This window comes from Argopecten irradians, chromosome 8 (genome assembly GCF_041381155.1).
Source record: "Argopecten irradians isolate NY chromosome 8, Ai_NY, whole genome shotgun sequence".
Lineage (NCBI taxonomy): Eukaryota > Metazoa > Mollusca > Bivalvia > Pectinida > Pectinidae > Argopecten > Argopecten irradians.
The window spans coordinates 33,733,087-33,805,175 of record NC_091141.1 but is presented as its reverse complement, the minus strand read 5'-3'; the positions used below and the strand labels follow the sequence as shown (position 1 = coordinate 33,805,175).

General features: G+C 34.7%; 3 protein-coding genes across 9 annotated transcripts; all 3 read left to right on the top strand.

Moving 5' to 3' along the window:
- The first annotated feature begins 13,504 nt into the window (after positions 1–13,504).
- LOC138330170 (mediator of RNA polymerase II transcription subunit 25-like) lies at positions 13,505–45,455 on the top strand. 7 transcript variants are annotated; one of them, XM_069277598.1, is made up of 22 exons: positions 13,505–13,778; positions 15,916–15,961; positions 16,406–16,530; positions 17,087–17,188; positions 17,714–17,834; positions 18,226–18,291; positions 18,856–18,952; positions 19,443–19,481; positions 19,851–19,970; positions 20,822–20,958; positions 21,536–21,676; positions 22,068–22,089; positions 24,131–24,427; positions 25,716–25,821; positions 26,428–26,599; positions 28,133–28,291; positions 31,181–31,267; positions 36,701–36,784; positions 37,321–37,393; positions 38,721–38,759; positions 41,762–41,964; positions 43,831–45,455. In XM_069277598.1, the coding sequence occupies exons 1-22, from the start codon at positions 13,660–13,662 to the stop codon at positions 44,038–44,040; spliced, it is 2,565 nt and encodes an 854-aa protein (XP_069133699.1). In that variant the 5' UTR covers positions 13,505–13,659; the 3' UTR covers positions 44,041–45,455. The 7 variants fall into 7 exon arrangements, with proteins under 7 accessions (XP_069133699.1, XP_069133698.1, XP_069133697.1 ...); XM_069277597.1 differs by having other exon boundaries at positions 21,527–21,676; positions 28,133–28,285; XM_069277596.1 differs by having other exon boundaries at positions 21,527–21,676.
- A 1,057-nt stretch (positions 45,456–46,512) lies between these two features.
- LOC138330169 (CD209 antigen-like protein 2) lies at positions 46,513–56,091 on the top strand. Its single transcript, XM_069277595.1, has 4 exons — positions 46,513–48,723; positions 50,645–50,902; positions 52,119–52,310; positions 54,918–56,091. The coding sequence occupies exons 1-4, from the start codon at positions 48,579–48,581 to the stop codon at positions 55,163–55,165; spliced, it is 843 nt and encodes a 280-aa protein (XP_069133696.1). The 5' UTR covers positions 46,513–48,578; the 3' UTR covers positions 55,166–56,091.
- Positions 56,092–62,109: 6,018 nt separating this feature from the next.
- LOC138330168 (uncharacterized) lies at positions 62,110–71,767 on the top strand. The gene is made up of 3 exons (XM_069277594.1): positions 62,110–63,245; positions 64,522–64,722; positions 68,013–71,767. Exons 1-3 carry the CDS (start codon positions 62,936–62,938, stop codon positions 68,258–68,260), a joined length of 759 nt encoding a protein of 252 aa, XP_069133695.1. The 5' UTR covers positions 62,110–62,935; the 3' UTR covers positions 68,261–71,767.
- Positions 71,768–72,089: the final 322 nt, after the last annotated feature.

Sequence of the window (72,089 nt, the reverse complement as noted above, 5' to 3'; positions counted from 1 at the left end):
AAAATTAGCCCACCAACTGGAAAGAGTGACCACTCGATAATAACTCTTAATCTACACCTACACCAGACTACTCCGATATCCAAGACCAGAAAGTATAAATACTACAAAGGACACTATATCAAAATAGCAGCAAGATTAGATGATATTCATTGGGAAACAGTCCTATAATCTAAAAATGTGCAAGAGTCCTGGAAATACTTGGCAGAAATTTTAACACAATTAATGGATGAGCATATACCAGTGAGCCAAGTAGTGCCAAACTTCAATCACAATAAGTTCGAGGGCTGGATCACCAAAGAAGTTATATTTTGCTATAAAAAAAAAGAAATGCTGGATTAAATATAGAAACGTAAAAACCAGTGAAAATTATGGAAAATTTGTTACAGCTAGAAATGAGGCAACATCTAAAATCCTGGAGGCCAAACATGCCTATGAAAAAAAGGTGACATGTGATATAAAAAAGGACAATAAAGGCTTTTGGAAATACGTTTGATCAAAAACCAAAGTAAATACTGGATTCTGGGACTTAATAAATGAACAAGAGGAACTTATATCCGACCCAAAATTAAAGGCTGAACTACTAAACAACTTTTTCGCACAAATGTGTTCACAAGTGAGGATAAGACTACAACCCTGCATTAGATCAAAGGAATCTTAATTCAGAACTCACAGATATCCACATTGATGAAAATATGGTGCTTAAGAAACTAGAACAGATTAATCAATCGAAATCTCCGGGGGCCGATGATCTACATCGAAAAGTACTGCACCACTTCATATCATATTTAGGAAATCATTAAATGAAGGAAAACTTCCTGAAGAATGGAAATTTGCCAACATTACAACCCTTCATAAAAAGGGAAATAAGAAAAAGGTGGGAAATTATAGGCCGGTGAGCTTAACATCTATTGTGGGGAAAATTATGGAAAAAAATCATCAAAGATCACATTCTAAAACATCTGGAAGGACAAGACTTGCTTTCAGCTCATCAGTTTGGCTTTAGGAAAGGAAAATCAACTACTACACAATTACTGGAGGTTGTAGAAATAGTTACAAAATTACTAGAAGAAGGAAACCCTGTTTATTTAGTTTAACTCGATTTTAGAAAAGCATTCGATACAGTACCTCATCAAAGATTGTTGTCGAAATTAGAAAGCTACGGTATAAAAGGAAAAGTACTCAAATGGATAAGTCATTTTCAAATAGGAAGAAAACAAAGAGTGACTGTACATGGAAATTGTTCAGGCTGGAAGGAAGTAACAAAGTGGTATTCCTCAAGGCAGTGTTTTAGGACCTATTCTATTCCTTATCTTCATCAATGACCTACCCGAACAAGTTAATTCGATAGTTAAATTATTTGCAGATGATGCCAAGCTAATTGGACCAGCTAACTAGGAAGGGCAAAGAGATATTCAAACGGATTTAGATAGACTAACATTGTGGTCAGAAACTTGGCAAATCAACTTTAACACGGAAAAATTTAAATATATCCATTTTGGTTACAATAACATTCAACAAAGTTACAATATGACTGATGGAGATGAGCAAATAACTGAAATCAAACAAACTAAGTAACAAAAAGACCTAGGATTTATTTTTGATAAGGACCTTAAATTTAATAAGCATATATCTGAGAGCATATCCAAAGCAAATAGAATGATTGGTATTTGACTATTCAGATAAGGACATGTTCACAATCCTGTACAAATCACCCATTAGGCCTCATGTGGAATATTCAAGCTGTGTTTGAAACCCAATATATAAAAAGGATATTGTTCGAATTGAAAACGTGCAACGCAGGGAAACAAGACTTGTAAAGACCATGAAAAATTTGACCTACAGTGAGCGACTAAGAAGTTTAGGAATACCAACACTACAATATCGGCGGAAGAGGGACGATATGGTACAAACATATCGAATTATAAAGGACATTGGCAGAGTCGACAAAGATGATTTGTTTTATGTAGAAGATTGAACAGGAACCATGCAGAGGAAACAGTTACAAACTTAGGAAAAGAAGATGCCATTTGAATTGTAGAAAAAAATTGTTTTTCCAATAGAGTGGTGCATGATTGGAATACATTACCTAACAAAGTGGTGGAAGCAAAAGTATTAAATAATTTCAAAAGCAGTTTGAATGATCACTGGAAGAACCTGGAGCTGAAATTCAATCCTAATTGTTATTAGTCAACTACAACTGGATCAACATAGTCTATAACAAGAACAAAAGAACTTCTAGAGATTTAGTGGGGTTACCTCGCTAATCATGATTTACAACTATAGCATTATATAGTGATGGGAGTATCTAGTAGGGTTATCTTGCTAATCCTTACAAAAGAAGAATTGAACGCTCATCTAAGGAATGGATTTGTATGCCATATAAATATACACGTAATAGGAAGGAAATGAACGGACTACAAAGGATAGACTTTTTTTTATCATTTTATTGTTTTTTTATTGTTTTTAACAACTCTCTCTTTGCATGCGCAAACCAGAAAGTGAATAATGGAAATTTATTAAGGTCAGTCATATTAGCTTGGAGCTATCATCAAGACTGGAAAAACAGTGCGAACAGTGCGAACATGTACAAACACAGGTAGGCCCACTACTGTATACGTTTACCGCTCTCAAAATGTTAGCTTATATTTATATTGTTGTTTCAAACACTTCAATAAATATTAGAGATACCTATTAAAAGTATTGCAAAGCTACAACTGTAGGATTCCGTTTCATTGATATTTCGAAAAACACCCAAACGTACATTGTGTATGTAAGGCCTACTGTCGCCGATTCACAGTAGATAAGACTTGTCTGTCCCCAAGTAATGTGAACAAAGATGCATTGTCGTGCTAGGTCGTTTTGGTTTAAACTTATCCAACTAAAGACTGGTGTTTGTCCAGACATATCTTATCCATTTACGTACAACCAATGTCCAGACTGTTAAAAATTACAAATAGGATGTAGAGACTCGCCGACATACAACATGTAAACCTTGCGATGTCATCGGAATGTGCAAAACTGTAACTACGCACCGAAGCATTGCTCAAAGAGGTACGGTAGAAACATAAACAATGTAACTTTTCTACATTTATATTTACACACGTACATGTATATATATGTGTTCAAACCTAATTTGATACATGATCATCGAACGTACGTTCGGTACTGAAAACACCAAAAGTTTCTGATTTGGACCATCATAAATTCATCCGTGCGGCTCCAAATTGCGCGTGACATACTCAATCTATCGAGAAATAAAGTTGAGTAGCATTTGGTTGACATCAACGGGGTTTATACTATCAATTCACCACCGTTTGTAAATATACATGTATGTATATGCATGTATGTATATGATTAACTTTAGCTGCGGATATGCTAAAATAAATGTAAAAATGAATCTTCACTTTTACAAAGATAACACTGGCTATTCTTGATTTGTTTGATGTTGTTGTCTCACATAGGCATTCGGTGTAAATTTTCTTATGTTATTGTGTCGGAAACTTGTAAATCTTGTTACGGAAAAGTAGTGGGCCTTTAAACATTTTTTTTTAAACTGAAAAACTTTTTGACTTTTGAGTATAGATTATCAATATGATTTTAGTCCTAAATACTCCTGCAAGATCGCATTTTATCAATATCAACTTGACATTAAAATGCAAGGTTTGATGTAATACAGGGGCGTAGGAAGCGGAGGGGCAGGGGGGGCAACTGCCCCCCCCCCCGTTCCCCAGGACGGGGGGGGGCAAACATGTCTTTTTGCCCCCCATTTTCGCCGACTGAAATGTTCTAAAAATGCATATTTGAAAGAAAAATGGGTCCTCCTGCACATTTTTCGTTCTTCATTCTAAAAAATTTTCCGCTGTGCGGCGCATTTCCTAAAACGTTCAAGCACATAATGTTCAAACTTTTAATAGCAGAAATTCAATACACATGAACTGAAAATGTCCATAAAGGGATTCTACGTACTACATTTGTATTTCAAAAAATTTCTTTTAAAAGATTATACTTTGCTTATATGTCTTAGCAAGACAATTAATTTATTATTATTTTGAGTTCAGATCGAGCAGGGTTGCACAATGATATAACGACACAATTATCACAATTATCATTTCTAAATGCATGTTACTTTAAATCGAAAAATTACCATGGTAAGAACGCTTTAAAATCATTAAAATACATCGTAAAACTCATCTCAGCCATTCTAAATCGTAATATTTTTTCCCGGGGGAAACCCCCGAACCCCCAAACACCAAAATCTCGCGCCTTCGGGCGCTCATAAATTCATCCAAATGCATCGTAAAACTCATCTTAGCCATTCTAAATCGTAATATTTTTTTCCCGGGGGAGACCCCCGAACCCCCCGAATCCCCCAAACACCAAAATCTCGCGCTCGCAAAATTATCAAAATACATTGTAAAACTCACCTCAGCCATTCTAAATCGTAATATTTTTCCCGGGGTCGACCCCCAGCCCCCAAAATCTCGCGCCTTCGGCGCAGGGTTGGGGTCAATTACATTGCAATGTAATTAATTACAATTACAATTACTTGGTCAAAACTCAATTACAATTACAATTACTCAGTTTTGTAAATGTAATTAATTACAATTACAATTACATTCAAAAAGTAATTAATTATAATTACACATTACGTTTTCTTAATATGTTTTTTATATGTTTATGCCAAGGATTTATAAGTGAGATATACGTCCTTGCATACACACATTTGTATAATCATACACTGTAGCAGTTATACAGATATCATAAAAATTCTGATAGAACACATGTTCACTTCACATAAACCGCAAGTTGCAATTGAGTATTGGTAGCGTGTATTTGTTTTACATGTACTTTTTATATTGGACCTAGCAGTAATATTGTCAAATGTGTCAGCTTTATGTACCAGGTATTCGCTAATTTGGCCAATTTGCGTAAAAGATAAACAAAATGCTACCATGTTTATGCTACATGTACATGCAACGTGAATATCGCGAAAGTGATGCGGTACCAGCAATAGTCCTGTTCAATTTGAATGTTTGACAACTTGTCGTGTATGTGGAAAGACAAAATCATTGAGTCCACTGGGGACAATGGATGGTCGTATTTTCGCTAAAGTTCGAAAACCTCCCCGAAGATCCTCATTTCGTCTTACGAGTTGTGAACGCGATCAGGACAAATCGCGGGTTTACTATGTCAGCATCTATCCTCTGAATCCAGGAACCATGCTGATACTAATGGAACTCAGTCTGCTCCATTGCACTAAAACATAAAAAGTTAAATTTGTATGTATTTTCTTCTGTTATAAAAAATGAGCTTACAATAATCCGTGGGTATACCACCCATACTCTGGTAGTTGAGCCTTACATTATTCATGTACTATTGGAGACTTTTCCCAAACGTATATTTTTGGTGGTCAGAAGGTGGATTTGTGAACGGGAATGCAGCCTTTGGCACTGTCTCGTAAACGTTTAATTGTCAAATCGTTGTTTTTCGGTTTTTTTTTTACATATAATTGAAACGAATAAGCATTGCATTTGAACCTGTTTAAACTACTTTGAGATTAATAGATCAAGGTTTATTTCCATTTTGGTTTCCCTTGGTCCTTTACGTTCTGACTCAATTCTCTATAACCATTAGCGAATTGATTTTGTGAGACTCGAAAATGCAGTTTACAGGTATGTATCGTGTACGTGGCATGCGCAGTGTTACGTTGAGTTGTTGATGTTTTGTTAGTCTATCCGAACATATTTAGTGCATCATCAAACGCTCGCACCTCGTCGAAGACACGATCTACATTCATCTTGATTGTACGTGTGCGCTCACGTACGCGTATACTTTGTTTTTTGATAGCCCGGTTTAATTGGTATTTTATTGGATTATAGTAAATCACTGTATGCGTTGTATTCTAATTATCCTTCCTCCCCCCCCACCCCCTATTACAATTTGTTATAATATAAGTAAAATGGGATATTTCACCACTAGTCCAGTAAACAATTTTCAATATTCACTTGTATTGATTGTATTATCATAATTAATTAAGTCAGCTGAATAAAACGTACCTGTACTTTATGCGGGAATAAAGTGAATTATTTGAATTCATTGGTAGACGATATTGATATTATGTGTTACGGCATCTTGATGCAATCTATTTCCAAATTCCTGACATCCGCACCGTATGTATATTCAGAATCCCTTTTCGGCCAAGAGGAAGTCTCGACCTTGTAATATGATAACACTGAATTAATTCTGGTTACAGTTAACAATGCCAAAAATATTCTCTAATTCTAATTTGCAAATATAAAAAATTGTCGTTCGAGCATGCTACATTGTTGCAGGAATACTAAAGACCATATTAAGACGTATCCCGTGGTTTGTTATTTTGCAAAACAATATGCAAATGTTAATCAAATGTGTAGGTTTTTTTACTGAAACATTTCTTGATGCTATAAGTAATGTATTACTTGCAGAGAAAATTACATCAGACTCTATATGAGAAAAAGAGATAGACTTAAAAAAATATTTTTTTAACCATGGCGAAATTTTAACGAATAATATCGATACAGTGATAGATAATAACAATAGAAAGAACACAGAGATAATCCCCGGGACTGTACCACTAACGAAATGTATATATGATTAAAGGACAGTAAATGTTAAAAATGCGTTAGTTGTGTGCCTTCTGTCTATGATATTTAATTTTTCCCTTTCGTCTGGTGTATATCCTGTGGAAAATTGCTCATGTTATGCATTAATAATTAAGAACCATTATCTCTCAATATCTACCACCCTCTATAATTACCTCCTTAGAAAAGTATGACATACATATTTTCGTAAGGTATTATATCAGCCGTTTTTTTTTCTGTTCTTGGAATAATAAATGATATCTGGTGTAATCTTGCTTCTCTATCTAGGGATTTTTGCCGGAAGCGAGTAATTTGTACGATAGGATTGTTTAAGCTTGATATAACCCGTCCTTTCTTTTGATGACACTCCCATTCATTTTACTAATATCACAAACCACCTCGGGACTGTAAGAGGATTTTCTTACCGCTTGAGTATGCGTTATGGGACAACTGCCGGAGTATAATAATTCTTTAAAACTGAAAATATTCAGCTCTACTCGTAAATGTAAATGCCTGATGATGTAGGTAATTTAAACCCTTATACACTTACGAAAATATCAATCTCAAAGTTCATTTTTTTTCCCTCTTACTATACATCTTGGAATGTTTTAGACCATAACATTAGAAATTCTCCTTCCCACTAATATTATTTTAAAATCAATATGTATGAAATCCCTGAAAACGCAACATATGGACACAGAAGTAAAAAAAAAAAACGGCCAAGAAACCGAGCAAGTTACAAATGTGCCTGAAAAATAGAAGGGTCATTCGGAGGGACACGTATCACTGCAATCTATTTTTTGTAGTAAAAAACGTAGTAAAAAGTCACGTGCTTATACCTCATTCATGCTATTGGCCGGAATATACAATTGTATTATGGGTAACTAGTGATCACGTGATTGTGTGTTTACTTCCAAATATGGTGATAGTTTGCTTGCCATTTCTTCGGAAAAATTGATTTATTTGAAAATATTTATACTGCAAAAAGTTATTAATATTGCATGCATATCATTTTGACTTGCACATATGTACTATTTTAGTATAAATAATGAACTGAAATGAGTTATAAAACTGTCATTTCCACGTTTTGTAAATGAATGATATAATGCGAATTGACCAATTCAATAGGTCTAACCGTCTAATCTAAGATCAGCGAAGATCGGCTACTCCCGGCTAAATTCGTAGAATTCTAAATTTATATTTATATATATTATTACCTGCTTTAGGGTTCAGAACATATACATACATGTATAACACAGAGAAAATAAGATCTTCTTCAAAAGGCCTAATTATGTATAAATACCAGGTCAGAGAAATCACTCTATTTGGAAGTAAACACACACTCATGTGATCACTAGTTACCCATAATACAATTCCATATTTATTTCGGCCAATGGATGAATGATGTAAAATCACGTGACTTGTTTTACTACGTTTGACTACATATACTAGACAATTACTTGACATAGGTCAATATCATTGATTTGAACAAACTTTGTATTCCTTCATCCCAGCATGCTATGGCTCAATATCATGTCCATGTATGAGGGTCTTGGTTATTAAGAAGATTGTAAATTGTTTACAACAGACACTGGATGATGCCGGCAAAAAGACGATTGCAATAGGTCACACAGGAGGAGATTAATTCAACACACAACCATATATACTTTATATATTTTTTTCTCATAAATCATTACATATAATCCTTGTACACATCCATATCAATGGCGACGCTAACAGGAAATTAATGAATATGCAAAATGGCGTGCGATCGTCGAAGGGTCGAGATTTTGGTGTTTGGAGGTCCGGGGGTCTCTCCCGGAAAAAAATATTACGATTTAGAATGGCTGAGATAATTTTTACGATGTATTTTGATGATTTTGCGAACGCCGAATGCGCGAGATTTTGGTGTTTTGGGGGTCCGGGGATCTCCCCCGGAAAAGAATTACGATTTTGATGCAAGCGCCGAATGCACGAGACTTTGGTGTTCTGGGGGTCCGGGGGGTCTCCCCCGCGAAAAATATTACGATTTGGAATGGCCAAGATGAGTTTTACGGTGTATTTTGAGAATTTTAATGCGTTCTTAATATAAACAATTTAATATTTTAAGAAACATTTTTGAAATAGTAGAATCCCGTGATGGACATTTTTAATCTAGTTCATGTGTATTGAATTTTTATTATTAAAGGTTTGAACATTACGTGCTGGAACTTTTAGGAAATGCGCCGCAAAGCGGCAAAATTTTCTAAAATGAAGTACGAAAAATGTGCAGGAGGACCCTTTTCTTCCTACGCCCCTGCAGTTGCACATTTAAAAAGTTTAATGAACTTGAATTGGTACCCACTACATACTGACTGATGTAAATCATGCCAATAAAATATGGATCTTTTCTCTATTTCTGTAATTTTTTACCTTTTTCTTTCCTTTTGGAAATGTTTTATAACATGGGAAAACTAAAAATGAAGTCTATATAGCAGGAATAACAAAACACATAGCCACCTGTCAGCCATGCATGTTTTTTTTTTCTGATTGGTCACCCGAGTTCGGATACAGAATGAAACAAATAAATACACTGTATATAAGCACCATATATTGGCCTATCAGGCCCATGAAATCAGCCAGTGATGATATCCATTTAACCTTTTAATATATGAAGAGTATTTGATTCCATTACATCTGTTTCCTATGAAAATTGAGCAAATAATGCTCATAAATGTGTTTCCCTATATAAACTATGGTAAAGACCCTATCCCCTGGGGAAAATTCCAGAGACCCCAGGGCCATGAAATTCACAATATTGGTAGAGGGCCTTGAGACCTTTCAATCTATGAAGAAACAAAATGATACATTTTCGTACGGAACCTACCGAAGCATAATGAGTTCTAGGTCCCAATATACCAGGCGGGAAGCTGTCATGTAAGCACATAAGCCCGTGTTTCTTAGTACACTGCATATGTGTACATACATGTATGTATTAGCTATAGATTCCCAAAAAGCTAAGTGGGCTATGCGGAAACTTATAACTATTTGTTCGGAAATAATATGGAAAATAAACTATGATATGATAGTATTGCTAACAATTTCAAATGGTGGAAATGAAACCACGATCCGCGGAGGATTTCCCCCATAATGGTACAAAGCACGCGTTCTTTGTAGTAAAACGTAGTAAAACAAGTCACGTGATTATACCTCATTCATGCCATTGGCTGAAATAAATATGGAATTGTATTAGTGGGTAACTAGTGATCACATGAGTGTGTGTTTACTTCCAAATAGAGTGATTTCTCTGACCTGGTATTTATACATAATTTGGCCTTATTTTCTGTGTGTTATATGTATATGTTCTGAACCCTAAAGCGGGTAATAATATATATAAATATAAATTTAGAATTCTACGAATTTAGCCGGGAGTAGCCGATCTTCGCTGATTTTAGATTAGACGGTTAGACCTATTGAATTGGTCAATTCGTATTATATCATTTATTTACAAAACGTGAAAATGGCAGTTTTACAACTCATTTCAGTTCATTATTTATAGTAAAACAGTGCATATGTGCAAGTCAAAATGATATACATGCAATATTAATAACATTTTGGAGTCTAAATATTTTCAAATAAATCAATTTCTCCGAAGAAATGGCAAGCAAACTATCACCATATTTGGAAGTAAACACACAATCACGTGATCACTAGTTACCCATAATACAATTGTATATTCCGGCCAATAGCATGAATGAGGTATAAGCACGTGGCTTTTTTTTTTACTACGTTTAACTACAAAGAACGCATGTTTTTACTACGAAAAATAGATGCAGATGTATCGCGAGTTGGGAGTTTAAAACCGCGTCCCTGGAGGATTTTTAGCCCAAAGGTTGAATCTGACCATTAAGACCGTAACAAAAATTCGTTGTGCCTTTATATAAGTGTATCGAGGGATGTTAATATTTATGTATATATATATATGGACAGGCCAAGCTAACAAGTAAAGCTGGTTTCCCAATGTGTATTGTGTACCTGTACTGTGACCTTTATGGCTTTTAAATTACGTAACTGGTATTTTTCGGGATTCACAAGAAAATACAACATAAAAAATCTTTTTTTATTTTATTTTTTTAAAAAATTTTTTTTCATTCATTCTTTTAATATAGTATAGTACGGTATGTACTACATGGACTTGGTACGAATGCCAATCAACAAAACACACACACAGCTTTGAAACGAATTTTCAACCCACGGTTATATATATTAATAATTGGTTGTACACTTCCTTAGCTCGGGCTAACAGCTACGTACACGCAGGCTACAGTTTCATGGCCGGAATGTGCAGGATCACAATTTTTTTTATTTTGAAATCAAATAAATAAAAACTTGAATTAACAAAATTATCGTCGATCTCTGCTGTGTGGCTTTTGCTGCATATACACAGTGCTCTATGAAAGGGTGACCTTTGATTTCCACTTTCAAGACCAGATGTGGACATCTTTTAGTTTAGATGTCGACATCAATAACTGACAAGTCGGTGTCACACCCGAGCATAAACACATTAATCGCTGAGTTACCAACTGTCTACATAAATATCTTGGAATCATTATGTGGGCATGTACATGTGGTAAGTCGACAAATTCTTCTGTTTATGTCAACATCTTCCGATATGATGTCGACTTAATGCCTTAAAGTATGGAAACGTATTTGGGCCTTCTTTTGTTGTGATAAATCATAGTCTAAACGACTTTAAAAACGCGACATGACGTGTTTTGAGACCGCGACAACTCGACAAGGCGACAACACGACAAGGCGACAACACAACAACACGAGATGGCCGTAATCAGCCACCATAATATAAAGTATATATGGTTGTGTGTTGAATTAATCTCCTCCTGTAGGTGCGGCGGGGGGGGGGGGGGGGGGGGGGGGGGGGTTTACAAAATATTGAGGACCTTTGCCCCCCCCCCCCATTACGTTTCATCTTCCTACGCCACTGTAATAGATCTTTGAGAAATATTGCTTAAGCAAAAAAATGTGTGTTTAGGGTACATGTGCAAAAATATAGGGTCGGTAGTTCGGGATTTTTGTTGTTTGTTTTTCATTTTTTTTTTTTTTTTTTCAAAAAGTGTATTTCACTTTAAAGATGTTCCACCACCGACAGAGCATAAACGATATTCATCATTTGAACAATAATTGGTGTTTAATCGTGTATATATATGCCTAATCAACACAAAAAATAACATAAAATAATTTGTTTTGCCTTTGGTGCATGCGCAATCATTACTTCATTATATATAAGATATAGTGCCACGGAATTTTTTCGGGATGCAATTAATTGTTTTTCATATTTTTAACTTGAAGTAAAATTAGAAGCTCAAACTTTTCAATGGTGGTAATGGTGTAAAGTAAGTAACTTTTTTAACTGAAGAAAAATACAAAATCGTCTGCTCCTGTTTTTGATAGTGTAAAAATACCATTTGTCAGCAGTGGAGCATCTTTAAAATAATGTCTGAGATCAAAATCCCGATTTTTATTTTTTTTTCGTAGAAAATTGGAAAAATAATTAGGGTTAAACAGACATATATATATTTTTTGGCCTTATTTACTTACTGTACAATTTTTAGGCTTCCGTAAAACGTTCGATCTTGTAAATAACAACTTTTACTGTATTAAAACCTGATTTATAAAGATGTCCCTAAATAGTAGACTCTTCATAAGTTATTTGAACGGGGAATTTCAAGTTCTGAATTATTAAAAAAACAACAACACTGAAGTTTCGGTGATTTAAAAGTGGGGTTCTAGTTACAAGGATCAATTTTGCGACCTTTGTTGTTTTGATCAAGTGACGTGTGTAAATTATCCCACTTTAGTTACCATTGAGAGTAGTATGTATTACATGTGTACTACTGTCCGCTAAAACCTGCCTATATTATTAGGCTTTTTTTTTTTTTTTTTTTTTTGCTAATATTAGACAAAAAAAAAAAAAAATTAAAAAAGCCTAATAATATAGGCAGGTTTAGCGGACTAATGTATTACATGTGTATATGCAGCTCAGTGTAAAAAAAATTAAAACTCCAACGTTATGCAAACACCATAACAAAACCACCAAAGTAATCCTTGCTTTAATATTATAAAGAAAATTGGAAACAGTGAAAATGCTAAAAAACGACTTTCAGTCGCCGTTGATCATTGGATATAAAACATGTAACGTTATATTCAAATATATGCGCTAAACTATCTTTCAAACAAAAATAATCTGAACATCTTGTTTTTTGTTTTTTTTTAACTTAGCTTATTTGGATTTTTGTTCCAACTTGTACATATAAATCCTCATATTGATTGGATGTGCAACAATCTGGTGTCTTAGCACTTAAAAGAACATTGTGCAGCGGATATCTTGGAAGCGCCTTCAGAAAAAAATTTGATTGATCAAATCTACAGTTGCTTCCCTTCATTTCACTCCATAACTGACGGACTGAGTGAAATTTAGTAAACTTCTGATAAAAAATCATAATGTCAGAAATCACGGCAACGAGGATGATTTCAAATTGTAATTTTAACACCTTTATCAGAATTATTTCATTTTTTATGAAAAATAAATGGCTACGTAAAATGTTTCTATTTCAGAATCAGAAGTACTATCTTGTTGTTAGTGCAGCCCGTTCAGGCCCCGGTACGAAAATTCCGGTCTTTAGGAAGTACCGTTTAATAGTGATTTTATTATTTTAACTATTTACGGTCAAACATCTCTTGAATTGCTTTGCAGTTGTGAAAGTTTTAAACTTTGCTTGATATTTTTTTTCCTTCGATAGAGATTGCGGTGGTAAAAATATGAGCAAAAAAATAGAACTACTTTTCATCTAATTTTAATACGCATCGCGGACTTATAAAGCACCTGCTAGATGTGATATTCCTACTTCCTGTTTGATATTTAATGGCCGCAAAATGAAAATCTCCTAAACATATGGGAAAACCTAGACGTCAGCAGTTTTTGAGGAACTTAATTAATAAGTTCTCTAGAAGATAAAAAAACAAGACATTCTGCCAAACAGCCATGGTAGTGGGATCTGATGACAGGCCGACAGCCGACGTCGTGTTTGTGGTGGAGGGAACTGCTAATCTCGGAGGATACATCGACACACTGAAAGAAAACTACATCATCCCTACCTTAGAGTAAGAAATTAAAGACGCCGCTCATTTGCGTGCTAAAATATTTTCATTATATGCTTTGTATTATTGTTTGTGTATTTTTGTTTTATAAAGTGACGTAAATGATCCTAAATGTTAAAAGTTTCAGGGGGGGGGTCAATATTTTTTTCTGAAAATGTACATGCAGGAAGGGGATATCTCAATATTAATCTATTATATTACCTTGACCTCGACTTCACTTTATATTTATCCATAATATACGGCACTATTGTCATCATAGTAAATCCGGCCCATTAAAATTGAGGGAAAATTATTATTTCAAGGAGATGGTGATGAGAATGATGATGAATGTTGATGACGATGGTGAGGAAGATGATGGTATTGATGATGATGATGATAATAATGAGAATCATGGAATGATGATGATAATAATGATTGATGATGATGTTGAATGTTGATGACGATGCTGATGATGATGGAATTGTTGATGTTAAAGATGATGATGGTGATAATGAGAATCATGGAATGATGATGATATAGCTGCAATATTGTAGCTCAAAAGACTTTTAGACAGAAAATGGTCGTCTTTAGAGCTACAATTGGTGCCTATTACTACGAATGGAGCAAAGTAATGATTATGCAAACCGGTATAAAACGTTTGTTTGCATTTTATCGTACTTGTTCGATATCGCTAAACTACTAGGCAATACAACTGAACCACTTAAATTATCAAATTCTCATCGAGGCATTATTTTTTTTACATTATACATAATATATGAATATCTTTCTGAAGGGAATTTATAAGGCAAGTCTATAAATTGTGAATTTGACGTCTTGTGACGTGAGCGGTACGGTAGATATCAAGAATGGTAGTTATGTTTGTTTTGGACAAAATAACATGTAAATGCATGTATACGCATACAATAATTGGAAACCTACAAAAAAGTATAGAAAACTGTGCCCGAGTGATTTTCGGAGGCAGTGCTCCACTACGACACATAGGGACCAATTCGTACCCGGCCGAAAGGTATAGTAGGCCGGGTACGTATATTCGTTCTAATGATGATATAGATGATGGTTGTAATGATGAATTCGATGATGATGATGATGATGATGATATGAGTAAAATGTTTAAGAATGAGTTTGATAGTGCAGGTGATATTAAATGTGAATAAGAATGAAAGCATTTAGCTATTTGTAGTATTTTGGATTATTGCACATGAAAAAGAAATAATAAATAAATTATAAAAAAGGTTTATCACTGAGTATGTACTTATATAAAGTATTCTCTATCTGAAATACTCTAAGATATTATACGCTGTCATATGCAGTCAATTTGATGTTGGAAAAGCGTTGTTGTAGCTAATCAAATGTACTTCTAACATTGTTAAATTTAATTTGATATAGATAATTTTAATTGTCATAAGGCCAAAAAAAATTATATGCATGTTTCAGGTTACATGACTGAAAAATATAGGGTAGGTCGGTCGGGATTTTTTTTTTTTTTTTTTTTAGGAGGGGTGGGGGAGGAGTTGAGTGGTTTTTTTACTACATTACAGAGTTATTTAATAATACATGTAATTTGTCATTCAGGCTTTAGGCTAGCTAGAAGTCTTCTATTTCTCATTACCGTATTCAAAATTGAACTTTATCTGGATAAACTTAAAGCATGCGTAAAAATCTAAGTTGACAACTTCACACACAACATTTTTATTTTGGAAAAGTGTGATAAAATAGCTAGGGTCGGAAGTAAAAACTAGGGTAGGTAGGGGTACCTGAAACATACATATTTTTTTAGGCCTAAGGTAATCAGTTGTATAACGTTAAAAAAACAAAGGTATATTTTATCAGAATATTTATATAATTAACTCAAATGAAATATTAAATCCACAATAAGATTGATTCAAAATTTTCGATTGAACTTCCAAATGTTGTATTAATAAGTAGAATTTTGTGTAATTTTGATGCTTGTCTTCAGTGTACAAAATAAGGCTGTATTTTATTTAATAAATCTCTGTTGATAATAATTTTAAGTCTTGCAACCTGTATTTGTACAGGAGATCTGTAAAACAAAATAACTTAACAAAGAAAGATATATAACTTGGTGCAAAAAAACGCTGTATTTGTATATAATTTGATTATTTTTGTTTTTATTTGACAGAGTTTTCAATGGAGGTCCCCCTGATCCTACCGACTATGGACATGATGTACGTATAATATATTTTATAAGTATATAAGTATATAAGAAAGTTTGTATGGGTTATACATAGAATGACGTTCAGGTCTAAACTTGAATATATGCGAAGTACTTTGTAAAATGTAACATATATAAAAATACCACCAATTTTGTGGTGTGAAACTTCCAGTTTTTGACCATCTGTTAATATGTCTGGTTAAAACGTTGCAGTATCATAAATAACATAGTGGTATTTTGTTAAGGGACCAGTCAAAGTCAGTGGTGATGTCATGATCAATACTTTAATTTCTAGCAATATTTCTTCATTATTTCATTCAACAAAACTTTGCATGTTTTCATAATGGTATATACACGTATATATTTTGTTTTGTTTTCTTCCTCCCATCAAAATTTTAAACAATTGACAAGATTTGAAATTGTTTCAGATATGGAAATTTCTCTCTTTAAATTTCAGTATAGCTGTACCCTGTACAACTTGGTCACCTTTTACTCGGCAGACATTCTGCCAGACTCTGCTGCTCGATGTTCTAACCTGACGACAAACATCCACGAGTTCCTCACCTGGCTAGATAGTATTCCGTAAGTCTTGTAAAAAAAAAAGACATGTTCCCGGTAGTAATGTTTTGCATAAATTTCATTGCAATACATTAATACATACACACACAAAGACACATTTAAACTCTTCTAAATCAAAGACTAGACCAGTCCACAATGAAATTTCAGGGATGATTGAGTTAATGTTTATTATTTTCATAAGACTTCAGGAATTATGAGCATTCTGTTTTGGAAAAGGATCTCATGAAAGGTTCCAAAATTTTGCATTCTCTTATAAGTTGTGAATTAATGTAACATATTCTAAAATGAACATAAAAGTATATAATGTAGATTAGTATCTGGGAATAAAATTAGAAAGCGTATACTTTTGTTAGTACTTATCTTATCATATACAATTTATTAATTTAATAATTAATAAATAATCATAGTTTATTTAAATCGTTACTACAAAAATGCAATTGTCAATTTCGAAAGTAGATTATTTAGATACAGATTAGATACAGATTAGATTGATAAAGATTTCAGCGTGTGATAAATGGTAGATATATTAAGATTTCTGTATTATGATTTTGATTGACAGGTTCATTGGAGGCGGAGGAGAAACCTACAGTCATATAGCAGAGGGGCTGAGTACAGCTTTACATGTGTTCGACGATATCGCCGAAAAAAGGAATAATCCAGGGTATATGCTTCTAATAATAAAACTAACAGAAAAAGATATCAGTTTAATAAAACTGTTGTTGTCTTTGGCATTTTGCTTCTATGTTATGCTGTATACAAGTCTGTAATTCCATATCACATATTATGCCTGTACCAGATTTTTTCGTAAACAAAATAGTATAATAAATTCCATATTACCCTGGTATGTGTCTAACAGGTTAGCTGTAATTCTATATTATGTCTGTAACAGGTTAGCTGTAATTCTACATTATGTCAGTAACAGGTTAGCTGTAATTCTATATTATGTCTCTGACAGGTTACCTGTAATTCCATATTATGTCTCTAACAGGTTACCTGTAATTCTATATTATCTCTGTAACAGGTTAGATGTAAATCCATATTATGTCTGTAACATGTTACCTGTAATTCCATATTATGTCTCTAACAGGTTACATGTAAATCCATATTATGTCTCTAACAGGTTGCCTGTAAATCCATATTATGTCTGTAACAGGTTACCTGTAATTCTATATTATGTTTGTAATAGGTTACCTGTAAAACAACACTGTATACTAGTCTGTAACTCACAACCGTATCAGCTCCCCAGTCAAGAAGGCACACGCTACCTAAACTATATGGCAGAACAGCTGGCTCACAAGATGGCACAGGTAATCAAGAGGATTATTTACAGTAAAAAATGTAGGATCAAATATTCATCAGTAGTTTTTCATTGTATCTTATTTATTATTAATAGCATTGTTAAATTTTGATAATAAATTTAGTTTTTGTAGCATTTAGGAAAGTTTAATGTTAGAATTTTGATAAGTTTGAATTATGAAGCTTTTAGGAAAGTTTAATATTGATAAAACTTCGTATGTTTTTTCTAGACAATTAAGATTTCAAGCCAAATTAATATGAATCTTCTGTGAACAGATCTTTGACTTTGCAAGTTTATTATTACCATATATTATAGAAAATCCCAACATGAAATTTTTGCAATTTGTTGAAAGTAATGATGATAAGAATTATCATGGCATTTGATTTCACTTGATTTTACAGAGAAATATCAATTTGTCCATAATATCCCCTAGAAGGTTGTCAGCATTACAAAGACTATATGAAGAAGTAAGTAGAAACCAAATTGAACAGCTATTGACAATGATAAGAAGGATTATACACATGTAAAAATGTCGATTCAACATCTAAAGCTTATGTCTTGTTGACAGGTAAAGTTTGAAAATTGATCAATATTCCTGATCAGAATGGTGATTCAACATCTACATAAAGCTTATGTCTTGTTGACATGAATAGTTTAACAATTGTTCAAAACTCCTGATAAGACTCAACGAGGAAAATTGGAATTTTACGACACAGATGGTAATTAGGGACCTACATCAGATTAAGGTGACCCTTAAGAGGTGTTCAGGGTTACTATTTTGATGGAAATGGTTTCCATCAGGTGCAAGAGCCAAAAATGTCTGCATTAGCCAGTATGTTGTATATTTACTCCATCTATGGGTGAACTAATTAGTTGACCGATTGTCCATTGGCTAGTCTAGCATTAGACGTATTATGTTCAAGCCCGTATTAGTCAACCACTGAAAACAATGCTAAAACAAACTAGATTTTGTGAAGATATTTCACTGGGTTTGAAGATGTTTATATATATATATTCTTTGTCATTGGCAGTCTACCACCCCAGAGATAAGCATGGTCTCAACCAAAGAGTTCGAGTACACGATAGACCCTCGACATCTGGTCCTGTTACATGGATACCAGCTAGAAGGTAAAGAAATTGTATCTGATGCTTCTTGTTCAAACAAAACTTGTGGTACAGGTTCACGTAGGTAACAATATCTCTTTTATCATTGACTTACATGTTAATCTTTGAACTACATCAAAGAAGTTTTTGAGATTATATTTCCCGAACTATTTTTCATTTCAATGTGAAACTTGGTTAAAGGACCACCTAATTGATTTGGTATACATGTTGTGTACAAAAAAGTAGGTTCGCTTGGTTTTGTTTCATTTAACATCCTATTAACAGCCAGGGTCATTGAAGAATGGGCCAGGTTTAAGAGGAGGAGGATTACCGGATCGGAGTACACAGAGAAAAACATCCAAGCAACGGTCAATACCTGGCTACCACCACACAGGGGATCGAAACTTGCAAAAATGAGATGGAGCGCTTGTGTGAACATGCTGGGCTATATACTAACAGCTCTTTTCTTGTTTTGAATTTTGAGTTAATGCATATCAACATTTCTCTGTTGCAGAAAGATCTCCCAGCCCAGCCCCAGAGCAAGACAATACAGGTTAGTCAAGTTTACTGACCTTCACTCATTGACCCCTGGATATTCATAATGAACTCTTGTAGCCTTTGAATAAAGTTCAAATTTGTCTGCAGAGGTGAATGAGTTAATGAAAATACAAGAAAAAAAATTGTCTCAAGATAAATTAATACAGACATTGCAACATCCTTTCTTTACCTATAGTTTTATTTTAACTCTTTTCGCACTGTCTTTGAAGTGCTAATTCATGTGCCAAATGGGTATTTCCAGTATTGAGCCACCAAATTGTGTAATTTTATATCTACGCTAATATTATCATAATTTAGAATTTTTCGCATTTAGGCTAACATTTGATCGCTCAGAAGCAAAGCCATTGTTTGTTTATTATTTCAGTGTCTGCCCTGAGCCCAAGTACAAGACAAATGTCCCCCGCCCCTCCGATACCAACGTTCGGGGATCAGAATCCGGGACCTTTTAAAGTTCCCTCGACAGCACTACCAGCGAATTCTTCAGGTGAGTTAGAGGAGGCATTGGTACCCTTTTGAACCTGAGATTCTGGTAAAAAAATTTCACAGTCTTATAGCTTCATGTGTTATAACCGTGGTGTACATTGTCGATGACATCATAAACATTGATGTACATTTGACTGAACCATGTACATGCTAAGGTGAAAATAATTTTTAGAAGGCTATTTTCTCATTCTTTTTCTTTTGCATATGTGAGAAAAAGAATGATCCCCTGCCTATCAGGGTGTGACAAAGAAATTACAACCCTTAGGGGATTTCATGAATGTTTCTGGACATTCATGAACTACATATACCACTCCGATTGTGATTTTGTTGTCACATTTACATGTGGGGAAAATTCTATTACTGAACATGTGTATTATTTTTACTTTTTTTTTTTTTTTTTTGGGACAGATCCCATAATGGCATGTTCTTATATAACCTTGGACGTACATAATTAGATTATCTGGTACATGTGTATTACTTTTTCTCTGTGTCTTTGCCAGGTTCTGTCATGTCCCAGCTGTGTCAGTGATCTGGTACAGGTGTATTACTTTTTTCTCTGTGTTCTCCAGGTTCTGCCATGTCCCAGCTGTGTCAGTGATCTGGTACAGGTGTATTACTTTTTCTCTGTGTCTTTGCCAGGTTCTGCCATGTCCCAGCTGTGTCAGTGATCTGGTACATGTGTATTACTTTTTCTCTGTGTCTTTGCCAGGTTCTGCCATGTCCCAGCTGTGTCAGTGATCTGGTACATGTGTATTACTTTTTCTCTGTGTCTTTGCCAGGTTCTGCCATGTCCCAGCTGTGTCAGTGATCTGGTACATGTGTATTACTTTTTCTCTCTTTTTTTTTTACCAGGTCCTGTCATGTCTCAACTTCCCCCCTCCCCACACAGTCAGTCTATCCCTACACAACAACAGCAACAACAGCCAATCATGAGCCAGCAACAGATGCCACACAATCAGCCGAATTCATCTGTACAACACATGCAGCAGGTAAATTCTATGACTTAGATACAATTGCCTCGCCCGTTCAGCCATGTCATACAGGTGTAAGCCACCTTTGTTTCAAATATTGTGACGTCAAGAGTCGTAAATAATACTGTGAACATACTTATTTTTGTGGTAGTTTTATTTTGGCGTTTTTCGAGCTAATGTACAGAGCTTAATTTTGTAAAAGAGTATTTCAGGTATTTAATCACCGAATTTGACTGCACTTAAATAAATATATTTACAGTATATGACCTTAATGCTCCTGCATGTTAGTCTTGATAAATAGAAACAAAGTTGAAGGTTTCACTTTTTTCACTTTATTTTATACTGTAAATGTTTTTCTAAGCTACTCTAGTTTTGCAATGATTTATCCAATAATTGATTATCAATTGATGATAGATGTCTGAAAATCAATCTTCAATATATGAGCGATTCCCATCGCTAGTTCTACTGATGTAATTGTTAAATCAGATTGATGAATGAGGTTTTAATTTGATGTAAGATACGTCATACAGAGCAAAAGTTTGTTATGTAAACAAAATTAGATTTAGCCATGATTTTTGAATTGCAGCAACAACAGCAACAACAACAACAACAGCAACAACAGCAACAACAGAGACTGATGCAACAGCAACAACAACAACAACAACAACAGCAGCAACAACAACAACCTTCTTTAGCCCAGACAATGGTTCGACAGCCTGGAGTAGTGAGACCACAGGTAAGGATTTACTTTGGATGTAGTTAACGTCGCACTTCGTGTTCATTGTACTGTAAACCAACTTTCTTCCATGGCGAATAAATTTCACAATTTTGATGCCAAAACAAGCTTGAGAAGATTAACATTCGGAGATTTGTAAAAGTAAGTTATTTCAAGTATAAATTCTGACGGACCTTCAGATTTTGATACAGACCTATGAGGGCTTTGTCAAGGCCCATCTGAAAACAATCTAAAATCACTAGATCCGTCGTTAATTCACAACCGAAGAACTAGGTCCAACCTTCTATACGAAAACAGTCCAACAGAATACTTTGAATAGGCAGGGTCATTAAGTTAAATTTATAAGTGTATTATAATGACATGTACTAGCTATATATCTTGTTTATTGAAGGTTGACATGCAAAACAGATACGGTGAGTTTGTTTTCTTTGTTAAGTATTTATCAGAAAGAAAATTGGCAAATTATAACACAGTTAGGCAGCTGGAAATCATTTTGTGCAAATTAATTCAGTAGCAAATTCCCTCTAGGCTTAGACAGTGAGAGTTTTCACAAATGTTTGGTTTTCCGAACAGAAACACTTTACATTATTACTGTATCAGTATCTTTACGAATCTTTTAAATTTAAATCAAACTTTATTGAAGTCAAGTTCAGGTTGAGACACTAGAGTGAAATTTGCTATAATCAGCTTTATCCTTATTTCTAATTTGTTGTACTGATGTTCACATTATATTCTTACTCTGTAACTGTTCAAAACAAGTGATACCTTACCTTATGTCTATCATGTATAAATTTTTACTTCTTCTGACCCGAAGGGTCAGGATGACCTATAGTCATCATGCTTCGTCCGTCGTCGTGCGCCGTGCGCCGTCCGCCGTCCGTAAACTTTTCACATTTCAATCTTCTTCTCAAGTTTGACCAGTGGGATTGAGCTGAAACTTACATGAAATGATCCTGACATGGTCCCGACAAAGTGTTGTTATTTTTCGGGTCGATCCGAAATCCAAGATGGCCGCCACAGCCGCCATCTTGAAAACACACATTTTGAACTTCTTCTCAAGTTCTACCAGTGCGATTTAGCTGAGACTTGCATGAAATGATCCTGACATGGTCCCGACAAAGTGTTGTTATTTTTTGGGTCGATCCGAAATCCAAGATGGCTGCCACAGCCGCCATCTTGAAAACACATTTTGAACTTCTTCTCAAGTTCTACAAGTGCGATTTGGCTGAAACTTGCATAAAAATGATCCTGACATGGTCCCGACAAAGTGTTGTTATTTTGCGGGTCGATCCGAAATCCAAGATGGCCGCCACAGCCGCCATCTTGAAAACACATTTTGAACTTCTTCTCAAGTTCTACCAGTGCGATTTGGCTGAAACTTGCATGAAATGATCCTGACATAGTCCCGACAAAGTGTTGTTATTTTTCGGGTTGATCCAAAATCCAAGATGGCCACCACAGCCGCCATCTTGAAAACACATTTTGAACTTCTTCTCAAGTTCTACTTGTGCGATTTGGCTGAAACTTGCATGAAATGATTCTGACATGGTTCCGACAAAGTGTTGTTATTTTTCGGGTCGATCCGAAATCCAAGATGGCCGCCACAGCCGCCATCTTGAAAACACATTTTGAACTTCTTCTCAAGTTCTACCGGTGCGATTTGGCTGATACTTGCATGAAATGATCCTGACATGGTCCCGACAAAGTGTTCTTATTTTTCGGGTCGATCCAAAATCCAAGATGGCCGCCACAGCCACCATCTTGAAAGCACATTTTGAACTTCTTCTCAAGTTCTACAAGTGCGATTTGGCTGAAACTTGCATGAAATGATCCTGACATGGTCCCGACAAAGTGTTCTTATTTTCGGGTTGATCCGAAATCCAAGATGGCCGCCACAGCTGCCATCTTGAAAACACATTTTGAACTTCTTCTCAAGTTCTACCGGTTCGATTTGGCTGAAACTTGCATGAAAGGAGCCTGACATGGTCCCAACAAAGTGTTGTTACATCTCTGGTTGATCCCCAATCGAAGATGGCAACCATGACACTATATCTAATTAATTTCCTATATGATTATTGCCAAGGTACTCAGATGACCGTTAAGGCCCATGGGCCTCTTGTTTGTATAAATTTTTACTTCTTCTAAGTTCTTTAATTTGAGTCTGCTGACTCATCAGTCTATCAAACCACTGATCTTGATTCATTTTCACATATTTTTCATTATAATCTAAAGTAAAATGACATTTCAAAGATGATTTTATGATATGAGGGTTTCGAGATAACAAAACGATGTGGGTACAATTAAGTTTCAAAGTACAATTAACTTTCTATAAGTCTCGCCTCACAGTGATTATGATACACAATCACAGGAAGGTTGGACCAATCAATAGTAGATTATACTTTAATCACATCATTTTGTGATCTGTATTGATTGTATTATGTTGTTTGTATGAAGGACATCAAATGCAGTCTTCACAACCACAGCAACAGATGCCAATACAGGTCAGCATTCCATCGTCTAGTATCCCAGATCAGATGTCCAACCAGGTGGTCACCTCGGTCAGTGATATCCCTAACTCACTGTCCAGTATGCAGCCGGTCAGTCAGCCTATGGCCCAGCCTAATAGTATAGCATCCTCGGGAGGAATGCCTCACGACCCTACAGCTAACATCGGACTTCCTGCTGGTCATCAAGCCATGGCACTACCCAACCAGTCAAATGTGATGAGAGATAGGAAAATCATATGGGCAGGTAAAAGCTGCAATATATCAATTTTGGACCTTTGTATAGGTCCATATGGTGTTATATCACCTGAATAGAATAACTAATGACCGACGACATATTGATATACCACCATATGGACCAAAACAAAAGTCCTTTAGGTCACCTGACCATAGGTCGTGGTGACCTATTGCAAAAGCCTTTTGTCTGTCGTCGTGTGTTTGCGTCGTGCATTAACATTTCCTTGTGAATGCGATAACTTGAGTAATTATAAACCAAGCTTAATGAAACTTAATATGTAGACTAACACTAGAAATGTCTCGGGACAAGTTAGAAAATGAGCTTGATTTGACAATAATTTACAGAGTTTTTGCCCTTTGCACTAATATTTGTTATTGAACCTTGTGAACGCAATAACTTGAGTAAATATGAACAGAGCTTAATGAACCTTTGTTTGTAGACTAACATTGGAAACTTCTCGGACGAATTCGAAAATCAGCTTTATTCGAATGTAATTTCCAGAGTTATTGCCCTTTGCACTAATAATTATTATTTGACCTTGTGAACACGATTACTTTAGTAAATATAACCCAGGGTTGATGAAACTTTGTATGTAGACTAAGAATGGAAAGATTTTGAACGAGTTTGAAAATCAGCTTGATTCGACTCTAACTTAATTTCGCAGTTATTGCCCTTTGAAATAATAATCATTGAACCTTGTGAACAGGATAATGTGACTTAATATGAACCTAGCTTAATGAAACTTTGTATGTAGACCTATTAGATCTATATCCCTAAAACGTGAACAAAAGACATTTGTTGGCTAGTAAACGACATCACTATTTTGTATCAAATATCAGGTGACCGTTAAGGCCCATGGGCCTCTTGTTTTATTAGATATTTTGTTTCTTTAACAAATGTCAAAGACAATCTCTTATGTGTATATTAATTACATAAAAAGTATTGGTCAAAGAACGCCACCCTGAAGAATGCAGCTTTTGGCAATGAAGTTTGCAAAGGAATATTGACTCGGTGTTTCTGAAAATGGAATCATTGAGTCAATCTGCCATATATTGAACGTCGTGTGACGATGTATTAGCCAATAAAAATAGTGGAAAATCAGATGATATTTAATATACACTGTTATTGTTGTCGAGTGAAAGTTTATATGGGCAGATCTGACAGAATAATAGCATAATGTGTAGGTACTGTTGTGAAGTGATAAAAATCATAAGGAGGGACAATATTCCTAAATGGATGGGGAAATCATATTGCCAGATATAGTTGCTCTTCTTTAAAAAAACATGTGTCTGCACAGGTCGCCTGGAATGGCAGGAAAAGATGAAATCTGCAGGACCAACTCAACCTAAAGTATCAAGGTCACTTCAATGTCAGTTGTCCAGTGGACTGACCGACCCAGTCATGTGAGTGAACATTTTTTTTTTCAAAAAAAAAGAACATAAGACTATTAATCTTGCTTTAGTGCAATGAAACTGCAATGATGTATTGAATTTAAACAACTCACTGTTGTGATGCATTTACACATTTTCAAATATTGCTATATAAATAACATACAGAATGCATGATCAATCATTTTGGCACAAAATTTCTGGTCCAGGAAGTTATAAAATTCAATTACAGCTAAAAATGTAAATTTACAGTGAACGGCATAATCATACTCAAAAGTCATCTTTATTTTTCTTTTGATGCCATTTTTAAACAAAATTGTATCAGTCAATTGTCTGATGATTTACTCTATAGCTAGTTATTTTCATGGGTCAACATTTTCATGATTTGAACCTAAAATAAGAAGATTAAATTTTGAGCGAATTAAAATTTCGCGATATTGATTGAAGTATGAATATACTGTAATTCAATCGATTCTTAATAATTTACACAGAAAAAAAATTTGTGACCAAGGTGATAGCATACGAAAAATGCAAAAATATTATCCACACGAAAATAACCGGCTATGCAGTAGTTTGTAACTTTGTGATAGAAACTGGATGTCGTCTAAATTTGTTTTACAGCAATGCCTCGAACTGGCCCACAGATCTGATCATGCAGTTGATCCCACAGTCCCTGCTTAATTCTACACAGTTAACTCCTCTGTTTAAGAAATCTCGACAGGTCGGCTTCCATTTCAACAACCACAACTTAGAGGCTCTACGTAACCTGTATAAAGTTATGCAGACTGGCTTTGTGAGTGTCATATCATGGTATTGTTGTCATTAGGAAAAAAAACCTATTCAATTCAATATGATATTGTAAACATACTAACACAGTAGATTAATTTTAGCACTTTTTGATCTTTTAAGCAATATACAATACAAAATTTTGCAAAAAAGGGTATTTCTGGTGTTGAGCACCAAATAGCCCTTATTTATATCGTTTTTTATAACTCATTTTTTCGCATTTGCAAATATTTAGATTTTTAATGAGTATATAATGTAAGTAAATTAAATGTAATTGTATCTTTTGTTCTATGTACTTTCCTGTGTTGTCATCAATTAATATCAAAACATAGATATTTTTAAAGTAATTCTTCCCTAAAGACATATTTAGACTCTTCCAATCCAATGAATGGAACAGTCTAATATGAATATCCAAATACAAAATTTAATTTTACATTTTGTGACTTTATATTTGTGACATTGTATATTTATGAAATTTCATGACTGTCTATCTGTAAAATTTCATGACTGTATGTTTATGACATCATACATATATGACATTTCATGACTGTAATTTCATGACATCGTATATTTATGACATTTCGTGACTTTATATTCATACAATGTATATTTATGACATTTCATGACTTTATATTCATGACATCGTATATTTATGACATTTCATGACTGTAATTTCATGACATCGTATATTTATGACATTTCATGACTTTATATTCATGACATCGTATATTTATGACATTTCATGACTTTATATTCATACAATGTATATTTATGACATTTCATGACTGTTTATTCATGACATCATATATTTATGACATTTCATGACTGTAATTTCATACATCGTATATTTATGACATTTCGTGACTTTATATTCATGACATCGTATATTTATGACATTTCATGACTTTATATTCATACAATGTATATTTATGACATTTCATGACTGTAATTTCATGACATCGTATATTTATGACATTTCATGACTTTATATTCATGACATCGTATATTTATGACATTTCATGACTTTATATTCATACAATGTATATTTATGACATTTCATGACTTTATATTCATGACATCGTATATTTATGACATTTCGTGACTTTATATTCATACAATGTATATTTATGACATTTCATGACTGTTTATTCATGACATCGTATATTTATGACATTGTTGACTGCATTTATTTTTGACATTTCATGACTGTATATTTATGTCATTTCGTGACTTTATATTCATGACATTGTATATTTATGACATTTCATGACTGTTTATTCATGACATCGTATATTTATGACATTTCATGACTGCATATTCATGACATCGTATATTTATGACATTTCATGACTGCATATTTATGACATTTCATGACAGTATATTTATGACATTTCATGACTTTATATTCATGACATCGTATATTTATAATATTTAATGACTTTATATTCAGGACATTGTATATTTATGACATTTTATGACCGTATATTCATAACATCATATATTTATGACATTTCATGACTGTATATTTATGATATTTCAGGCTGGTTGTGTGCATTTCCCATCTAGTAGTCAGTGTGAAGTCCGCGTCCTACTCCTCTTGTTCAGCAGCAAGCGTAAGGCTTTCATCGGTTTGATCCCCAACGATCAAACGGCCTTTGTCAACGGAATCCGCAATGTCATCTATACGCACAAGGTCAAGGTTGGTCCACCACTGGACTGTATCCATAACAACCTATACCATGTTGTCTTAGCGTAGGGTGATGGAAGGTATTTGCATGCATGCAGGCTTATATCCTTGCAATATGGACATACCCTAAGCATATCATTGTTATCTCAAGGTCCTCTTGATCTGCTCACTGAATAATTAAAGAATTTGGTTTCTGTAAGCTCTGACACCTGGTCCGAAGGGTGGGTGAGCTTATTCCATGGTGCGGCTTCCGTCGTCTTTCCATCTGTCATTGTTTCCTTTAAAATTGTTACTTGTCATAAAGTGCCGAATGGATTTTAACCAAATTTGGCCAGAAACATCCTTTGAACATTTTTGACTCTTAATTAATCCCCTAGAGGGGTTGGGACCAATAGGGGGAAATAAAAGCAAGTCCAGTCCAATTTTTACTAGCTGTAAAGTAATGAATGGATTATGGTTAACTTAGTCAGAAATATCTTTTTCAGGAAAGAAATAAGATTTTGTTTAAATAATAGTTTTGAACCTACTAGGGGTCATATAACAATGGGTGGATGGGGGATGCATAGAGAAATAAAAGGAACATGTAGGATTTGGGGGGGGGGGGGCAGAGAGAAATACATGTAGGTTCTTGAATTTGCACTCCTTGAATGCAGTGGATGTATGATAATCTGGTAAACTCTGGTAAATGGTTTTGGCTGTACTGGGGACCAAATAGTTTGGATTAGCAAGGGTCTACTGTACAGAGGTAAAGGATTGTACCTAAGGTATTTCTAGAATTTACTGTATAGTTATTAAATTTTGCGATTGTAAAATTTCGCAATTTACTGTTTAGAACACAGAGTTTATTTTCGCGAATCATCTAAATATAGCCTTTGAAAGTGTCATTCATACAACAGGCTGTAATATGTAAAAGTGTGATTTTGATAAATTTCGGGAGGTATTCAATTTCACAAATTTGGATGACCATGTGAATAATAGAAACTATTCAGTAATCATGGTTGCACTGGCCGTAAGATGGTCATCATGATAGGGGAATTTTTAGCATTTTGTTTTGCCATAATCATTGCAATAACCAGGTGAGTGATACATGTCCTTTGGACCTCTTTTGTAAACGAAAATTGCTTTAAATTGCTATTGATTTTAAAGAACATTTTGATGCTTTCATAAATAGCATTTATTATTCTTGACAAAAATTGATCTTTGAGCAGACTGAGTCCTCCTTGTCAATATTTAGTCTGGCAGCATGTTCTACGTATCAGTGTACATAATATATCTGTTTCAGTGTAAATTGCTCAAAATTATCCCTTCTCCATTTTTTAAACACTTTCATTTTGTTTTTTCATTCCTGCATATTGCAATTGTTTGTTTGTCATTGGAAATACCTTTCTTCAATTCCTTTAGCATTTCAAGTGAGAAAAAAATGTCTTTTAGTCTTTAAATGAGAGTTGCTTCCCCTTGTGCCTAGTCTTTAAATGAGAGTTGTTTCCCCTTGTAAATTCGGTGAAATGTAAAAGGACACAATATTCTAGTTAATTAATTGCATTTCATGATGATTTTTAGTGACATCGTAGAATCTTTGACATTATTAAAAAGTATATCGTTTTGTAGAAATTTTAGATCTATTTATATGTAAGGGTTTAGACCCTTTAAGCTTTCAAATAGCAAATCAAAAGCTTCAGATGTGTTTATCTTTAGATTGAATTTTGGTAGCTTTTATATATGCTTGTAGTAAAGATTAGATCAATTTTGAAAGTAGAATGCTTAAAAATAAGTATTACTTTCATTATGTTGTGAACTGTAAAGTTTATGATGGTAAAGTCTTGATAGTGTTGTATATTACATAAAAGCTTTTTGATATTCTTATGAATGATATCAGTGCAAAAGAAAACAACAAAGAACAAAAAAAAAAAAAATTTCTAAAATTTGGAAATTATCCTTTTTAGTTGCCAGTTACATGTATTACAAAGTTCAATTATCTAAGCTAGCTAAATACTACTTAAAGCTAGAAGTAAGAATTTTTTTTTCCTCTATGATCAGTATCAAACCCAAAAAATGGTGCTTGGACATTATGAAAATTTAAACATTTTTTATTAAAATTTACTAGAAATGTCAGTTTTCATTAACGATTTTAAATATTCCAAATGTACAATATCCCTCTTAGTTTTGTTCTATGATATGCTAGGGGTGTAGACCGCTATGGAGCTTTGCATGCTGTATATCTATATATATATATATATATATATATATCGTTATGTATTGTAAATTATTTGTGTTGTTTATTTATTTTATTCTTTATTATATTTATCTAACTTTCTATATATCCGAAACCTGTCTGTTAAGAACTAGACACAGATATGAATTATTCAAAAATGTGTAATAATAATTGTAATATGATATTTACATCATTATAGGTCTAAATGTTCTGACTCAATCCTGAAAATAACAACTGGCAAAATGTCTCCAAAAATTTTTCGCTCATTTTGTCATTTGAAAACTATACCTACCTCAATCGCAGTTTTTTGTGAATATTTGAAAAAAGAAAAAATCCACTTAAAACTTGCTCAGTGTTCTGGATTTTAAAAATTATTTGAAAAATACACAAAAAAATATTATCTTTCAGCAATTATTTTTGTTTGGTTAATTTCTAACAGAAAAAAGGAATAATCCAAACATATCTCAAAGCATTAGTCATAAATGTATCATATCTTAATCTAAAATTATATTCTTTATGTGTCAAAATGTCTTTCTTCTATCTGGTACCTAGACTATTCCCAGTACATGTTTAGTAACTTAATCTTTAAGTAGCATAAGTTCAGGATTTTTTACTCTGTTGCTTTTTTTGGTGAGATATTTTTGTACTAGTAGTAATTGTGATAGACTAGGTTTTATCTCTTACAACAGTCCAAGATGATACAACAACAACAGCAACAGCAGGGTGCTCAGGCACCACGCGGGCCATACCCCCAGGGCGTGTCTATGGCAATGCAGGTATAGTCCCCTCCCCCCTCACCATACTCACAATGTCAAGGTCAGGTATAGTCCTCTCCCCCTCACCGTACACACAATGTCAAGGTCAGGTATGTCAAGGTCAGGTATAGTCCTCTCCCCTCACGTACACACATGTCAGGTCAGTATTATCCCCCCACCATACTCACAATGTCAAGATCAGGTATAGTCCCCCCCCCCTCACCATACTCACAATGTCGAGATCAGGTATAGTACCCCACCCACCATACTCACAATGTCAAGGTCAGGTATAGTCCCCTCACAATACTCACAATGTCAAGGTCAGGTATAGTCCTGCTTCTTTTCACCATTCTTACAATGTCAAGGTCTGGTAGTGTCCCCTCACCATACTTGCAATGTCAAGGTCAGGTATAGTCCCCTCACCCTTTCCATACTTACAATGTCAAGGTCAGGTATAGTTCTCTCCCTATTTCCATACTCACAATGTCAAGGTCAGGTATAGTTCCCTCCCCTCATCATACTTACAATGTCAAGGTCAGGTATAGTTCTCTCCCTATTTCCATACTCACAATGTCAAGGTCAGGTATAGTTCCCTCCCCCTCATCATACTTACAATGTCAAGGTCAGGTATAGTTCTCTCCCTATTTCCATACTCACAATGTCAAGGTCAGGTATAGTCCCCTCCCCCTTTCCATACTCGTAATGTCAAGGTCAGGTATTGTCCCCTCACCATACTTGCAATGTCAAGGTAAGGAATAGTCCCCCCCCCTCACCATATACTCACAATGTCAAGGTCAGGTATAGTCCCCTCCCCCTCACCCTACTTACAATGTCAAGGTAAGGTATAGTCCCCTCCCCCTCACCATACTCATAATGTCAAGGTCAGGTATAGTCCCCTCACCCTCACCCTAATTACAATGTCAAGGTAAGGTATAGTCCCCTCCCCCTCACCATACTTACAATGTCAAGGTCAGGTATATTCCCCTCACCATACTCACAATGTCAAGGCCAGGTATAGTCCTCTCCCCCTTATCATACTTAAAATGTCAAGGTCAGGTATAGTCCCCTCACCATACTCACAATGTCAAGGTCAGGTATAGTCCCCTCCCCCTCACCCTACTTACAATGTCAAGGTCAGGTATAGTCCCCTCACCATACTCACAATGTCAAGGTAAGGTATAGTCCCCTCCCCCTCACCATACTCACAATGTCAAGGTCAGGTATATTCCCCTCACCATACTCACAATGTCAAGGTAAGGTATAGCCCCCTCCCCCTTTCCATACTCACAATGTCAAGGTCAGGTATATTCCCCTCATTATACTCACAATGTCAAGGTAAGGTATAGTCCCCTCACCATACTTACAATGTCAAGGTCAGGTATAGTCCCTTCCCCTTTTCCATACTTGCAATGTCAAGGCCAGATATAGTCCTCTCCCCTTTATCATACTTAAAATGTCAAGGTCAGGTATAGTCCCCTCCCCCTTTCCATACTCACAATGTCAAGGTCAGGTATAGTCCTCTCCCCCTTATCATACTTAAAATGTCAAGGTCAGGTATAGTCCCCTCCCCCTTTCCATACTCACAATGTCAAGGTCAGGTATAGTCCCCTCCCCCTTTCCATACTCACAATGTCAAGGTCAGGTATAGTCCTCTCCCCCTTTCCATACTCACAATGTCAAGGTCAGGTATAGTCCCCTCCCCCTTTCCATACTCACAATGTCAAGGTCAGGTATCCCCTATTACTGTACATACTATAAAAGGATATGTCTTTTACATAGGTCTCAGGTAAGATTTATACACAATTCTTGAACCAATAATGTATTTGTCCAAAATATTTGAGTGATTTATTTGAAGCTTATACTATCCACCAACAATCTTTATGTATAGATAACTAGCTCTAATTACCCATCATTTGATAATCTGTCATACATTGTATCAAACGTTTAGGTCTTATAGGTAAAGGGTTGTGTCCCTTTGTTTCTTGTACAATCCTACCAGGGCCAAGTTTCATGATCATTCCTTACTGTCAGGAATTCTTTAACTTAAAATTCTTCATAGGAAAGCTTTACAGCAGTTAAGGAAAGCTCCTTAACTTTAGATGTTTTCCTGCTCTTCTGTAATGCTTTCCTCTGTGGAATTTCAAGTTAATGACTTCTTTAGATTTAAGGAATGTTCGTGAAACTTGGCCCAAGATCATGAACACGAAGGTCTTGTCCTGTCTGTAGAGTGATTCCCCCTGTTATCGTGTAATATTTCGTTGAAAGGTGATGGGTTATGGATTGCTTGCGGAAACCTGCCATATGGTCCTATGGTGATTTGTACATTTACATCTTATACATTCATATAGAATTGTCCAGACACTATCCTGGACAAAAAATTATTATTTCGCCTCTCAAAGATATCTTGATGCATTTGAGCATTATTTTAGGGGTAAAACACAGGATTTTTAGAATTCCAAGAAGTCCATTAGGGGATAATTAGGCTCTTGTAAGTCTTTAAAAGCTGCCATAGGCAATTTTTGCTGTTCTCGAATAGTTCCTGTTTTAATGTAATAATTTCTTGGGTTTCTTGAGAGAACATTATATGTAATTATAGATCATTTTGATATGCTAAAGAGACACAGCTTCTGTTGATGTCATCAGATTGCTTTATTAGATATATTTTATTGTTGTACATTGTATTGTAGATTTTCACATAGACAGATATTAAGCTTTTACTTAGTGACTTTTTACACTAAAGGACAAAGTTTTAAGAGATTAATATTAGTTTTCATTAATATCTCCATTGATGAGAAGGTTCAACATGTCTGATAGCCAAATAACGCTGATGTTTGTGTTATACCTCATTAACATAAAAAAGTCTATATGATTTAATTCCTATTTTCATATTTGACCCAGGGAAATTCCAAATTTATTGTGGGATTGTTTTCAATAATGTGAGGGTATACGATTGTAACCACCAATCAGATGTGACATTACAAACAACATTTCCTTAACATTGCATATGAGATGATAACAATTTTCTAAGCCAATGGAAATGCTCGTTATAAGCAAAATTAAATATCACCAATCGAAATATTAATGCTCGTTGTAAGCAAAAATTTAATTTTTCACCAATGGATTCATCTCAGGTTTTAAACATACCCCTGTATTTCAGTGACAAATTACAATATTTATTTAAACCTATTTTGTGATTCTTCTCAACTCAAATCATGTATTTAAGTCTTCTATCCCTGAAATTCCAAAATGGACTATTCCAACCTTTGAACTAGAGGGGTCTAAACATTTCTTCGGGGAGGAATGGTGAATGGGTTAGCATACAAAACCTTTCTTCAATGGGAATGTCATGATTTTTCTTTTCATCCTTTTGTTTCTGTTGTATGTCCTCTAAAGGGTGATGAGCCCTCCTCTTTCAGTTTGCATGCTTGGGTCCCAGTTCTAGATTTGCATGATATGTTGTACATGTGTATAGTGTAGAAATTACTATTTTGTTTATGAAATTTGGCTCATTAGAAATTTTCTAAAATAAAAAGTCTAAAATTATATAATTTTGATTTCAGAAATTTGTTTTGTGCCATTTTAAAGCAATAAAAATGCCAGAAAAAATAACCAAAGACATCTTTTGTTTGATAGCCATGGTGATATCTTTCCTTATCTTTACACAATTCAATCATATTTTCTAACTTATTTGATCTGGAAAAAATGATAAGAAAATTTGGTCTACTCTCTTTTCTTCTGATTCATATAAGCTAAATTAGATATTCATCTTTATAAATTATTACCATCAATTGTCGATATATTTTTGAATTTGGAAGATCATGAAGAAAGTTATGACTTCATTACCATATATTCAAACAAACTAAAATGGCAGTAATAAAACTGTAAAATTTTTAGGACATTTGTGCAATTTACTAGTATTTCATATTTCTTGATAGGAGTATGCGACCTTTCTAATAATCATTACAATCTAGATTAAAAGGAAAAGTTAAGGTCTGACTAAGTTGTGTAATGTGTAATGATGAACAATTAGTCACACCTGTACTGGAGACAGGTTAGTCACACCCATAGTGGTGACAGGTCAGTCACACCTGTAGTGGTGACAGGTCAGTCACACCTGTAGTAGTGACAGGTTAGTCACACCTGTAGTGGTGACAGGTTAGTCACACCTGTAGTGGTGACAGGTTAGTCACACCTGTAGTGGAGACGGGTCAGTCACACCTGTAGTGGTGACAGGTTAGTCACACCTATAGTGGTGACAGGTTAGTCACACCTGTAGTGGTGACAGGTCAGTCACACCTGTAGTGATGACAGGTCAGTCACACCTGTAGTGGTGACAGGTCAGTCACACCTGTAGTGGTGACAGGTCAGTCACACCTGTAGTGGAGACAGGTTAGGAGACAGGTCAATCACACCTGTAGTTGTGACAGGTCATTCACACCTGTAGTGGTGACAGGTGAGTCACACCTGTGGTGGTGACAGGTCAGTCACACCTGTAGTGATGACAGGTCAGTCACACCTGTAGTGATGACAGGTCAGTCACACCTGTAGTGGTGACAGGTTAGTCACACCTGTAGTGGTGACAGGTCAGTCACACTTGTAGTGTTGACAGGTTAGTCACACCTGTAGTGGTGACAGGTCAGTCACACCTGTGGTGGTGACAGGTCAGTCACACTTGTAGAGGTGACAGGTTAGTCACACCTGTAATGGTGACATGTCAGTCACACTTGTAGTGACGACAGGTTAGTCACACCTGTAGTGGTGATAGGTCAGTCACACCTGTGGTGGTGACATGTCAGTCACACCTGTATTAGTGACAGGTCAGTCACACCTGTAGAGGTGACAGGTTAGTCACACCTGTAGTGGTGCAAGGTCAGTCACACCTGTAGTAGTGCTAGGTCAGTCACACCTGTAGAGGTAACAGGTCAGTCACACCTGTAGTGGTGACAGGTCAGTCACACCTGTAGTGGTGACAGGTCAGTCACACTTGTTAATCATGCTTTCAATTATGATATTCTAATTCATGTTAGAAAGCTTTGATTTGTCCTAACCCAGTCAGTATTGATAGGTTTATTTCTCAATCCCTGTAGTAGCAATAAAACTAACCAGTATATCAATTTAGACTTGGGTGGTAACACATTACCTACTATAGTATATGTGCTTTATAAGATATACTCATTGCTTTGATTCTATACCAAATATATATATATATGTTTCTTTCAGGTTGATTTGCAAATCCATGCTAAATTGGATGACTGTCCTACTTCCCAACCTTATTGATAAAATGAATTTGAAATTTGTAGAAAAAAATTCTGATGTATTATTTTGTCAAAAAAAATCACTGTTATTCATTTAAGAATGAACTTTTGTTGTTTCATATTCATATTTCATATTTGTCAGAGGATACATGTAGCTTTGTATTAACTTGTGATTGGTTACGTTTATCCAATATTACAGATGCAACAGCCTACTCCAAACACAATGGCTGGGCCACAACAGGTTGCTATGACAACACAGCCCAATATGCAAATGATCAACCAGGTTTGTGTCTTTCCGACTCGCTACATTTTGTATGTACCACTGATTCTTAATTTCTTACAGGCATATGGTATATCGAGGAAAATTATAATTATGTCAAAACAAAATGCATGTTAATGTTATTTAGATACATTAATATACAACATTATCAAAATTAGTCTTGTAAATCCACTCCACTGGTTTGTAATACAATCCAATCTCCATTCAGGATTGCCTCAGCATGACTTCTGGCCTAGAATCGGAACATCTCAAGAATTTCTAGTAACTTTTTTTACTTCGGAGAGAATCGATCTTACCAAACATTTCATAGGTTACATGCTGATTGGCTAACCACAGGGGTCATGTTGAGTTGTTAGATCTTGTATTAGAGCATATCGTAGAGCTTCGTAGTGGAGCGGAATTACAAGTCTAATTTTAATCAGATTGATAAATATATATATACATTGCATGTAGTTTTAAAAGAAAGAAAGCCTTGTAATTCTATATCGTTATATATATATAGAAATATTCAGAAACATAACAAGTTGTGGCTATTTCAGCAACCAAAGATGCAAGGCGCCCCAGGTGGTCAGGCAGTGAAACAGGTCACACCACAGCAACAACAGATGTTAGGTACGTTGTCTTGGCTTACCTCCCCTTAGTTATCTCCCCTTACTAATTACCTCCCTTGTCTTCTGATAAGGTTCCAATTGTTATATCAAAAACATGAATGACGTTAAGTCAACTTTGAGGAAGTTAGATAATTAACTGATTGACAGAAGATGAAAGTATTGCCACAAATGTTAATACCTATTGACATATTAATATTCATGATCTTAAGACCTAATTAGCATAACAATTGAATATGGTCAAACAATGTTTTGGTTGATATAAAAAAATGGATTAGAAGTCATGATTTTATCAAGACTTTTTAATGGGTATTTTTATATTTATTCAATTACATGTAGGTCTAGATTTAATATCTTTCTCATATTAGTCCCAATTCTTTTTCTCAAGCTTTAATCTGTACAGCTGCAAAAGTAGGGCCTATATTGGCTTCATTCATTTTCTTTTGTTTTCTGTGAATTTTTCTTGATTCTTCCACCTGCGTTTACGAGAGTGAAATACAATGCAATACCACACATTTTGCTTGCTATTAACTTATGACATTGGAAAAACTTAGATTCAGCAAAATGTGACCAGTGTTTTGTTTCCTAATCAGAAGCACAGGGACTTGTCTTAAATTTCCGACTAACGGTCAATATATACATAATTATATGTATAATACATGAATATATTGACTGTTGATTGGAAGTTTGTGCCAGGTTCCCTGTGGTCTGACCTTTTATTGGAAAAAGTGAAATTAAGTAATATGCATATGACTCGAGGTATTTTTAATTGGGGTCTCACATAGGTCATAATTTTAAAAACTTAACGTAAAGGCTTTTAGCCACTTCAACGTAAAGGCTTTTAGCCACTTCACTGTATTAATTAGGTCAACTCGGACCTTTCTGAAAGATCTCGGTTTTCTAGTTACATTGAAATTGTGAAAATATTTCATTTCTACACATTGCATCACTGAAGTCAGTGATTTGCAGAATTATAATAATAAACATCAATTATAAACAGACAAGAGTTAAAACACCTGTTCACAAAGTAATTGATTTACTTCATTTTAAATAAACTATTCAACTTTAAGGTATATGGTAGTATGACCCATCTTGATGCTTTTAACAATTTATTATTTTTGAAAATAGAATCTGCTCGACGTCTGGGAAGCCATTAGATCTGGTGTTGGTTATATCTTACGAAACCTGAACATGACTTGAGCTTATACCATGATTGTCTGTACATTTGCTATGCTGATTCTAATATAACATTGATATAAAGTTTCAAAACTTTTGCTTCCAACCAACCAAAACAAAAATTTTCTATTTCGTCTACTGCTGTATTCTTGTAGATGACATGTATTTTGGCCCTCCTCCAAATATGTACAGTGGTAGGTAGTTGTATTTAAATCTTACTGTTGCTATGGTGACGGAATATTTCCCAGGATGCATGGCTAACAGTATTTCTCCACTGTCAGTCTTTTTAGTGTTGTTTGCAGCATGCTGGTCAGTTGAACTCAGTGGTCAGTGAACTTTCTTTGATTATAGAACTCCAGTGACTAGAGGTTAGTCTCCCTTTTGTCCTGCCTGCTTGCACCTCTTGGACGCCATACATAGAAACAGTCGGGCTGCCGTTTTGTTTATCATTATGCCATTTCTTTGCTGTTTCATATATAAAATTCATATGTATAATAATATTACGATGTATATTATGTTTATATGTAGTTGTAACTTGCCCTTCTTTGCCGCGACATAAGTTATAATTGTATTATATACAACCTCTCCTCTCACAGAATTTCAATGTAAAGTTAGTTATATACAGGAATCGTTTAAAATTTGTTACTGTCCTGCCATTTTCCTCAATGTTTCTCTCACAGATTCCTGCTATTTTACTTTTCACCCTATTGTGGCAGGGATATTTCTTAACTTGTACAAAATTGTTAAGGTCACTGTTTATTGAAAGTGGCTACTCTGTATTCCATACATAATTAGTAGTGATGGTGAAAAATGTATCAATTTCTTTTTATACGTCTGACTTCCTATATGAAGACAACAAGTCAATTTTCATGATGTCCAGAGTAAGATCAGAATAAAATGATGGAATTTTCTACGCTGTTGTCGATTTAACTTAGATTTTGATCTACATTAAGTTTGTATTTTAGTTCAGTACTCTCAGTTTAAAATTTCAGGTTTAACAGAAAATAACATTTCTCAAATACAGACACCTTTCTATTTCTCTGTTAAAATCAATGCATGCTCAATTATTAAAAAAAAAAAATAAACAAAATAAACATCAACAATAAACATCAACAAAAACAAAAGCGAAAAAAACCCAGCAAAAAACACCTGCGTGTTTTCTTTTCATTCATTGCCTTACGTCTGAAACATCATCCTCGATGCTCCAGGGGTTACTATCACTCTTGATATATCCATCCTTGACCATGTCATGGCAAAACTGAAGGCAGTTCAGCAGAGAAAAACTGACCAATCACAGGCTTGCTTTGAAAATTACAGAGACAACAATACCCAACTTCAAAGCCATACAATCAATCACAGTGTATTGTTATTCAATTCGTGAGGTGTACATCAAAGGAGCTATCTACGTTTCCATTTGTTGTCACAAACAAAGCCTTCAGTTTTGCAATGACATATTCAAGGGGTGGACTTCACATTAGTGATAGTAACCCCTGGAACATCGAGGATGTTGAAACAAATTTCAACATATCGTGAAATGTAATTGCTAGCGTTTAATGATGTTGTAAGTTTTGTATAAATGACACGGTTTTGTTGTACCATGGTTTCATTCCCAGCTGTTCATGAGATGTTTTCCAGTTGTTGTACAGTTTATTGAGTCGTGATATTTATTATAGTGCTTAGTTCTACGAAATTCAATTTTAATTAACAATAAAAACCTGGAATTGATGCATGTTTTGTTTATCAAAATTATACTTAATCATACTTTTCATTATTTCATTCCTTTTTGATATTAATTAATTTTTCTTTCAGTTGTAAAATCCTTCTGAAAACTTCTGGAATTCCACATTGTAATATCAATAAATTTAAGAAAACAGAAAGTTCATGAAAAAAAATTAAAACTTAGTACATTGGTATTCTGAAACTAATATGAAGAGGAAATTCTAAATGTAGACTGTTGCCTCATTTTCTCCTATTGAAATCTACGCCACTATTGTAAATTAGAACTATATGATTATCATCACTCCTGAAATATCATAATGGACTGGACCTGTCTTTGATTTAGAAGAGTCTAAATGTGTCTTCAGGGGTGAATGAGTTAAACTTGACAGGGCAGTGATTTTTGCTTCTGAATTTATTCACCTCTGAAATTTCATAATAGACTGGTCTAGTCTTTGATTTAAAAGATCTAAAATCTGTCTTCGGGGTGAATGCGTTAACTAGAATAATAAAAATGTTAGAAACTGTGTAATAATAACTGCTATAGGGTGTGATAAATGTTACAGATTGAGGTGTTGTCCACAGGGCCCTAGCTGGCACGAAATATACTATTCTATAATACATATATACAGCTATGTATACTGTAGGTTAAAAAAGATTGTGCCAGGTCCCTGTGGTGTTTTCAATCAAATTAGAATTAAACTTATAATTCTGCTTCACTATGATGCTCAACAACACGCTCAAATTCAATTCTAGGCCGGGGGTCATGCTGAGGTGACCCTGAATGGGAAGTTGTTAGATTTTGTATTGGAGCGTATCATTAGGGATCGTAGTGGAGTGGAATTACAAGTCTATTTTAATTAGATTGAAGTGTTGTCGAGTAAAATCAGGTGAAATAGAAAAATATCAACAAAAAGGTTTCCTTGTAATATTGCGTATGTTACACTGTGGAATCCCTTTCAGCAATTTGAATATAGGAGCCACTGGTTCAGTTACCTCTTTTAAAAACTTCTAGTTCCCTTAAATTATGTATAGTTAAAAGTTTATGACTCATTCACCCCTAAAGACACATTTAGGCTCTTCTAAATCAAAGACTAGACCAGTCCATTATGAAATTTCAGGTGTGAATGAGTTAATGGCTGCCTTTTGTACAATTGATACTGTCATTTGACTATCTTTTCACCATATATTACGATAAATATTTAAGTTATTTAGCCTTAAGTGATATTGAACTCTTCTAAATATGAAGTTAGAACAGTTCATTAAGGCATGGTTAAATGGATTATTTGTTTTATATTTGTCTTATAGAATATGCTTTTACTTTGTTTCGCAGACCACCTTATAGGTTCGGAATAATCAATAATATGAGTTTGATTCAGTATTACACTTGATTAAATGTTAGAATTTGAAAACTTTTTCTTAAAACTCGATTTGTAACCAAAATAGATTAACTTACGATTTTTGAAATTTTCCACAAAAGCCCAACGTCTACAGCAACAACAGCAGCAACAACAACAAAGATTGCAACTCCAGCAACAGCAGCAACAGCAACAACAACAACAACAACAACATCATCACCAACAGCAGGTGACAAACCAACAAATACAGCAACTGCTGCTGAACCAACAGGTGGGTAACCAAGGGATACGAACAGGTAACCAAGGGATACAGATAAACAAAGTGGTAGGTAGTGATTTCATTTGTGCCTGACACTACCATTGGAAAATACCAAAAGGATTAATTCATGTACCACGTGATACCTGATAACGTTTGTGTATGACTGTTGTTTCTATCGGTAATGGAATGGCAATAAAAGACAATATCGCGCCCTAACGTCATTTCAGTGGGAAGAGTTACGTTCCATCACCACTGGAGATACTAGTTCCGCACAAACGTTGTCAGTATCATGTGGTACTTGTGGAAGTCCCATTTACTTATTCATGGAATTCACAGGTAGAAAAAATAAAAGATTCAAAAGTTTAGATACTTATTCATGGAATTTAGAAAAAAAAAATAGAAAATTTGAAAAATTCATTTTTCCTCTCAATTTAGCTACTTACCGGATAGACACAATATTTGAAAAAAAAGAAACAAAAAATAAGATTCAAAAATTCAATTTTTTCTCCATTTAGCTATTTATAAATGGAATTCGAAAAAGAAGAAATAAAACACGAAGATTCAAAACTTTATTATTCCTCTCCATTTAGCTACTTATACACAAAATTCGTGAAAGAAAAAACAAAAAACAAAAAATTGTTATTTCTCTCGATTTAGATTCTTATTCATGGAATTCTAAAAGATGAAACAAAAATCAGATTCAGATATTTTTTTTAAAGGATTTCTAGTACTTGACATGTTTGATGTAGCCATCAGATGTTGTCATGTGGGAAAGTCATTAAAGATGGTATAGACATAAATGCATTAGGGAATATACTGGTTAATTTGGTTCTACTGTTGTTTTTCAAATACTTTTAAAAATGTGTATTATAATATTTACAAAAATATAACGAAAATTATGAAAATAAGATTTTGAAAATACTAAAACGAGCAAATCTATATAATTATATGTCTGTGTCCGACATTTAGATATTTTGAAAAAGCTGAAAATGGAGTAAACCACCATGAAGTGGTAGAGCGTTTCCAGTGGTATTGTTTATACGGCAATTCTGCATGCTAGTTAAAATCTAACATCATATTCCTAAAGACGCAGACTAAAATTTGTTGAACTAACAACTAGCTTGATAAGATTTCGGTCATATAGCTTGTAAGATTTCGGTCATATAGCTTGTAAGATATCAGTTATATAGCTTATAAGATTTTGGTCATAAAGTTTGTAATATTTTGGTCATACATGTATTTCACTAACTCCGGTATAATGTGATGGGAATCTTAACACACAATTGATATTCATATCACTAGAATCAGCATTATTTCAATCCCATCCTAAATTTCAAGGGGTTATGATCACTTACAATCTTTAAGTGATTGTAAATCCTGGAAATCGAGAATTCGTCAAACTTTTCTGTCTGAAATCAAAAACAAATCTGTTAGGGCTTATGCATGGAGTTAAAGAATCGCACTAATATGCTAGGCTATAAAGCTACTAATTCTTAGCGGACATATTTGGTTTGGTTTATATTAATTAAAGTCCTATTTACAGCCAGGGTTGTCATTTAACCAGGTTCAGGGTGATTATCAATATTTGTTTTTTTCATTTTGATTGGTAATCTATGTGTGTTTAAGTATGATTTTCAAGATCATCCAATAAAGCGAACTTTGTTAATTATCTTCAGTTTATATTATCCAAAGGTTCAAAGTCTCAATATTTTCACATTATTGGTGAATCTTAGTTTTTGATGAAGGAGATTACATTTTAACTAAATTGTGTTATTGAGACGTTGTTATTATACATGTGCACTGGCATAATTGTGCATTAAAATTAAATAACTCAAAAGCAAATCAAATCTTATAAAGAACACAAGTCTTCTTTTCCTGGTCGTGTTCAAGTTTGTATTACAGTTACTGAGTTCATCCTATTTGTTTCTATAGCAACAAGGACAGCAGATTCGCCAGCCTAATATGATGATGCAGCAGCATCCCCGGGGCCAGGCCCCTATACCCCAGGGACAACAGGGTACCATGGCGGGAGGTCCTGCCATCATGCAGGGAGGGATGCCCCAAATGACACAGCCAGGTCCCGCATCAGGACCGGGCAATCAGAATATGTTTGAAGACATCAACCTGGACGCATTTCTGTGAACCACAGCATTATAGGTTTCCTGACTCGATTTCTATAAATGGACTAAAGTAAAAAAAAATCATATACCCGGCTCGTTTGACATTAGGAGAAAAACTTTGACTTAAGTCATGACTTTTTTTTCGAGAAATCGGAGCTTGGTGTTAATTCAGATATAAGTTTTCCTTGAACAAAACACTGAATAAATTATCTGCTCAGAAATTAGATCTGAGGCAATCAGAGACCAATTACCATTTTATTATAGATCAAGTATTTCAAGTGAAATTGAAATTGTTAATGGCGGTTTTTAGTCATCATTATAAAATTCATTGAATTTAATTAAATCAAATGGCATTAGAATTATAAATATTGGTAGTAGCAACTTCCATGGGGATATATTAAGCTAGTGGAAAGTGACACGTTGATTGACCATTTGCACTAAATGTGCAGGTTGTAACATAGTGAAAATTATTACCCATCTGTGATTTTGATGATCAGCAGTGGTACCGTATTTTCCAGAGTATAATTTGCAACTTATCCCTGAAAATGGGGAGTGCGACCTATACACCAGTGCGACTTATACATGGATGAAAACCAAAATAAGAATGTTTTGAAGGGAAGAATAATGGCGGAAAACTAGCATCAGAAACAAAGAAAGTATAGTAAAACTGATGGGTTCTTTTGTCATCCAAGATGTATAAATATTTCATCATGATCATAGCTGTTGTTTCTACCCGTTTCCATGGTGTACATGCTTTTGACATCAAGTTTTTCTATTCAAACATCGCCCAAACTTGATGTAGTTTTTCACATCGTTTTTGTCACAAACTATTTTTGTCTGAATATACAAGAATTTTGTGTCATCTAGAAGATCAGACTTGATGTAGCATATTGATTCTTTTTGAGAGCTTTTGAAAAAAACTCCTCTTTCATTTTTAAGACTATTGATTTTCAACGTAGGAAGAATCTCAAAAAACTGTTGTGAAAATGTCACGATATTCTGATATGAATACAAATAGCCATATGGCCTTCTATGCTGGTCAAACATTGAATGTGAAGGTCATAACACCGTGTGCACTCATGCTTAAAACTCCGCAAGGGAAAGCTGTTATGGTCCATTGTAACAGTGAATGTTTGTGAGAATGAAGTTTATTTGAATTATCAAAGAAGATGCATATTGTGATTGTTTAAGGTGTCTCAGTCATGTATGTTGTATTGCATCACAAAGTTTGAAAAGATGAATATTTGCATGAAAGTGCTTATGACAGCTATGATGTTATGTAAAATGTGTAAAATTATGTCGAATGAGAGTCATGCGAGGTTGATATGAATGATTGTGATAATGCATGTGCGAGTATGTGATCATGGTCATAGTAATGTGCGAATATGTGTTTAGTGTAATGCAACGTGTGAATAAAGCTTTAATTATGTGATGTCATATGTGTTAAAGTGTTTTATGTTGAATTGTAGTCCAGTGCGGTCGAGGTACCAGATAGGGTAATCATAAACTACCGTATATGCTTAATTAATGCCCAGGGTGCTTAAAAATTGTAACAAAGGTTGGAGGGGGTCTTACTTGTGAACCAAAGTGTAAGTTGTGGACGAAAAAAGTCAGACATGTTTTAGCGCTTTCTGTACTTATGACTCATTAATCTGTAACAGTAAACCTGTATATGCCTTTTAACTTTTGAGACACATTATCATGTCGTGATTCACATGTAAGAGACTCGAAATTTCATCTAATATGGGATAACAATTCTGAAGTTCTGTTGTTAGAGGCATCATATGTTGTAAAACATCGTTAAAACCATGGGATGGGGGCGTTTATTAGAAAAAGGGGACGGCGCTAATTACGGTGCATACGGTATACTAAACAAGTTGTATCAAATAAGGTACGTCAACGGTTTTGTAATTAAAGGTATATCATAATTTTTAGCTCACCTGGCCCGAAGGGCCGGTGAGCTTATGTCATGGCGCGGCGTCTGTCGCCCTTCCGTCCCTCCGTCGTCCGTCCGTCAACATTTCCTTTAAATCGCTACTAGTCATAGAGTTCTGAATGGATTGTAACCAAATTTGGCCACAAACATCCTTAGGGGAGGGGGAACAAAACTTGTATAACTTTTGGTTCTGACTAACCGGGGGCAGGAGGGACGGGGCCCAATTGAGGAAATAGAGGTAATTCTATGAATAGCTACTAGTTCTAGAGTTCTGCATAGATTGTAACCAAATTTTGTCAAAAACATCCTTGGGGGAAGGTGAACAGAACTTGTAAAAATTTTGGCTCTGGCCCCACGGGGGCAGGAGGGGCGGGGCCCAATAGGGGAAATAGAGATATTTCTATAAATCCCTACTTGTCCTAGAGTTCTGCATGGATTGTAACCAAATTTGGTAAAAACATCCTTGGGGTAAGGTGAACAGAACTTGTATAAAGTTTTGCTCTGACCCCCCCCCCCCCCCCCCCCCCCCCCCCCCCCGGGACAAGAGTGGCGGGGCCCAATAGGTGAAATAGAGGTAATTCCTATAAATCTCTACTTGTCCTAGAGTTTTGCATGGATTGTAACCAAATTTGGCCACAAACATCCTTGGGAGAAGGGAAACAAAACTGTATGAATTTTGCCTCTGACCCGCTGGGGGCAGGAGGGGTGGGGTCCAATAGGGTAATTAGAGGTAAATATTGGAATTCCTCGTGAAAAGAAACAATGAACCTACATTCAGAACATTACTTGGCATTTCAAACCAGGTGAGCGATACAGGCCCTCTGGGCCTCTGGTTTAGTTGACATTCTACAATATTTGTTCTTTCTTTGACAACATTTATTTCTCAGGTAAATATCTTCTCAGACTAAATAATAACCTATATCTACATGTATACTGGTGTCATATCAAAGTATCCCCAATAAAAAGTCTCTCTATCCGGATATTTTTGTTGGGGATACAAATTTGATATGACACCGGCACTGTGTTTGAATATCTCCGAGCTTAATTTCGCTCTTAGTGCACGTAGTTCAAAAACTAAACTGAGGGCCAACTATTGACTATTACGTAATAAAGTGCTGTTTTGAAACAACAACATAAATTATTAACACTTTTTGTAGGCACCGTCGTTCGTATGTCAACATTGCAACCTTGAGTAGGCCACATGAGTTTAACGCTCTGTTAATAATATACAACATAGATATATATAGTACCCCCTATAGTATATTTAGGTACTTTTTACTGTAGGAGGTATTTTAAAGCTATATATATTCGGGAGAACGTAAAACGCCTCTGGCTACAGTCGACTTCTTTATTGGTTGTAGGCTGCTGAGTCCCATTATTCTGATAAAATATTCAATGCTGATTATGGATGCTGCAAAGAGGTATGGCGCATGTCGACTCGTTTCGACTTAAAGGTTTTCAGAATCCAAAAATATATATAAAAATATAAAGTTTCTTAATACATACACTTCACATTCGATATACGAATGATCTTATTTGGGAAAACGTAGTTTGTAAATTGCAGAATTTTCCCTGATCCTATTGTTAATATGGCAATAAGATGTGTTTAAACTAAGGGATTTGAGAAATGATTTAATATATATTTAGACCCACTGTAGACCCTTTTAGACGTTTTATGTGGGTCTAGATTAAAAAATCGGTAAAAGTTACTATTCATTGTGTATAATAAATATCAATGGAATTCTGAAAACCAGTAAAATATTTTTTTAAAAACACCAAAATCATCGACGTACCTAAGAGCATTCTGCAAATCGCGAAATTTAAAGATTTTCCACCGCTGGCGGATGGTATTTTTTCTCTATCAAAAAAGGAGTAGAGGAATTAGTATTTTTCTTCCGGTACAAAAGTTACTTTGCACCATTACCTACATGTACATTGAAGAAGTTGAACTTCTTATTTCACTTTAAGATAAAAATATTTAAAAAATAATTAATTGCGTCCCGAAAAAATTCTAGGCACTATGCTCAATATGGAATGAGGCACTGATTATGCACTCACAAAAAGCAAAAATGAATTATTTCATATGCATTTTTGAGTTAACTAGAAACACAAAACACGATTATACATCAGTTATTTTTCAAATAATAGGTATGTTCAGATCAATTTCAGGTGATTCTTTTCGGGTCAAAAAAGAGCAAAACAATTAATTCATGTCAATAACTTGATCTGAAATTGATCTGAATTTACATGAAGATCTTTCTAGATATGAAATGTACTTCCTGTTGAATTAACCTCAATCTAACCTCTCATGACATGTATGTTGTTCTGTATTCTTTTTGAAAAAAATATTGTTAAAACTAAATGTACTTCAATTTCAGTTTTTTTTCAGATTTTGTAGGCCAAAATGACCTGAAGATGTTAATTATTCATCTTTTCATTTCATCGACTACACCTTCTGTACAGATCTAAATCAAATTCAGATTAAGGAGAATGTTCAAATCTATTTCCAAGTCAAGATTGATCTTAAAATAAATTGTTTGTTTACTGGCGATTTTCTGAACTATCGATTGTTTGTTAACGTATCATAACCTACCATCAAAACTGACGTTAATAATTAATACAAAATGAATATATTACGGCCGACTTTCCGGATGATCTATTTTGTCTTAGTTTCATACAGAAAACGTATGGTAAAGCATATCCTATACAAGGGAACACAGATGAACAGGCGAAGTCGGTACCAATGGTTCCTGTCCACTCTGGTTACTAGTAAGTATATATATTTACTTAATATAAGGTCAAAATGTTACAAAAGATTGCTAATAGTTGTTTTTTTATCCCCCGCTTTCTCCGAAACGGGGATATTAATTTGGCTTTGTCGGTCTGCCTGTCCGTCTGTCTGTCTGTCCGTCCGTCTATCTGTAACACTTCGTTTCCGTGCAATAACTGTAACCAATGTAAACCTGATTTTCTTCAAACTTGGTGACAAGGTAAAATGCCTTCAGGGCTCGGCCAAGTTCGATCGCGACTGTCGATGGACCTTATTTAGCGGAGTTATGACCATTTGAATTACTAAAAACGTCATTTTTTGCCATTTCCGTGCAATAAGTGTAACAAATGTAAACCGATTTTCTTCAAACTTAGTAACAAGGTTCAATGTCTTAAGAATTCAGCAAAGTTCGATCGCGACTTTCAACGGACCTTATTTTGTGGAACTTGGTAAAAAGATTGAATGCCTTAAGTGCATGGCCAGGTTCGATCAAATCTTTCAGCGGATGTTATTTATGAGAGTTATGACCCTTTAATTTACTACAAATGTAGTTTTTCTGCAGTTTCTGTGTAATTACTAATACATGTAAATGTTAAAACTTCGTAACAAAGTTAATTGTCTTAAGGGCTCGGCCAAGTTCGGTCGCCACTTGCGACAGACCTTATTTAGCAGAGTTATGGCCCTTTGATTTAATTAAAAAAAAAGTCATAGTCTGCCATTTCCCTGCATCAACTCTAATAAATAATAACCGATTTTCTTCAAAATTGGTAATAAGGTCAAATGCCTTAAGGGCTTGGCCAAGTTCGATTGCCACTTTTGGCCGACATTATGTAGTGGAGTTATGGCCCTTTGGTGTACTAAAAACGTCATTTTCTGCCATCCCCTGTGTAATAATTGTAATAAATGTAAACCGATTTTCTTAAAAGTTAGTATCGAAGTTAAATGCCTCATTCAAGTTTAATAGTTACTTTCAGAGGACATTATTTCACACATCTTACTTCCTAATAAGATTTCAGTTTATTTTTTCATGAATCAAGGGTTAAACCTAAACTCAATAATGTTTATCTACAATATGTTCTGAAAGCGGGGGATGGAAATTCCACGAATTTTCTTGTTTCATTTTTTTTTCTTTCGGTATAAGGTTAGTTGGTTATGTTCGTCACTGTACTCGCTATCGTAAATTACAAATACGCGGTGGCAAATGTATCAGATGATAATACCTCCGACATGCCACTTATATATTTATATTGAATCTATTTTTATATCGTATCGTACTGCGTGTTAGTAAATTCAAACTCTGGCCAAAATGATGACATTACTTTAAAGTGAATAGTCGGAAAAAAGGAGGCTAAAGTCGGTAGAAATTATGTTGATATATCCAGTATAATTTCTTATAAAATAGAAAAATTAAATTTCCTGTCTAAATTGCTATGAATGCAAATAAATAAATTTATATCATAGGAATCCTAAAACGTCCTCATGTCCGTGTTGATATTTCCACGCAGCCTCGCTTTCAGAATTTATTTTTAGAACTGTGCTAAATTTACAAGGGGTTTTCCATGATTTCAATGATCAAAATTTGTCAATGAAAGTTGAACTTGGCCATCAATTTAATATAAAATGACCTTTGAAAGGCTAATAAATACATTAAGACTGGTTTTCATTGCCCGACTATTCACTTTAAATCAATTTACTGTAGACATATTAGGAAGAAACTGGTGTAAGCTACGCCATGTTTGACCAGTTTTGACAGCGTGGAAATCTTCAAAATAAAAATGTTATGAGTTTATATTCATTGATAATATCTTTACTTTTTTTTACATTTGTTTGAAAACTGTATTGGAATATTTCAAAGTCCATTGATAAACGTTAAAATAATGATAAAAAGTGCATATTTTCTCTTTAATTGTCTGATTTTAGTTTTTTGCGGAGCAAATTCAAAACTGTGGACGCGACACATTGTCAACTACCCTTTCGAAATGACTGGTGAAACATCAAAGACACGCCATGTTTTCTCACGTGTCCATTGTGGATTGCTTTGTGAAGCCGAACAGACATGTAACATGTTTGAATATGTAGACGACACTGGCATCTGTAACGTGTTTGAGGGAGCCCAACAGCAGAGTGGTATAGATCGATTCCCAAATGGTCCACGCATCGTCTTCAAAACCCAAAACCGTATGTATAGTATGTGTTTATAAAACATACAAATATTACAGAGTTACCACAACCACATGATGTTTTTGGTATAAAATAATCACACATTAACTGTGTCTTCAAAATTTGAAAATCAGCTAGATGTTTTAACTTAAGTTTTATAAATATGATAAAGAACGGTCGCTTGTTTGAGAACCTCTATTTATGAAATTGTTTTTAAACATTATTAGCAGCTGCGGCATTTCTTACCAAACGTTTTTGTTTCTTCTTTCTGTCCTTCTCGAGTATTTCGATCGCTTCCATTTTGGATATCGAGTTAAACATCGGCACTGCGAAGAAGGTTCCGAACTGACGCTGACTCAATTATATACTTTGGATGAGTTATTGAATTAATTAATTTAATTACGAATAAAATGTTGAATTAAGATGCATATACATGACTGTTATCATCCCTCCTGTCGTGCTTGATAGTTCATGCCTAAATGTTTACCTCTTATTAATATATGTTTAAAAAAAAAACTCTTATCCTTTGGCCGTGATATGTCAACGTCTAAAATAAATATTCTAGTGGCTTTTGGAGGATTTTGGGGTTCCGTTGGCTTTTACTGAAGCTTCTTCATGCAATATATCAAAATGTTCAGTCATCATTACTGTATAGTTGATGATATTTCCGAGGGATTTAATTTCGCTTAAATAGCGTATCCATACAAATATAGATGCTAATAGTATTTGCAGAGGGGAGAATTTCGCTAAATTACTGTGTGTCTGCATTAAAATTTGCGAAATTCAATTCCTCGCCACATTTATCAAAATCTTAGTTTTACGTGTTATAACCTTTCGGATGCTTTCAAAGACTACTGAGAAAATAAAAAATGAAGAAAAGCGAATAAACTCCAAACATGAAATCGCGAAGCAAAGGTTAGGTTCTGTTCGTGTTTAACATTGATTTACTGACATGTCATGTTTGACGTTATAGGATGCTGTGTCAGGGAATGTTTAAGTGTGATAGCACTAGCGCGTAGAGAACATTCTGATATCACAAATAATTATGTAAAACTAAACCGCAATTATCAAGAAAAGAACTGAAATATTGACTGGGGTGTAGATTAAAGCAATCTGCAGAACATTTGAAATCATATTATTATCTTATCATTTTATATATATTTTTTCACCTGATTGTCGGACATTTCCGTATTTCGTCACATGTGTATGACCCCTTTTCATTTCATCGTAACAGAAACACTTCAAGGAACGTCAGACTGTAAAATGGCGGGCTACACATTTTTTGAAGACGGACAACTCTGCTATAAAACATTCAATGATCAGCTCACGTGGTACAATGCATACGACGCCTGTCGAAGCATTGGAGCAAGACTAATAGTGCTCAAACATACACAGCAAGTTAAACATCTACTGACACCAAATCCAGGTATGGTAGTTTATATAACTAATAATAATTTTATAATATAATTTCCATAAGAAATGGTTTGTTTCTGATATATATGCAAATTTTTATGTACTCTCAGACTGAATTATCGGGACAGTTTTCCTATGGAAGGTGTTCAAACACTTAAACTTACTGTATATATGTATAAACGCTTAGATAATTTAGTCTTTTATCTGCGCAAACAGCATTATCCACAAGAAGTTATAGATTATGGAGTTGAAAGAGCAAAAAAAAGAAGGACCTATTCATTTAAGGAAACCGAATAAAGTGGAATCCAAAAGCAATATAATACCTTTTGTCAGTACTTTTAATCCAAACAACTACAATATTTTTCCAATTGTAAAAGGTTGTGAAGATTACATGAAAAATAGCGACAGAATGAAATTGATTTTATCTAACAAGAAAATAATAAATTGCAAGCGTCAACCTAAAAACCTTAAACGTATTTTATGTGCGTCAAAATTTGATTCGAAAATTCAAGATACTTCTGTCACTAAATGTATGCAAAAGCGTTGCAAAACATGTGATATTATTATAGAGTGTAAAAATTATACATTCAAAAATGGTTTTAATTTCAAAATTAAAACTAATATGAATTGTACATCCAAAAATGTCATATACGCACTTATTTGTAGCAAATGCTCAGATTTTTATATTGGTCAACCAGGAATGGAATTGAGAAAGAGAGTTACATTACACCGACAACAAACCAAAACAGACCATCTCAGATATTTAACAGTAAACGAACATTGTCATATGTGTGCTAATGATAACTTTTTTTATTTTACCAATATATCAAATGTCTAATTCAGATCTTTTAAAAAGAGAAAATAAAGAGATGTATTTCATTCAACTTATGAAACCTGTGTTAAATTCAGAACGGGACAAAGGAACTTCATATTAGTTTTTATTTTGTCCTCATGTTTTTGTTAGTTTCTTCCAGAACCATTCACAATATCTTTAAGTACCATGTCATGACGTAATCTTACTATGACGTCATTGTACTATGACGTCATGTTTTACTAATGAAATAATTCAAACCCCTTAAGACCGGCATGAGCCGAGAAAGCGCTAGGGAGGAAAAAACTGTTTTATAGTTGTGTTTTCTTTATATATATATATATATATAGAGAGAGAGAGAGAGACATACTTGGTGTTCACATGAAGTCTTCTAGCTTAGCAATCAGTTACGAAAGAGAAAGCCTTATAAAGATAAAGCCGGGAAACATCATTTGTCTCGGGGAAACAAATCTTCATGTCTCCCTTCCACAAGGGCAATAAATTCAAAACGAATATGGACTCCTTTGCTATGTGCTAACAGGAACTTTCAATTAAACTGAAATCCTGTTATAAGGAAGTTGAAAAATCTACTACATGCACTATATGGTATCCAAACAAACTTCAATGATAAATCATTATTTTATAGGAAATTAATTGATACTACATTTAAATAACAGAATTACTGATTTTTCATATTAAAGGGGAAATGCGAGTCGTTTAAACCATGTTACGAATAAATGCAAACATGCAGGAAATTGACGGATCGCCAGCTGTCAATCAAACCGCATGTGATTTTATATTTTGTATTGTGTATGCTACGATGTTTGCTCTGTAGGCGTGCGTTTGTGGGCACAACGCGTGGCTATATTACACCAGGCGATCGGTCAATTGAAGACAGTCGTTATAAGGAGCGAAGAAATATTATAGAAAATGAAGAACATTCTACTATGTAATTTATAAAATACATATCGAATATAATATTTTATTTACCAATTATGTTCAATTACAAGACATTTATGATTACCATTTTTTTAAATTGTACAGCATTGTAAAGCGGTTATTTTCGCGAGGATGATATTTCCGCGATTTCGCTGAACAGTGATATGTGATCGCGAAAATTTGATCCGCGAAATTTTAAGAAATGGATGAATCATGTAAACGCTTGAAGCCATTTAGCGAAAATTTGTAACCAGTAAAATTTGATTTCCTCGTTTTGAGATCAAATCGCGAAAATTTTGAACCGAGAAAATAACCGGCTATACGGTAATTAATCCAACCATTGTCGAGATTCCGTAAATACATGTAAATTTTTGGATACTTTAAACGTTGAAATCTACATAAGTGAGATATTTACGCTAATTACGAGAAAGTCGTTTGATCGCGAAAATTTCCCCCGCGCGTAATAGTGTGTACATAATGTATGTATATTATATTTGTTGTTAAAAGTCTGAAAGTGTATCTTTCGAGAAAATAACAACACCGTGAAAGTTTTAAGCGAGGAAATCGCAAAATTAAGCACTCGCAAAAATATCCACCTTTACAGTAACTGCTTTCAATGTCCTTGTTTGAGCATGATTTAAGGATTTTATGTTACCTTATATATACTGTATGTACGATTCATGCAGGTATGAACTCTACTGTATGTACGATCTATTCAGGTATGAACTCTACAGTATGCATGATTCATGCATGTATATTCATATTTGTATAATGATAACTGAATAATATTTTTTCATATGTTCGTCTATTTTGACAGATACAGCATGTTATCAATCAAGGTCGTTTTGATTTGAAATTGTCTATTTTCAGATGAGTTATCCCAAAGATTCGCTTGGGTAGGCCTCACAGATGAGGAAACTGAGGGAAAATGGATGAATATAGATGGATCACCTTTTAATTATTCATTATGGCCGTCTCTTCAATTCAACAATAAATGTTCCCATTACGGACCGGACCCAAAAGAAGCCGACTGTGCCCATCTGAACAGCAACATTCAAACACTAAGCGATTGTCATTGCAATATTACCAAGCCTTACGTTTGTGAACTTTTACAATAATCCTGTTACATTCTGTCATTTATTAGGTCATCTGACCCGTGAGTGCGACCTATACACCAGTGCGACTTATACATGGATGAAAACCAAACTCAGAATGTTTTGAAGGGAAAAATAATGGCGGAATACGAGCATCAGAAACAAAGAAAGTATAGTAAAACTGATGGGTTCTTTTGTCATCCAAGATGTATAAATATTTCATCATGATCACAGCTGTTGTTTCTACCCGTTTCCATGGTGTACATGCTTTTGACATCAAGTTTTTCTATACAAACATCGCCCAAACTTGATGTAGTTTTTCACATTGTTTTTGTCACAAACTATTTTGTCTGAATATACAAGAATTTTGTGTCATCTAGAAGATCAGACTTGATGTAGCATATTGATTCTTTTGAGAGCTTTTGAAAAAAATTCCTCTTTCATTTTTAAGACTATTGATTTTCAACGTAGGAAGAATCTCAAAAAAACTGTTTTGAAAATGTCACGATATTCTGATATGAATACAAATAGCCATATGGCCTTCTATGCTTGTCAAACATTGAATGTGAAGGTCATAACACCGTGTGCACTCATGCATAAAACTCCGCAAGGGAAAGCTGTTATGGTCCATTGTAACAGTGAATGTTTGTGAGAATGAAGTTTATTTGAATTATCAAAGAAGATGCATATTGTGATTGTTTAAGGTGTCTCAGTCATGTATGTTGTATTGCATCACAAAGTTTGAAAAGATGAATATTTGCACGAAAGTGCTTATGACAGCTATGATGTTATGTAAAATGTGTAAAATTATGTTGAACGAGAGTCATGCGAGGTTGATATGAATGATTGTGATAATGCATGTGCGAGTATGTGATCATGGTCATAGTAATGTGCGAATATGTGTTTAGTGTAATGCAACGTGTGAATAAAGCTTTAATTATGTGATGTCACATATGATATTTTTGTTGGGGATACAAATTTGTTATGACACCGGCACTGTGTTTGAATATCTCCGAGCTTAATTTCGCTCTTAGTACACGTAGTTCAAAAACTAAACTGAGGGCCAACTATTGACTATTACGTAATAAAGTGCTGTTTTGAAACAAACAACATAAATTATTAACACTTTTTGTAGGCACCGTCGTTCGTATGTCAGCATTGCAACCGTGAGTCAGCATTGCAACCTTGAGTAGGCCACATGAGTTTAACGCTCTGTTAATAATATACAACATAGATATATATAATACCCCTATAGTATATTTAGGTACTTTTTACTGTAAGAGGTATTTTAAAGCTATATATATTCGGGAGAACGTAAAACGCCTCTGGCGACAGTCGACTTCTTTATTGGTTGTAGGCTGCTGAGTCCCATTATTCTGATAAAATATTCAATGCTGATTATGGATGCTGCAAAGAGGTATGGCGCATGTCGGCTTAAAGGTTTTTAGAATCCAAAAATATATATAAAAATATGAAGTTTCTTAATATATACGCTTCACATTCGATATACGAATGATCTTATTTGGGAAAACGTAGTTTGTAAATTGCAGACGATGATTCATTAAATGACCTCAAAATTGCACGATTTTGGTGGGGTTTTTCCAATATCAGCACATCAGAGGACCAACTTCTATGGTTTATTTTATTTAGTGTAGTAAAACACAACTTTAATCGTATTCCCAAAAAGTGGTCCTCCGATGCACTCGTACCGAAAAATTAGAAAAAAAAACGTGATTGATAAAGAATTTTAATTAAATATTGTCCAGACTGCGTATGAATTAATGCATAGCAAATCAAAGTATAACGCCTGTTTATGTAGCTCGGAGTGTTGAGACTTGGCACATTGCGCTAAAGGTTCAGTGTTCGAATTATCACCAGGCCCCGATTTCCCGAGTCAAAAACTGACTTAAATTTTTATACAAGTTACATCAGGAGAAAAACTTAAGTTTCGACTTACGTCTTCACTTTTGTTTCGAGAAACCGGGGCCAGGCTCCGATTTCTCGAAACATAAGTGCAAACTTAAGTCAAAACTTAAGTTTTTCTCCTGATGTAACTTCTATGAAATCTTTAGACTTGAGTCAGTTTTGGACTTAAGTATGTTTCGAGAAATCGGGACCAGGCTGGTCTGATTTTTATTTTTATTTTGACAAACAACATAAATCCTTAATTTTGTCATAGCAAATAGATATTTTTTGCACACCATCATCAGATGGGCTATTCAAATTACATTTTGTCTGTGGTCCGTCGTCCGCCTGTTAAAATTTTTTGTTATCGCTATTTCTCAGAAAGCGCTGAAGGGATCTTTCTCAAATTTCATATGTATGTTCCCTTAGGGCCCTTGTTATGCATATTGCATTTTTGGACCCATTGGTCAACAAGATTGCCGCCAGGCAGCTAACTTGGATTTCCATATTTAAAGTTTGTTATCGCTATTTCTCAGAAAGTGCTGAAGCGTTCTGTCTCAATTTGTATGTGCAGGTTTCACTAGGCCCCTTGTTGTGCATATTGCATTTTGGAACCGATCGCTCAACAAGATGGCGGACAGGCCACCATCTTGAATTTTGATAAGCGAATATTGTTACCGCTATTTCTCAGAAGGCACTGAAGCGTTGATGTGCAGGTTCCCCTAGACTCCTTGTCGTGCATATTGCATTTTGGGACCGATCGGTCAACAAGATGGCGGATAGGCCACCATCTTGGATTTTGATAAGCGAAGATTGTTACCGCTATTTCTCAGAAGGCACTGAAGCGTTGATGTGCAGGTTCCCCTAGACTCCTTGTCGTGCATATTGCATTTTGGGACCGATCGGTCAACAAGATGGCGGATAGGCCACCATCTTGAATTTTGATAAGCGAAGATTATTACCGCTATTTCTTAGAAAGTACTGTTCAAAGTGTTATGTCTTAAGTTTTATGTGCAGGTTCCCCTAGGACCTTAGTTGTGCATATTGCATTTAGGGATCGATTGCTCAACATGATGGCCGACAGGTAGCCATCTTGGGCTTTGTTACTGCTATATATCTCAGAAAGTACTGTAAGGGTCTTTCTCAAATTTAACATGTAGTATGTAGTAAAAGTTTGAAAGGAGAGAAAATATCCATCTTTCCTTTGTCAGACATAGATCATTCTTTGGTGGGCGCCAAGATACCTCTGGGATCTCTTGTTAATTATATGTGATATCAAATAGATAAAACCACAAATAAAGACGAATTTATCAATAATCAAAAATCAATACATTTTTACGCTACTAAATGTTTAACATAAATGTTCATACACAACGTGGAATAGTTTACGCGAGCATAATAAGGGGTCAAACACATTGGCTCTCGTTTATGACCAAAGTGGTATGATGCCAGAGCCGATGCTCAATCATAAAACACTGTGAACATGGCCATGAGTTATTATATCCCGAAATACCTAACGTCTCATCGCACATATATCGTGTGCGAGGGCTAATCGATATGTGATGAACTCTGTATTCAATACCTTGACGATTTTCATTTGCAGTCATATTATAGATATAAACACATTTTTCCAAGTCAATTTTCCTATCAAAATAGAATTGCTGAGTGAATGTGCGACCCGAATTCTGGTCCTTTTCTTTCTGCAAATTTTGGTGAATATATTTTCATCTTTAATTTATGATGAGAAGATTTTTTGCAATACATTCAGCAATTTTACTTTGATCGAATAATATACATTGAAAAGATAATGTGTTTAGTATTCCCTGATTATTGAAAGCTTTACATCGACATGATAGCACTCTTAATTGAAGAAAGCAGATAATTCTGACAAAGTAAAATGATCGAATACAGGTATTTGCATAACTGGAAAGGATATGTCTTCATATGCTACAGTAAAACAAGGCCTTAATGGCCTGTATCGTTCACCTGGTTTGTTAAGCCATGCCATGTTTTAAGTACAGATTATGTGTTTATTTCCTCAAGGGCTTTTAAATAATTGTCACGTAACTCAAATTCCCCCTTTGGACCCTAATCCTCCCTTGCCCCAATGATGTTTCCGGCCAAATTTGTTTACAATATATGTAGGACTTTATGTCTAGTAGCGTTTTTATTGAAAATTTTGACTGACAGACTGACGCCTAGCCATGTCATAAGTTCATTTCGGACCAGGTGAGCTAAATGAGTGGCGGACGGATATGATCTTATCTTGGAACACATGTCATTGTCTCATCCCCGGAAAAAGTCGGTAATGTTCAAACCGACTGATGAGTTACACAAAGGCTTTAGAGTTGGCATTTGAATGTGTGCATCCCATACTGTTAGAAGATCTTACAATGAGAAAGCATTCAGTCCGTTTGGGTACCAAGACTTCTGTCAGTTCACCAGAAGCACTAGGCGTATCTGTCGCATGCTGTTTTGGGTTGGTTTATTATAGTTACGTCCAATTAACAACCAGGGTCTTTTAAGGACGGCCTCCCGTTGATATGGTGTCTTGCGTGTTCGTGAAGTGTGAGGTGCGTGTTCTGGGAGAATGATTTATATATTCGTGTTGTATCTTTTTGTATGGTGGAATGCAGATCTTCCTAACTTTCTTCGGATATTTGTTTCTATGAATTAACGTGGGCCCATTATATCATCCCAAAGACCGAGCAACAGTAATAAGTCTAAACAATGGCAGCATCCTGTGGTTCATCCCGCCAAAGACGGTAAAACGGTCGGCTGGAACGGTTATGGCCTCGGTTTTCTAGGATGATAATGGTATGTTAAAGGGACAGACTTCACGTGTCTTAAAATAGGAGAAACAAGCAATATCATTCTGTACGTAAACTACTTTCTTTCGCGTGTTATTTATTTTCGCGAATTCCGCGATCCAAATATATTCGCGCAAGATTACCTCAGCATACTAATATCTACATCACAGATACAGATTAATTCTTAAAATCCGCGAATGTTAATCTTCGCGAACTTGTTTTGAAATGAAAATTGCGAAATTAAGTACCCGCGAAAGAAAGTAGGTTTACACTATGTGTTGTAATTTTGCCTGATCCTATTGTTAATATGCCAATAAGATGTGTTTAAACTAAGGGATATGAGAAATGATTTAATATATATTTAGACCCACTGTAGACCCCTTTTAGACGTTTTATGTGGGTCTAGATTAAAAAATCGGTAAAAGTTACTATTCATTGTGTATAATAAATATCTATGGAATTCTGAAAACCAGTAAAATATTTTTTTTAAACCCACCAAAATCATCGACGTACCTAAGAGGATTCTGCAAATCGCGAAATTTAAAGATTTTCCACCGCTGGCGGATGGTATTTTTTCTCTATCAAAAAAAGGAGTAGAGGAGTTTGTATTTTTCTTCCTTTACAAAAGTTACTTACTTTGCACCATTACCACCATTTAAAAAGTTGAACTTCTTATTTTACTTTAAGATAAAAATATTGAAAATAATTAATTGCGTCCCGAAAAAATTCTAGGCACTATGCTCAATATGGAATGAGGTACTGATTATGCACGCACCAAAAGCAAAAATGAATTATTTCATATGCATATTTGAGTTAATTAGAAACACAAAACACGATTATACATCAGTTATTGTTCAAATGATAGGTATGTTCAGATCAATTTCAGGTGATTCTTTTCTGGTCAAAAAAGAGCAAAACAATTAATTCATGTCAATAACTTGACCTGAAATTGATCTGAATTTACATGAAGATTTTTCTAGATATGAAATGTACTTCCTGTTGAATTAACCTCAATCTAACCTCTCATGACATGTATGTTGTACTGTATTCTTATTGAACAAAATATTGTTAAAACTAAATATACTTCAATTTCAGGTTTTTTTCAGATTTTTTAGACCAAAATGACCTGAAGATGTCCATTATTCATCTCTTCATTTCATCGACTACACCTTCTGTACAGATCTTAATCAAATTCAGATTATGGAGAATGTTCAAATCTATTTCTAAGTCAAAATTGATCTTAAGATAAATTGTTTACTGACGATTTTCTTAACTATCGATTGTTTGTTAACGTATCATAACCTACCATCAAACCTGACGTTAATAATTAATACAAAAATGTATATATAACGGTCGACTTTCATGACTATCTGTTTTGTCTTAGTGTAATACAGAAAACGTAAGGTACAGCATACCCCATACAAGGAATCACAGATGAACAGGCGAAGTCCGTACCAATGGTTCCTGTCCACTCTGGTTACTAGTAAGTATATATATTTACTAAAAGATTGCTAATAGTTGTTTTTTTATCCCCCGCTTTCTCCGAAACGTGGGATATTAATTTGGATTTGTCTGTCTGTCTGCCTGTCCGCCTGTCTGTAACACTTCGTTTCCGTGCAATAACTTTAACAAATGTAAACCGATTTTCTTCAAACTTGGTGACAAGGTCAAATGCCTTAAGGGCTCGGCCAAGTTAGATCGGGACTGTCGATGGACCTTATTTAGCGGAGTTATAGCCATTTGATTTACTAAAAACGTTATTTTCTGCCATTTCCGTGCAATAAGTGTAACAAATGTAAACCGATTTTCTTCAAACTTAGTAACAATGTTAAATGCCTTAATAACTCGGCCAAGTTCGATCGCGACTTTCAACGGACATTATTTAGTGGAGTTATGGCCCTTTGCTTAAATAAAAAAAGTCATTTTTGCCACTTCCGTACAATAACTGTAATAAATATTAACCGATTTTCTTCAATCTTGGTGACAAGGTCAAATGCCTTAAGAGCCTGGCCAGGTTCGATCATCTATTTCAGCGGATGTTATTTATCAGAGTTATGGTCCTTTGATTTACTACAAATGTCATTTTTCTGCAGTTTCTGTATAATAACTAACAAATGTTAAAACTAATATTGTTAAAACTTGGTAACAAAGTTAAATGCCTTAAAAGCTTAGCCAAATTCGATCGCCACTTTTGGCAGATCTTCATTAGCAGAGTTATGGCCCTTTGATTTAATTAAAAAGTCATTGTCTGCCATATCCCTGCAATAACTCTAATAAATATTAACCGATTTTCTTCAAACTTGGTAACAAGGTCAAATGCTTTAGGGCTTGGCAAAGTTCGAAATGCCACTTTTGGCCGACATTATGTAGTGGAATTATGGCCCTTTGATGTACTAAAAACGTCATTTTCTGCCATTCCCTGTGCAATAATAAATTAAATAAATTTAAACCGATTTTCTTAAATTGTTAGTATCGAAGTTAAGTGTCTTAAGAGCTCAGCCAAGTTTAATAGTCACTTTCAGCGGACATTATTTTACACAAGTTACTTCCGAATAAGACTCCAGTTTTTTTTCATATTTCAACCAAGGTTAAACCTAACCTCAATAATGTTTATGTCCTGAAAGCGGGGGATGGAAATTCCACGAAATTGCTTGTTTTTTTTTTTTTTTTTTTTTTTTTTTTTTTTTTTTTGCGGTATAAGGTTAGTTGGTTATGTTCGTCAATGTACTCGCTATCGTAAATTACAAATACGCGGTGGCAAATGTATCATCAGAAAATATAATACCTCCGACATACCACTTATATCTTTATATCGAATCAATTTTATTGAATCGTATCGTACTACGTTCTAGTAAATTCAAACTCTGGCCAAAATGATGAAATTTCTTTTAATCAATTTACTGTAGACATATTAGGAAGAAACTGGTTAAAGCTACGCCATGTTTGACCAAAGTTGACAGCGTGGTAATCTTCAAAATAAAAATGTTATGAGTTTATATTCATTGATGATATCTTTACTTTTTTACTTTTGTTTGAAAACTGTATTGGAAAATTTCAAAGTCCAATAAACGTTAAAATAATGATAAAAAGTGCATATTTTCTATTTAATTGTCTGATTTTAGTTTTTTGCGGAGCAAATTCAAAACTGTTGACGCGACACATTGTCAACTACCATTTCGAAATGACTGGTGAATCATCAAAGACACACCATGTTTTCTCAACTGTCCACTGTGCATTGCTTTGTGAAGCCGAACAGATGTGTTACATGTTTGAATATGTAGACGACACCGGCATCTGTAGCGTGTTTAAGGGAGCCCAACAGCAGAGTGGTATAGATCGATTCCCAAATGGTCCACGCATCGTCTTCAAAACCGAAAACCGTAAGCATGGTATGTGTTTAAATAAACATACGAATATTACCACATAATGTTTTTGTTATAAAATTGTTAATCGTGTCTTCAAAATTTGAAAATCAACTACATGTTTTAAATTTAGTTTTATAAACATGATAAAGAACAGTCACTTGTTTGAGAATTTCTATTTATAAAATTGTTTTAAAACAACATTAGCAGCTTCAGCATTGCTTTACTCGAGGTTTTTTAACGTCTTCTCTCTGTCCTCCTCGAGTATTTCGATCGCTTCCATTTTGGATATCGAGTTAAACATCGGCCCTGTGAGGAAGGTGCTTACCCTGCTCTGTTATCTATTTTAAATGTGTTATCTAATTCATTACGAACAAAATATTAAATTAAGATGAATATACCTGTCTGTTACCATCCATTTTGTTGTGCTTAATATTTCATGCCTAAATCTTCACTTCTTGTTAACAAAGATCTTAAAGAAAATCTTTGTTCTTTGGCCGTGATATGGCAACGCCTAAAATAAATAGTCTGGTTGCTTATGTAGGATGTATGGGGTTCCTTGGGCTTTTCCTGAAGCCACATACCAAAATGTTCAGTCATCATTACTGTATAGTTGCTTATATTTTCAGGGGTTTTAATTTCGCTAAATTAGCGTATGCATTCAAATTCGACAAATTCAATTCCACGCAACATTTATCAAATTTTTGGTTTTACGTAATATAGCCTTTCGTAAGAACGATGCTTTTAAAGACTACCGAGATGTAGGATGTATGGGGTTCCTTGGGCTTTTCCTGAAGCCACATACCAAAATGTTCAGTCATCAAATTAGCGTATGCATTCAAATTCGACAAATTCAATTCCACGCAACATTTATCAAATTTTTGGTTTTACGTAATATAGCCTTTCGTAAGAACGATGCTTTTAAAGACTACCATGAAGTTAAACAACTATACAGAATTCGAACAAAGGTTCTGTTCGTCTTTAACAGTTATTTACAGACATGTCATGTTTGATGTTATAGGATGCTGTATCGGGGGTATGATTCAGTATGATAGCACTAGCGAGTAGAGAATAGTCTGGTATCACAAATAATTATTTAGAACTAAACCGAAATCATCAAGAAAATAACTGAAATATTGACTGGGATGTAGATTAAAGCAATCTGCAGAACGTTTTAAAATCATATTATTATCTTATTTAATTTTGTTTTATCTATTTGATTTTTTTTCACTTCATTATCGGACAATTCCATACCTCGTCATATGTGTACAATGAATAGTCCCTTTTCATTTCATCGTGACAGAAACACTTCAAGGGACGCCTCAATTGTCAGACTGTGAAATGGCGGGCTTCACATTTGTTGAAGACGGACAACTCTGCTATAAAACATTCAATGATCAGCTCACTTGGTACAATGCATACGACGCCTGCCGAAACATTGGAGCAAGACTAGTAGTCCTCAAAAATACAGAGCAAGTTAAACATCTACTGACACCAAATCCAGGTATGGTATTTTATATTGTTATACCTCATGTTTATAATAACAGTGTTGTGGTTAGTTGAAACACATGCCGGAAAATAAAACATCGTGTTGTAAAACATTGTTTTCCCAGGGCAGGTGCCCTATAGTAACCGCCCATCTTTCACAAGGATTTATTTCCCCTTCCGACTGTACAACGATAACAGACGAAGTGTTAAACGGCACTTTCACTCATCACGAATTTAGGAATATTTGCCACAATATATTTACATTTTCACTGCAGTCCCAACCTCACCAAGTGCAGTTTGCATTTATATATTCTATGAACTTCAAGTTCTTATAATGACGTCATTATCACTGTGACGTAACAATTGTCGTGCCAACGATAACGGTAAATGGCTGTTCCATCCATGACAATAATGAATGATTTATTCATTAAAGATGCAAAATCCCTTATGATTGTAATCAAATGTAAATATAAGCATGAGTGCGCTTTATGTTGAATTTGCCTCTGTTCAGTTGGCATTCATATTGGCTATGAATGCCAACTGAAAGACGTTCAATGCTTTTATAATAGCGAATCGCCCGTTATTTCCGGCATAGTAGACAGTGTATGTCTCCCGTGGCAGTGTAATATGGAGGTATATTTACCCTCAGATGCAATATCCCCACCTTCAGGTAAACAACTATCACCATGCAAATGGAGTCATAAATATATACATGTACATCATCAGCACTATAGGACTAACGCTAATGAACTTCACAAAGATATAGTATGGGCGATCAGAAAACAGAACATCATTCGTATTGTCTCTCGTAACATCCGTTTTCTCGGGGATTTTTTTATTATTTATTCTGACAAATAGAATGTAAGTCCAATGACAAATGGACTATGTTCGAACTTGTTCAATAAAGACATGATATCATGACGATTGTGGTATTTTGAAAACTGAGATGCTCTACTTTTGTGTTCGATAGCGATCTAACGAAGAATTTATGGTCTTTTTATCATTTGATTTACTCACAGGCGTCTGTTTCTGATTTCGGAAAACATGGAATAGCCTTCTCTAATATATGAACAGGAGCAGACGCCTGTGATATAATATATTTACTTTATTTGATCACATTACGACAGCCCAACTGACGCGAATTCTATAATGCCAAAGCATTAGCCCCAACGTTAAGGGAAAAAAACTTCAAAAAGAAAGAGAGATACACTACACATATCAAACATAAACTCATCAGTTAATTTGGATAAAGTACTTTTTCGACCACTTTTGTTAAGAAAATAGTTTTTTTTTTTATTTTAATAAATAATGTTGTGTCCATAGTAAACGAATATAGATATAGGAATAATAGTTTGCTCGAATGATATATTAACACCATCATGGCAGAAAAACATTCTAGAAAAACATTCCATTCAATAAAATCAACTCTCCTCTTCAAATCAAAACTTTTGGTAAAGAATCAACTTGAATTACATGTATACCATACAATGATTTCACCAATCCTGGCATATGGGTCAGAAACAATATGGCGTAGTGATTTTTCCCACTAACATTATCAATGATTATAACAGTTCAAAATCTTAAACTTAACTATATACATAGAGAGAGACATACTTGGTGTTCACAATAATAGTCTTCTAGTCTAGCAATCAGATACGAGTTAGGAATATACGTTACGAAAGAGAAAGCCTTATGAAGATGATGCCGGGGAACATTATTTGTCTCGTGGAAATAATTCGTCATGTCTCCCTCACACCAGGGCAATAAATGTATAATGAGTAATTCAAAAGGAATATGGACTCCTTTGCTAGGTGCAAATAGGAATTCTTTTGTTAAACTAAATGTTATAAGTAAGTTGATCGATTTACTACATCTACTATATAGTATTCAAACTACTTAGTCACCTGCCGGTGAAACCGTAGAGGACTATAATGTTTGTTCCCGTCTGTCTGTCTGTCTGTAAGTCCGGATTTGGTTTCCCGATGATAACTTGAGAACAAATTGACGGATATTGATCAAACTTCATACAATGGTAGCAAATAAGAGAGTACAGCTTGGGATTGGATTTGGGGTCATAAGGTCAACTGTATAGGTCACTGTTACTAAAATTAGATTGTTACATAAAATATTAGTTTCCAGACGATAACTTGAGAACAAATAACGGATTTTTATAAAACTTCACACAATGACATCATATGCGACAATACAGCTTGGGATTAAATTTGGGGTCAAAAGGTCATCTACAAATGTCACTGTTACTAAAAATAGATTGTTTCAAAAAGTTTAGTTTCTGGACGATAACTTGGAAACACATCAATAGAATTTGTCCAAACTTCATAAAATGGTAACATAGGAGTAAACACAGCCTGTGATTTAATTTGGGGTCAAAAGGTCATTTAAAAAGGTCACTATTACTAAAATTAGATTGTTTCACAAACAGTCGTTTCCGGACGATAACTTGAGAACACATCAACATATTTTTTTTCAAACTTAATACAATGATAGCATAACTAAGCAATAATAACTTGCCATAGATTAGAAAATGTAATCGACGGCAGGGGACGCGTGCTGCTTGCAACACTTACTGTAGGCTTGTTTGAAAGGTAAATTATTATTTTATAAAAAAATAATTGATACTACATTTAAGTTACAGAATTACTTAACTTTTCATATTAAAGAAAAAATGCGAGTCGTTGTAACAATATTACGAATCAATGTACACAAGCTAGAAATTGAGGATGAGTCGTCATAAAAGAACGAAGATTCTGTTCATACTGTATAATATTTTATTTACCAATTAAATTTAATTACATGACACGTATGGTATTAATAATTGTACAGCATTGTATTGCGGCAATTTTCCCGGGGATGATAATTTCGCGATTTTGCGGAACGTTAATATGATCGCGAAAATTTGATCCGCGAAATTTTAACAAATGGTTGAATCATAAAAGCAATATCGCGAATATTTGAAGCTGCTAAAATTTGATTTCCTCGTTTTTACATCAAATTGTGAACACATTGGCCCACGAAAATAACCGACTATACGGATTAATCCAACCATTTTCGATATTCTGTAAATACATGTAAATATTTTGGATACTGTAAATATGGAAATTTACGCGAGTTGGGTATGTACGCTAATTACGCGAAAGCCGTTTGATCGCGAAAAGTATATTTATATTTGTATAATGATAACTGTATAATACTTTGTAATATGTTCGTCTATTTTGATTGATGCAGCATGTTTATTATGTAATTATGATATCCATAAAATTCGTTTGATTTGAAATTGTATATTTTCAGATGAGATATCCAAAACATTTGCTTGGGTAGGCCTCACAGATGAGGAAACTGAGGGAGAATGGATGAATATAGATGGATCACCTTTTAACTTTTCAATATGGCCGTCTCTTCGCTTCAGAAATAGATGTTCCCATTATGAACCGGACCCAGAAGAAGCCGACTGTGCCCATCTGAACAGTAACAAACAAACACTAAACGATTGTCATTGTAACATTACCAAGCCTTACGTTTGCGAGCTTTTACAATAATCCTGTTACATTTTGTCATTATTAGGTCATCTGACCCGACGAATTGCCGGAAATTTCTCCGACATGTTGCGATCGGAACGCTCAAGACCATATTAGCTCAAGTACGAATGTTGAGCCTGATTGCTGATTGGTCAAAAGGAAAATTGTTATTGCACGAAAGTTAATTTTCAGAATTGATAACAGTCAACGTGCCATTGATTGTCGACCTTTGTATCTGAAAAATCCCGAACAAGCATTTTTATTATGAAAATACATTACCTGACTGGTTGTGCATTCTGATCTATGATAGTTCTGGCCCATCACCCGACATGAATAGTAATCCCAATGAAGCACTATTGGTGTAGGAGCAAAATCTATGCGACATCGTACTTTCGTTACTCTAAGAGGCATTGAAACCATAGTGTTAAAATGTCCGTTCTGATTTGCAGTCTTTCTGACCTATAATCAAGATTTTTCTTCGAATTCCGGGATATAACAATATATCCCGATATTGATATTTTAACCTCGATGAAAAGAATGGTGGCCGAGTGTAGTTAAGATATCCCAATGTTTTACCACAAGACCTCCTCCTCTACGTTGTGAGTTCGCGGAATTCTGTGTTGAGCAGTTGCCAGGTACTGGCAGCTGGTTGGTGGAATGTCCACGAGTACTCACCCGCCTCCTAAACTTGGCACATTTTTAAATGACCATGGATGGGACATAACATTCTCCTATTGTTCAAACAACAATAAGCCCATAATTATATATTCAATGTATGTGAACGGAGTAAGTAACTGTCAGATCCCTGTTATATAAAGAGGAAAATGAAGCAATTCTATACAGAGATACAAATAAATTATTTCTATAAAAATCTCCATAATATAAAATATATATGCCAAACTCACAGATGCCCCACCGGCGACAGAGCATAAACGATATTCATCATTTGAACAAAAACTGGTGTTTATTAATGTAATTGTTAGCCTAATTAAAAAATTTGAAATCAACTTTAAAATCAGTATCTATATCCAAAATTGTCAGAAGGCTTTCCACGATTTTCGTAATAAAACCATTTCCTTGAACCAAAAGAGAAAGATCGCTATTCCCGGACACGCTGACGTTGATCTTTCCGAATCGCTGCATTACGATGAGGACATAACAAGCAAATTCGTGGAATTTCCATCCCCCACTTTCAGGACAGATTGTAGGTAAACATTATTGAGGTTTGGTTTAACCTTGGTTGAAACATGCCGTGGTAATCAAACCTGGCCAAGCCCTTAAGGCATTTAACTTTGTTACTAAGTTTGATGAAAATCGGTTAATATTTATTACAGTTATTGTACAGAAGTAGCAGAAAATGACTTTTTTTTATTAAATCAAAGGGCCATAACTCTGCTATTTAAGATCTGCCAAAAGTGGCGATCAAACTTGGCTAACCCCTTAAGGTATTTAACTTTGTTACCAAATTTTAACAATATTAGTTTTAACATTTGTTAGTTATTACACAGAAACTACAGAAAAATTACATTTGTAGTAAATTAAAGGGCCATAACTCTCATAAATAACATCCGCTGAAAGAGTTGATCTCACCTTGTCAGGCACTTAAGGCATTTAACCTTGTTACCAAGTTTGAAAAAAAATCGGTTAATATTTATTACAGTTATTGTACGGAAGTAGCAGAAAATGACTTTTTTATTTAAGCAAAGGGTCATTGCTCCGCTAAATAAGGTCCGTTGAAAGTCGCGATCCAACTTGGCTGAGTCCTTAAGGCATTTAACCTTGTCACTACGTTTGAAGAAAATTAGTTAGCATTTGTTACACTTATTGCATGGAAATGGCAGAAAATGACGTTTTTAGTAATTCAAAGGGCCATAACTCCGCTAAATAAGGTCCATCGACATTTGGCCGAGCCCTTAAGACATTTAACCTTGTCACCAAGTTTGAAGAAAATCGGTTTACATTTGTTACAGTTATTGTACGGAAACGAAGTGTTACAGACAGACAGACAGACAGACGGACAAACCCAAATTAATATCCCCCGTTTCGGAGAAAGCGCGGGATAATAAAGACCATAGTCGGCTATAACGACAACCATTGCTATAAGGAACTGCAACGAGAGGATAACGGCGCCATTTTTAACTCTCTTTAATTCTGCGGGAGAGAGCAGGATTGACCTAGCTTCTATGTATTTATTTCTCTCTACCTTTTTCTGCGTCAGGGCAGACTCCCCCCATTCCTTTCGTCTGCCATCGTATTTCTTAAACCGTTTTGTCATATATTTGTTGTCAAAATAATCCTTTTCCTGGTAATGCTTGACATAGATAACCGATCATATTTTTTGGTTACAATATAATATTTCATGTATATGTCGCTTTCACCAATTTTGTTATTTAATAGTTGTGGAGAGGGTTTTTATATGTTGTCATAACTTGTGCCCAATCCGTTTGTTATAAGCAATAAAATATGTTTAAATCATCGGAGAAATAAAAACAGCAACGCAATAATCAAAATATAAATTTAGATTTCTGATAATGCCGTTAATGAATTCTGTTCTACCTTGAATGTCTGCTCGAACATTTGACATGATCTGGGCCGCGGTCTGAGACGAATTGATATCTCCGTACAGATTAGAATTGGAGTTGAAGCCGAACTCAAAGAAGTTTGCTAGCGTGTAGATAATATCACGTGTTTCTCGGAGTGCTACCTTAGTGATGTCTTGAAGGACGTCTAAGACGGTGCAAAGTCCTGTTCCTGCTTTCACCACAGTACATACATATGATACGTCCAATACCTTACACAGACCACGAACAAATCGTTTATGTCAAAAGAAAGGTAGGATATTTGTCAAAAATAGTAGCACGGGCTACTTCTGGAAACCAACCCATTTCAGCGTGCGATTACATATCGTGTATCTTGAAATTGCGATAATAAATATCTAAAAAAACGCGAAATCAAGTACGAAAATGAGTTTGTTTACAGCATTTAATTCGCCTTTCATCCGTCTTATCGTAAACATTTATTATCACTACTTTTCAGAAATTATTGAAGTATATTTTCTTGAATTTCATACGATACGTGCATTTCTCAGCATGATCTCATTTTGAGATAAATCGGAAAACAACTTGGCCGACATGCAGCCATCTTTGATCTTGACAAAAGATTTGAAGTTTGCTATCACTATTTCTGATATTTTTAAATTTGATGTCATATTCCTATCAATCCTTTGCTGTATTTTGGACAAATAAAACAGGTTTTGACAATTGAGGTTTGTTATCGCTATTTCTCAGAAAGGGATTTTCTCAATTTTCATACCTATACTTATCGAGGTTCCTGCTTGTGCACATTGCATAACCATGGCAACAGGTGGCCATATTGAATTCTGATGTTGAGGTTCCTCCTGATTATTAAAAGTTTTATGTCAGAGGGAAAGAAGAGAAAAGTTGACTAAGAAGTGTCTTTTCATTTCTGACAAAGATAATACAATGGGAGATTTCTATGGAGAATTTGAAGTTGGGGAATTCATTAAAGTTGAGGAATGATTACAAAACTGGGCTCTACTGCTTTACATATTATACATTCAACGGTAAGCTCATAAAAACGAAATGTTAGGTAATAGTTATCTTAGACGATATAATTAAACTACTTTTCTTTTAATTTTATTTTCATTAAATAATTATTTCTGTACTATAATATGTCGGATGAGTGATTATTGAATCTTAATACCATATTTACCTTGTTTTTTGGTTTACACTTTGACGTCATATGCATAGTGTGATCACATTGCCACGGCAATGACCAATCACAAGCCCCTTTTCTACGTCGTTGCCACCGACACTATCAATCAAAGCCG

Excerpts from the sequence above, each read along its gene's own strand:
- LOC138330170 (XM_069277596.1), top strand. The coding sequence starts at position 13,660 with ATGGTAGTGGGATCTGATGACAGGCCGACAGCCGACGTCGTGTTTGTG. Across the intron at positions 17,189-17,713 it reads GAAAAAAGGAATAATCCAGG|GTTACCTGTAAAACAACACT; the intron begins GTATATGCTTCT and ends TGTTTGTAATAG. Across the intron at positions 19,971-20,821 it reads ACTACCAGCGAATTCTTCAG|GTCCTGTCATGTCTCAACTT; the intron begins GTGAGTTAGAGG and ends TTTTTTTACCAG.
- LOC138330169 (XM_069277595.1), top strand. The coding sequence starts at position 48,579 with ATGAATATATTACGGCCGACTTTCCGGATGATCTATTTTGTCTTAGTT. Across the intron at positions 50,903-52,118 it reads CGTCTTCAAAACCCAAAACC|AAACACTTCAAGGAACGTCA; the intron begins GTATGTATAGTA and ends TCATCGTAACAG. Across the intron at positions 52,311-54,917 it reads TCTACTGACACCAAATCCAG|ATGAGTTATCCCAAAGATTC; the intron begins GTATGGTAGTTT and ends GTCTATTTTCAG.
- LOC138330168 (XM_069277594.1), top strand. The coding sequence starts at position 62,936 with ATGATAAAAAGTGCATATTTTCTATTTAATTGTCTGATTTTAGTTTTT. Across the intron at positions 63,246-64,521 it reads AACCGAAAACCGTAAGCATG|AAACACTTCAAGGGACGCCT; the intron begins GTATGTGTTTAA and ends TCATCGTGACAG. Across the intron at positions 64,723-68,012 it reads TCTACTGACACCAAATCCAG|ATGAGATATCCAAAACATTT; the intron begins GTATGGTATTTT and ends GTATATTTTCAG.